General features: G+C 39.2%; 2 protein-coding genes and 1 long non-coding RNA gene across 5 annotated transcripts; 1 reads left to right on the top strand and 2 right to left on the bottom strand.

Moving 5' to 3' along the window:
• The first annotated feature begins 22,451 nt into the window (after positions 1 to 22,451).
• LOC125184572 (uncharacterized) lies at positions 22,452 to 28,958 on the top strand. 2 transcript variants are annotated; one of them, XR_007168794.2, is made up of 3 exons: positions 22,452 to 22,672; positions 25,175 to 25,219; positions 28,182 to 28,958. It is a non-coding gene; the product is annotated as an uncharacterized lncRNA (long non-coding RNA). The 2 variants fall into 2 exon arrangements; XR_010828406.1 differs by lacking the exon at positions 28,182 to 28,958 and adding an exon at positions 26,985 to 27,426 and having other exon boundaries at positions 22,455 to 22,672.
• Positions 28,959 to 50,726: 21,768 nt separating this feature from the next.
• LOC106034203 (matrix metalloproteinase-27-like) lies at positions 50,727 to 57,971 on the bottom strand. 2 transcript variants are annotated; one of them, XM_066989844.1, is made up of 11 exons: positions 57,832 to 57,971; positions 57,721 to 57,758; positions 57,119 to 57,357; positions 56,394 to 56,542; positions 56,167 to 56,295; positions 54,020 to 54,181; positions 53,778 to 53,901; positions 52,923 to 53,053; positions 52,512 to 52,671; positions 51,205 to 51,308; positions 50,727 to 50,976 (listed from the first exon to the last, which is right to left on the bottom strand). In XM_066989844.1, exons 3-11 carry the CDS (start codon positions 57,262 to 57,264, stop codon positions 50,876 to 50,878), a joined length of 1,206 nt encoding a protein of 401 aa, XP_066845945.1. In that variant the 5' UTR covers positions 57,265 to 57,357; positions 57,721 to 57,758; positions 57,832 to 57,971; the 3' UTR covers positions 50,727 to 50,875. The 2 variants fall into 2 exon arrangements, with proteins under 2 accessions (XP_066845945.1, XP_013033640.2); XM_013178186.3 differs by having other exon boundaries at positions 57,721 to 57,971.
• Positions 57,972 to 63,793: 5,822 nt separating this feature from the next.
• On the bottom strand, positions 63,794 to 70,764 carry LOC106034204 (interstitial collagenase-like). The gene is made up of 10 exons (XM_013178187.3): positions 70,606 to 70,764; positions 69,316 to 69,560; positions 68,888 to 69,036; positions 68,675 to 68,800; positions 67,989 to 68,150; positions 67,495 to 67,612; positions 66,693 to 66,826; positions 65,330 to 65,489; positions 64,331 to 64,431; positions 63,794 to 64,099 (listed from the first exon to the last, which is right to left on the bottom strand). Exons 1-10 carry the CDS (start codon positions 70,708 to 70,710, stop codon positions 63,999 to 64,001), a joined length of 1,401 nt encoding a protein of 466 aa, XP_013033641.2. The 5' UTR covers positions 70,711 to 70,764; the 3' UTR covers positions 63,794 to 63,998.
• Positions 70,765 to 71,735: the final 971 nt, after the last annotated feature.

Here is a 71,735-nt window from a genome sequence, read left to right as displayed (position 1 = left end):
TTGTAGGGCACCTCACTTTCTAAATCCTGAAATGGTACCAAAATGTTTGGATTTGTTCCAGAATACTGCAGAGTGACAAGTAATAAGAGCTGAATAATTTCTATTCTATGAACATGAGAGAGTCTGCATTTCTGGAGTGCCCTTGACCAAGAGAACTGTCGAATTCATGAGCAGTCACATCCCAATGAACAGATCATGTCCTAACAAAAGAAAAAAGATCCATTAGGCTTAACATCAAATTTGAAAGTATATTTCAGTTTTCATAATAAACTTACAGTTTATTATTTGACAGATGGTTAATTTGAGTCTTCTGTGATGTATTGCAATAAATCAGTCATGTGGACCTTATGATTTTTAGAGCAGAAGGTACAGTTGTGATCAGCTATTTTGAATTTTCTCATAGTGTAAAAAAAAAAAAAGTATTTGCTTATGATTTACAGAGTTAATTACATATGTTTTGTCTATCTGATTTAAACCATCTTATTTATATATATATTTTTTTATTCTGTTTTGAAGTACTCACATTATGGAGAATCTTTGTGCACAACTTTGTGCAAAAGTATGATATCCTACTGGTGGATCATCAACAAAAACAAAACAAAACAAAGCAAAACAAAACAAACAAACAGAAAAAAAACCACAACCAACCAACAACCACCATCACCAATCAACCTAAAGGAAAAAATCAGTTTTGAAATAAATATGTCTTTAACTATTGTCATTGAATTCTGTTATGTTTTTTTTCTGTGGTTTCCTAGGGTACCAGCCGTGTAGTTATTTCCTTGGGAAAAGTTAAATTTGGCCTGAAATCAGGAGCAAATCTGCAAAAGGGATTGAGAGGAGTGATATGTTTCAATAGTGAGCACTTCAAAAGAAATGTATATTTTTGGTCAGATGCAGTAGCAGTGTGGATGGGAAGCTGAGGGGGGTAAATGACAGAGAGAATGTGTGTGATAACTTTTAACCTCCCAAGTAGATAAATCTGTTCCTGACCAGAGCTAGGAAACAGAAGGAAGCAACAAAAATCCTTCCTAAAACGATTCTTGTAAACTGATTGATCTTCAACCCTTTGGCATATATCAAAGTACAAAACTCTTGGTGAAAAAAAAACTGTAACAATTTTGACTGATGGTTGATGTGAATATTCTTGCTAAATTGCACAGTTGTTAGCTGCTGCATGCAAGAGGTTTTGTATATTCACACTTTCTTGTTTGCCACATCATTGTCCTGGTCAGGATCCAAATCTCATGGAGATCAGCAGAAAGATTTCACCAGTAAGAGGCAGATGATTGAGAAAAGGGACACTTCCCATTGTCCAAAATTCCTCTTCATCTCTGTATCACCTCCTGTTTCTCTTTCACTTCCTTATAAATAACTTAGCTCAACATGAGGCCCATCAAATGGGAAAAATTTCCCATGTTGTAGCAAAATGCACAGTGCACTTTAGATGGCAATTCTTGGAATCAACTCAACCAATAACTACTGTAATTTGAACCCAGAGGATAAAAACTGTTGAATTTTCCTTCTCTGTTAAATTGACTTTCTTTCATATCTATGGTACATGTTAAGTCAGCAGTTCCTATATTCTCTTCTATGATATGAGCAGCATCAAGAGCTGCAATGAATTAAAAGAATACAGACTAAATTATTTTTTTCCTCCTAAAAATATGAGTTTCCAGGGGTTAATTTCTAAGGGCACTTATAAATAGATTCTTCTAGGATGTCTATCTCCTATTCAATAGAGCAAGAAATGGATCATGATTTATTCTGCTCCAGCAATTTCCCGCTTTCATTCTCACATACCCCATTATGTCCAATCATACTTGCAAAGGGATTTTTTTTTTTCCTTAATGCACATTGTCATTGGCTTGTGCTATTCAAACCAATGTAATTGTTACAAGAGAAGGGAACTTATGGGAAGAGACAGGATAATGTAAGTATTTTGGTCATCAGACTTTCAGGACATCTGAAAATTTTCTTATCTCATTCATCAGGTTCTCTGCTCAGTCAAATATAAAGACACAGTCACTTCCAAGAGGCAGATTGTCCTGTACCACAATGACAGACACATAGGTGGGATGAAGGACCATCTGCATCTTGTTCTCTCTCTGTTGGCCATTGATGAAGTCGAGACTATACACCAAACTTTTACATGCCTCGACCCGAGTGATATGACTGTGACTGACATTCAGTAAGAATTTATCCCATTAAAAGGTTTTCTTTCATATGTATAGCACATATTGCAAGCAGTTTTTGCATGTTCCAAGAATTAGGTAACTAATTTAAATATCTTCCCATTAAACTACCTGGAAGTCTGGGACAAGGAGCAGAAGAACCCCCCACAGTTCAGGTGTAAACAGTTATAGACCTGCTGGTCCACTTGGGCTGTCATAAGTCCATGGGGCCAGATGGCATCCACACGAGGGTGCGGAGAGAGCTGGCAGATGTGATTGCTGGGACGCTTTCCATCATCCATCAGCAGTCTTGGTCATCCAGAAAGGTCCTGGATGACTGGAGACTTGCTAACATGACACCCATCTATAAGAAGGGTCATAAGGAGGACCTGGGGGAATACAGGCCTGTCAGCCTGACCTTGGTGCCAGGAAAGGTGATGGAACAGGTCATCTTGAATGGAATCATGCAATGTATATGGGACCACTGGGGGATCAGGCCCTGTCAGCATGGGTTCATGAAAGGCAAGTCCTTCCTGACCAACCTCATCTCCTTCTATGACTGGGTGACCTGCCTGGTGGATGAGGAAAAGGCTGTTGATGTAGTCTACCTAGACTTCAGCAAGGCCTTTGACACAGCCTTGCACAGTATTATCCTGGAGAAGCTGGGAGCCCATGGCTTACACAGGTACACGCCCTGCTGGGTTAAAAACTGGCTGGATGGCCGTATCCAGAGAGTGGCGGTGAATGGAGTGAAATCCAGCTGGTGACCAGTCACCAGTGATGTTCCCCAGGGTTGGTGTTGGGGAACATCCTCTTCAATATCTTTATTGATTATTTGGATGAGGGAATTGAGTGTACCCTCAGTAAGTTTGCAGACAACACCAAGTTGGGGGGAAAGTGTCGATCTGCTGGAGGGTAGAAGGCCCTGCAGAGGGACCTGGACAGGATGGGTCAATGGGCAGAGGCAGAAAAGGATCTGGGGATGCTGATTGATGCTTGCCTGAACATGGGTTGGTAGTGTGCCCAGGTGGCTAAGAAGGCCAACAGCATCCTGGCTTGTATAAGAAACAGCATGGCCAGCAGGACTAGGGAAGTGATTGTCTCCCTGTACTCAGCTCTGGAGAGGCTGCACCTCGAGTACTGTGTTCAGCTTTGGGCCCCTCAGTACAAAAAGGACATTGACGTGCTCAAGCTTGTCCAGAGAAGGGCTACAAAGCTGGTGAATGGCCTGGAGCACAAGTCCTGTGAGGAGTGGCTGAGGGAACTGGGGTTGTTTAGTCTGGAGAGGAGGAGGCTCAGGAGAGACTTTATTGCTCTCTGCAACTGCCTGGAAGGAAGGTGTGGGGAGCTGGGTGTTGGCCTCTTCTCACATGTAACCAGTGATAGGACTAGAGGGAATGGCCTCAAGTTGCGCCAGGGGAGGTTTAGGTTGGAAATTAGGAAACATTTCTTCTCAGAAAGAGTAGTCAGGCATTGGAATGGGTTGCCTAGAGAAGTGAAGTGGTGGTGCCACCGTCCCTGAGGGTGTTTAAGGAGAGGTTGGATGTGACACCTAGGGACATGGTTTAGTGGGTGACATTGGTAGTAGGGTGATGGTTGGACCAGATGATCTTTAAGGTCTCTTCCAACCATTATGGTTCTGTGATTCTGTGATACCCCTTTGTATGAGGGTTCCTTTCTATCACGGTAGAATTGCACTTTTGAAGTTGTAATACTGTATAAAGACCAAACCATTCTCTCCCCTCTGTTGTGGGTGAAAGCTGAACTGTGTATCTGAAGGACCTGAGGGCAGAGCATCTGCTGGCTGTTTTGCAGACCTTTCTGCTCTGCAGGACACAGCAGGAAAGATGGCAGCAGCCAGAGGGAGAAGAGAGCCAAGATTTGGGTTTTCACACTGGAGACACTTTCAGGAGTGGGAACTGCTTGACTCAAAGGCATGCTTATTTACTGTGCATCAGACTCTCAACACAAAATTCACATGGAATGCTAGGCACATTTGGGTACCTGAGGAAACTGTAACATACAACTAAACACATTTGCACAGAGTTTTTTTCTTAGATTACTTTGGTTTAGGCTTTGGTATTTTGCCATAGGCAGCACTTGAAGTTCATTTAGGGCTTACACCCTACGTGACTGAAACAAGATTTCCTTATTCATCAGCATTTGCATTAGAACGTGACATAGCATGAAAATTCTCGTTGCTCTTCTTAGGAGGAAACGTCTCCCTTCAAAATGCCTTTTGGCCAGAGGATTTACAAGAACACATAGGAAAAGCAAACACCCTCAGAAGCAGTGGTTATCCTGATACCAGTGTCTCCATTCTTCAGCTGCACAAAGTTCAGTGTGACATCACCTGAGTTTCTTAGAGATGTTTTGACTATTTGAGTCACCTCTTCCTTGTGCAGTTCTGTATCATTGCACATGAGGAAAGTTCCAAAAATATCTGCATTGATATACAAATGTTTTATTTGAGAGACTGACTCTGGAAATTCCCTTTTTGTGTGGAGAATTGCCTGCAGACATAAGGAAGCCGCAAGTATTTTCTCCTTCAGCAGATCCTGAAGAGTTACTGTAATCTGCTTTTAAGTATTGTTTAAACAAAATGACATGTTTTCTCTAATTTTCCCTCTAATATGAATGCATTGTCTGAAGGTACTGGTGCATTTCAACCTAAAATCAAGGAGACAAAGATATTGACTACTGCTCAAAGTCTATCCACATCAGAGAGAAAAGGTTGCACTCTGATTAATATGAGGAAAAAAAAAAAAAAAGGCTTCTGGCTACATTTTTAAATCCTACTCCTGTTTTGGAGAGACCATGAACCTAAATATTTTAAAATAACAATTCTTAGTGGTCTAATTACTCCAATCAATTGAAGTTGACCAAAGAAGGATTTTGACTGACTACATGGCTTCAGGAAAGTTTTTAAGATGGCATTGTTAGAATTTATTTTTTTCTAAAAATGCTCACCATCCATATCTGTCATTATTCTATATCTAGAAGCAAAATAATCAAATTTATTTCATATACTTAGTTTGAATGAGAATAATAACAATGTTCTAACTTTATAATAACATATTATAACAGTAATAACAAAGTTCTAACTAATCAGAGAAAAATGGTTCTTGCTTTTGGATTACATTCAGTGTAATTTTATTGTTCAGCCCATTCTGTAAAATAGTCTAGCTGTGACTTCTGTCACTTTGTGAATGTTTTGAATGGTGTCACCACATTATGTCTTCATAATGACAATGTGAATATAGACATCATTAGAATTTCATCTCTCCTCTGCCAAGAACTTCTGAAAGTAAAAAAGATATATTTCAATTATCATGTGTTAAAGGGAATGTGTGCCTTCACAGTGCAGGAAGTGTTGCTCAGGCTGATTCCTGATACATTGAACATATCTATTTGCTCTCCCTGAAGAGCTGCAGTTCATGTTATAAAACTGTTGCAGATACTTCTATATGAAAGTGACAGGATCAGAAGCTGTTCAAGTCAGGAATATGACAGTAGAAACAAGAGGTAATATATCTAACATCTAAAAGAAAACCTAAGAATATCGACATTTTAGGCAAAAAAAAAAAATAAAAGCTTCAGAATAACATGCTTTGTCATTTCTACTTTGCATTGGCACTGACTGAGGAAAGATGAGTAAGGAATGTGGCATGCAGGAAATCACCAATAACAGAAGTTGGAGAACAGAGGAAGCCTCGCACTCAGACAGAAGTGAGGGCATTACTAACATCTAAATGATGTTGGTAAGGCCCAGTCTCTTATATGCTACTGTAATATCGAACATTAATCCTGGAAACAAGGAAGCAAACAAAAAAAACATAATGTTTATCAAAGGCTAATTCAACATCAAACCATGACATTTCAAAGGATGACAAGAAGTATTCACCTTACTGTTGTGGTTGTTCAGTCTGAGCTGACATGTTATCAAAGGTTATTCCAAAGTCAAACCATGACATTTAAAAGGATGTCAGAAGTACTTGTCTTACTGTTGTGGTGGTTCAGTCTGAAGCTGACACACATGTTATTTGTTCTGCTTTTTCATTTCAGCATCCCAGTCAGGTACTTCATCTTATATGGACTTCAACTACTTTTTTTAGTTAACCGAAATAACCCACTGGAGTTAGGTTAATTCCTGAGAGCTCATGTAGGCCCCTCCAACAGACAACTTCTTCTTTCAATCTGATTTGTCTCAGCAAGGACTACAGCCATTGTTTCATGAGAGGCAACAACTCTTACTGACAATACTTACTCTACCCTTTCCCACCAGCTTGACTAGGTCTATCTGTAGAGTCCTGCAGCTTTGTCAGGGGAATGAGAGCCAAATCTGGACCAGAAAGTCTGCAGCAGTCCTCAGAGCTGACATCTCACATGTGTGACCCAGAGATCTTTCCTTCTTCACTTCAGTGTTTCTCAGTCTGTGAAGTGGTTTGCACCTACCTCGGCTGAGAGAAAATCATGATGAGTTATTCCTTCGGGTTTGTTTTGCAGTTAAGCAAAAATACAGCTCTAGGTTAAATAAATAAATAAAAAAAGATGGCTTACTAAGTTTCATATCTTCTAATTGAACTTCCCACAACTGGTTTCCTCCGCTGCTTTTCTCTGGCTCTGTGGATGTAATTCAAATTTGTGAGTGATTCATAACGACTTATATTTTACAGAACTTAAAATCTATTCCTGAGCCCAAGATTATTATGGAGATGACAACAAGGTAACAGACGGATCACATACTTTTGGAAGACCATTGTGAATATTCTTTAAGGTTAATGAACAAAAGCACTTGCACATTACAGGTGATGACTAACTCCAAACCATGATTCTATCCAATCAAATTTCCCCCTTTTGTAATCTTACCATTAAAACCTGCTAATGTGTGGATACATCTTCTGCAAATGCAAGTATAATGCATAAACACAGAGAGGTGCATTTTGCTAATACATTTCAAACACTCACAGAAATAGAGTTGAGGGAACTTTTCCAGGGCAGTAATTTATCTGCTAAAATAATTCAGTTTCATGTTGAATAGAACAATTTGTGAGTTCAGCCTGAATTCATTAAATAATTTCACCCCTCCCCAAATGTTTTTTTCTTTTTGGACAACTTTTAGATAAAAAAGTTACATAAAAAATTATATAAAACTTTTACATACATAAAAAGTTTTATGCTTGTTACAAAATGATGCTTCAAAGCTACATTTACCTGAACTTATTTTTAAAAATTAGAAACACAAATGAAGCACTTCAAGTCAAGCAAAATATTTTGTTTGACTAAAAAACAAGGCATTATAAAATTAGTTTGTGCAATTTGAGCATTGAAGCAAATCAATTTATTCATTATCCAATGTCCAAAAATACACTTCTACTCGTGAGAGATTTCAATTGAAGTATACTGCTCCAAAAAACTGGTGCTTATCACCGTATGTAGCAACTCCCTTGATAATAAGTATTTGTAGGATTTAATTCTTGGGTATTTGAGCATTTTCCTTCAAACAAAGCTGTACCTTCAAATATGTTCTTTATGCTTTGAGAAAGGGAGGTACTTCATTTTTTCTGAAGGGATCTGACTGGGAAAATGGGCCTTCAGATATTCTGACTGGTAAACCTTGGGTTTGTATAACCAGTTCCTTGTATTTGAAAATAGATAACATGAATGTCAAAACTTTGAGAGGCCATGTCAACACATGGGCTGAATGCTTAACTTCTTTTGGTCTTACAGGCTCATACCTGTGCGTTAACATGATTGTACATCCAGCATTGACTTAAAGCAGGAAGAACTAACACCACAAAAAGGAACAACTTTGAGTTTTGTCTGGACAGTATGCCCTAAGCTGTAGTCTCTGCAGTTCAACATATCAGATGTACTGACCCACTTTTTCTTATGTAGCAATTTCTGTTAAAATATTTGCATTTATCAGTTGAACACTTTTCATGGCAAACGAAGTGTTTTTGCTTGACTGCCCTCCTTTCAGTACAACCAGAACAATCGTATTCCCTAGCTTCTGGATTTTCTCCGGAACTATGTAACCTAAAGAAACTAGGACACATCAGTTTAGCATTACTAATTGAAATTTAGTGGCAGAAAAAAATAACGACCTTTTCTTCTACCCTCCCTAACCAGTCAACAAGGAGAAAACAAAAAAGAAATGCTATGCAAATGAACTGTTCATTAAAATCCAGTCCAAAAAATTAAATGGAGGTGCAGCTGTGTTATATGAAACAGTGAAAGAATCACTTCCTCCAATTAGAACTTAATCATGCAAAAACCCAATTCCTTCCTGAGAACACCCAGGACTTCTTAAGTTAACCATCATTTAGTGAGGATGCCAGCCCTCTGTGGTTGAAAGAAAAGATTTCTGAATTTCCCACTGTGAATCTTACTCATGTCCTCCAATCAAATTTTCCAGCCCAGTTCCTCAGCTCTAGATTTGACAAGAGTTACACGAATACACCCAGACTAGAGATTTCAAAATGATCTTGTTATGGAAATGATCAGTGTACAGATCTGCAGTGTACGTAGATTTGACCATTAGATTGCTAATGAATGTGTTCATTCTTCACAGACTTATTGAAGACACGGTGGCTTTTTCTGAACTGTTCATTTTGACAAACTAAGTTTGGCAAGTGTGATTTGTATGATTTGCAACATTGCTCATAGTACACAAGTTGTGATTCAGGATTTGGCAGTGGAAATTTGAATGATAAAACAATCAAATTATGTTGAGTTTTGTGTTAAAAGATGCACAAACATAATTATGTGCAGTGTCTGATAAGAATATTGCTGAAGTAAATACTTAAAGATAAACAAGAGAGACAGTTTTGGGTTCTCTCCTTCACTGACTATTTCATAATATATCACATTTGATTAGTTTTTTTCTTCAGATGTGCATGCTTCATGTTATGCACAATGAACATCAATCAAATAGTCATTGGGTACGGACTCTTTTGCATTAAGCAAAAGGAAGAATCAAGCAGCTATTTAGGAATACGAATAAAGGTTAAAACCTATACCTTCTGCCAATTTTCTAATAATGAACTGGAAATTATCATTTCAACACTAAATATGTAGTTGCTCACTTATAACGTACTAGGATGGCAGCAGATCTGATCTGCAGGGTTAGTAACCTTCAAATTCTCTTTTTGTTTTTGAGCCTACTGACAAATCAGTGCAGAAGTTTCTTTCTTCCCACCCTTTCATGACATTCAGCAACTGAGAGTAATCCCTTGATCTTTTGTTGTTTGATGTTGTTTGATGTTGTTTGATGATAAGAACACCTCTGGTCTTAGCAGTCTGTCTTCACTCTCTTCTGATAGAATCTTATTTCAGTCATTCATGAACAGAGTCTGAGACATTTACAAGATGCAAAGTCAGGTAGCGTTAGGATGTTTACGTTTTCCAAATGGCCCAGTACTTCTATTGGCTATTGTAGTATTTCTTCATATTTATTCTTCAAAATACATGTTTATTTTTTGTTGGTGTTGGTGGTTTTTTCTCTCTCTTTTTTTTTTTTTTCTTCCTGTTCTATGACTTTATTCCAGCCATTTAATATTATGCCAGTTAAATTTATGTCTTCATGGTTTGAATTCTTTTTGGTTTGAACTTCATCCTTTGTGGATACACCAGAGAAGGAGTGGGCAAATGAGCTCAAACCAGTTAAATGGAAAAATTCCCCACTCCTGATTGTCTACAAAGTTTATGAGTAAGGGACTTCTCTAATATTAGCTGCTCATGTGTACTTTTTCTGTTAGCAAGAATGAAAAACAGCACTAAGAAATGATTTATCCCATCCTAATATAGGCAGTAATAAATGTTTCAATCTCCTGAAACAAACAGTAAAAAATGTTAAGTCATGGGTCTTGTCTTTCTCACAAGTGGGGAATATCTCATCCGTTTCTGATCCTTATCTCAAAACTTCTTCCATCCAAACTTCCATCCAAAACTTCTTCCAGACACTGCTCAGCTGCTACTACTAAGGTTACACTGAGAGAGGAAGGATAATAAGCTGGGCAAAAGTTTGTAGTCTAGATATTACTTCACGTGCTGGGTGGGAGGAGACCTAGATGAGCTAGACAGAGAAATGCTTAACTTTGGAGCTAGAACATGGAAGAGGCACCTAGCTGCTGGACACAGTGACCACCGAGATGCTTATGGACATATTTAGAAGCCAAACTCTAGTTGGGATATGAGTTTCACTTAGCTTTAGATATCTACACTTAAGGTTTACAATTTAAAACAACTCTTGAGACCTCTTTTGTAATTGGTGGGAAGAGAGAGACACTCCCTATCTGCTTGCCCATCTCACAGCAAGGCAGTCTGTCTGCTTTCATTCCCATGGAAACAGTGGCTTTTTTTTTTTTTTTTCGTATAGTCTTTCTGCTCCTCCAGAAACCATAAGTAGAATGCTAGAATGAAGGACAGGGAGAAGTTGTCAAAATATTATTTGCAAACAGAATCAGTACCTGTCCCCCAAAACTTTGGGGAAAATTTCACATCTGGCCTAACAAAGGACATAAAAGGCCCACATTCTTACTGCTGAGCAGGTCCTGGTCCCGTTCTTCATTCATGTGATGATGAGAGGCAGAGCTTTTCTCTGCTTTGCTTCAAAAGGCCTCACCTGACCTTCAAAAAATTGCAAATATTGCTAAGTTGTCTTTCATAGAATCATAGATTCATAGAATGGTTTGGGTTGGAAGGATCCTTAAAGATCATCTAATTCCAACCCCTCTGCCGTGGGCCGAGACACCTCCCACCAGACCAGGTTGCTCAAAGCCCCATCCGGCCTGGCCTTAAACACTTCCAGGGATGGGGCACCCACAAATTCTCTGGTCAACCTGTTCCAGTGCCTCACCACCTCATAGAAAAGAATGTCTTCCTTATATCTAATCTAAACCTACCCTCTTTTAGTTTAAAGCCATTCCCCCTTCTCCAATCACTATAATTTCTGGCAAAGTCTCCCCAGCTTTTCTGTAGGCCCCCGTTAGGCACTGGCAGGCCGCTGTAAGGTCTCCCTAGAGTCTTCTCTTCTCCAGGCTGAGCAACCCCAACTCCCTCAGCCTGTCTTTGTAGAAAAGGTGCTCCAGCCCTAATCATCTTCATGAACCTCTTCTGGACTTGTTTTAATACTTCTGTGTCCTTCTTGTGCTGGGGGCCCCAGAGCTGAATGCAGGGCTCCAGGTGGGGTCTCATGAGAGCAGAAAAGAGGGGGAGAATCTCCTCCCTCACCCTGCTGGCCATGCTTCTTTTGATGCAGCCCAGGATACAGCTGGCTTTCTGGGCTGCAAGTGCGCATTGCTGGATCACATTGAGCTTCTTGTCAACCAACACCTCCAGGTCCTTCTCCTCAGGACTGCTCTCAATCCATTCTCTACCCAGGCTGTATTTGTGCTTGGGATTGCCATGACCTAGGTGCAAGGACCTTATACTTGGCATTTTTGAACCTCATGAGGTTTGCACAGGCCCACTTCTCCATCCTGTTCAGGTCCCTCTGGATGACATCTCTTCCCTCCAGTGTGTCAACTGCACCACACAGCTTGGTGTCATCAGGAAACCTGTTGAAGGTGCACCCGACCACACTGTCCATGTTGCCAAAAAGATTTTAAACAGTGCCGGTCCCAATACTGACCCTTGTGGAACACCGCTCATTACTGATCTTCACCTGGATATAGAACTGTTGACCACAATTCTTTTAATGTGACCATCCAGCCAATTCCTTACCCACTGAGTGAGCCATCCATCAAAACCATGTCTATCCAATTTAGAAACAAGGATATCATGAGGGACACTGTCCAATGCTTTGCACAAGTCCAGGTAGATGATGTCTGTTGCTTTTCCCCTATCCACCAATGCTGTAACCTCATTGTAGAAGGCCACCAGATTTGTCTGTCATGATCTGCTCTTAGTGAAGCCATGTTGGCACTCACCAGTCACCTCCTTATTTTCTGTGTGCCTTAGCAGAGTTTCTAGGAGGATCTGCTCCATGATCTTGTCGGGCACAGGGGTGAGACTGACTGGCCTGTAGTTCCCTGTGTCTTCCTTTCTTCCTTTTTTAAAAGTGGGGTTATGTTTCCCCTCTTACAGACAGTGGGAACTTCTCTAGACTACAACAACTTCTCAAATGTGATGGGTAGTGGCTTAGTAACTACACCCACCGGTTCCCTCAGGACCCATGGATGCATCTCATCAGGTCTCATGGACTTGAACACCTTCATGTTACTTAGATGGTCTAGAACCCAATCTTCTCCTATGCTGGGTGGTACTTCATTCTCCCAGTCCCTGTCTTTGTCTTCTGGGGCCTGAACCATGTGGCTAGAGCTTTTGCCAGTGAAGATTGGGACAAAATAGTCATTAAGTACCTCTGCCTTCTCCATATCTCAGGTGACCAGGTCTCCCATTTCTTTCTGGAGAGGTCCCACATTTTCCCTCATCATCATTTTACCACTGATGTACCTATAGAACCCTTTCTTGTTGCCCTTGATGTCCCTGGTCAAATTTAACTCTAAAAGGGCTTTGGCTTTACTAACCTGATCCCTGGCTGCTCAGACAATGTCTCTGTATCCCTCCCAGGCTATCTGTCTGCTTCAACTCTCTGTAGACCTTCTTTTTCTGTTTGAGTTTGGTCAGGAGCTCCTTGTTCATCCATGCAGGCCTCCTGGCATTTTTACCTGACTTCTTTGTTCGGATGCGTCGCTCCTGAGCTTGGAGGAGGTGATCCTTGAATATTAACCAGCTTTTTGGGGCTCCTCTTCCCTCCAGGGCTTTGTCCTATGTTACTCTACCAGTCAGATCCCTGAAGAGGGCAAAGTCTGCTCTCCCAAAGTTCAGGGTAGTGAGCTTGCCGTGCTCCTTCCTTGCTACCATCTGAATCCCAAACTGCACCATTTCATGGGCACTGAAGCCAAGGCTGCCCTTGAGTTTCACCTTTCCCACCAGCCCCTCCTTGTTGGTGAGAATGAGATCTGGCATAGCACATTTCCTCATTGTCTTCTCTGCCACTTGGAGAAGGAAGTTATCATCAATGCATTCCAGGAACCCCCTGGATTGTCTATGCTCTGCTGTGCTGTCCCTCCAAAAGATGGTTGAAGTCCCCCATGAGAACCAGGGCTTTAAAACGTGAGTCTGTTTCTATCTGTCTGTAGAGGGCCTCATCTGCTTGGTCTTCCTGATCAGGTGGCCTGTAGCAGACCCCCACTATAACACCACCTATTCCTGCCCTCCCTGTAATCCTGACCCATAAGCTCTCTGTCAGCTCCTCATCCATCCCCAGGCAGAGCTCCAAGCACTTCAGCTGCTCGTTGACCTCATTGTCAATGCCCTCTCCTCGCCTCTCCCTGTCCTTCTTAAAGTCCTTCCTTTGATTCAGTCCTTTTTCTTTTAGGAAATCCCTTTCATCTTGGCAATGGCATCTTGAATGTTTGAAGCTTGTGCCTTACTTATCTGACATTTTTGATCTCATGCCCCTTCACTAGAAGATACTGCCAGATGTCTCTTTATCAACCTTCTTCCATTTCACATTAATCTCTTCCTTTTTTGACCTCACCATCCATCCTTTGTCCCTCTCTCCTTCTATGAGTTCTATAGCAATTGTCACATTAGACAGAGGCTCCTCAAACAAACATACATTCTCTTTGTTTACTGTTTTCTTTATCCTGCCTATTCTGATGACATAAATATTATTAACTTTGGCAAATTCTAATGGGCAATGGAGTAAATGAGAATGTAGAAGGCATGGTTACTTGGTGTGTCTTCAAGTGCCATGCTCTGCTGAGGTCAGAACATCTCTCTGTGGAAATGAAAAAGGAACCATATAGTCACACTATAAAATTAACATAACACTTAAATTTTTACTACTGTGGTATTATTATCATTATTATTATTATTATCCCTCATAACAGAAGAAAACACACACAAAATCTATAAAAGATGCATTTTATTTCAACCTTTTTTTTCCTCTAACATTGAATTTTGAAAATTTTTCCCTTTTCTTGGTAGTTTTGTATGCTACAGAGATTATAAAACGTGTCAAAATCCTTGTATTAAGAAAAAATACCTTGACATGTTGTGTGCAGTTAAAGTTTCTCAATACAACGTGAAAATCACTCTTAACAGGTAGTTAATTGTTTAGGATTCAAACAAAAGACAGATTGTATCTATTTATTTTAAGTCTTAGTTAAGAAGAAAAAACAACCACACATCCCTTTTCTTTTGTCTGTTTTCAGAACACATTAATTTGAAAACCTTCAGTGGCTGATGAAAGTTGGAGCAAATTATATAAAGATCAGAAAGCCAATAGGATACAAAGAAGACTAAAAATGTGGAAAATACAAGTTTCAGATGCCTCCCAAAGAGGGAGCTTTTTAGTTGCTGCTAGCATCCTACCAACAATCTACATCCAGATGTCCACAACAGCATCAGATCTGTGGTCACATGTATAAGATTTAAAACCAGTAATGAAGTGCAGAAAATCTGTTTTGGTAAAGAAGACAGCTTACATTTTGCAGAAACCTACTGAAACTTGCTTTTTCTTTTCTGGTTTGCTCGTTTGAAAGTTAGGTCTTTTTAAAAACTTTTTATCTTCTTTGTTTTTGCAGTGTGTCAATGACCTGCTGTGCTGGTATTAGTTAAACACACTGGGCACTTGGCACTGAAGAGGCTTCCTGTAGCCTTCTCCTGGCTGTAGCATTCTGTGTCCAGGGGAAAGTTGAAGACAGGAGAAGGAAATCACTTCATCCATAAAGCAAGCTCATGCAGAAACAACTTTTGGAGAACTGGCAGAGAGTGAGAGGGATAAAAAGAAGTCTGAAAGAGGCAGAGCCAAAGAGATTACAATGATCTAGCAAGACCAAGAGGATGAAACATTTCCTAGAAGACTACAGCAACCTCTGAAGTTTGTCATTCTCAAGAGAAAGTTGTTGGACAAAGAGGAAAGGACTTGTCCTAGTAGAATACAGTGAATTGGGGAATATTTTGTTTCAAACCCCGTTTATTTTGAATTTCTCTTTTGCAAAATTTTGCATTATAATCTTACATGGCATTCAAAATGGAAACCCTTTGGGGTTTTGTTTTTGAATTTAAAGAAAAAAAAGTAGAAATAGTTAGCTACCCCAGCTTATCCAGATAGCTTCTAATAGGACAGCTAGTCTCTCTCTCTTTCTGTCTATTTTAATGTTTCTGTGCCTTGCTGAGGAAGACATGGAATAAAGTAAGTAAGAGGCTTTTGACCAGAATGTTTATCACATCTGTCACTTGTTGTTTGCTGCATATAGCTATCTTATCTAATATACGTCTGTACAATTCAATAGATTTTTCAGCATAATTACAATTTTTGTAGCCGAAACACAGAAAAATGATGTACAATATTTAATAGTGAATGTAACTGGCAGTTGCCAAAATTGTGTCTGTTTTTGAAATGACAGTAGCCACAGGGTGGGAAGATCTTGCAGTCCCAATGAAAGGTGCATGCATAGAAATATCCTAGGACTATATCAGGGCTGGAGCACTCTTGCACTATGAATTTTTCAACAAGACTTGAGCTTATCTCAGCTGTATATTGACAATTAAATACACTGCAGAGTTTAAGTTTTTTGGACTCTTTACTTTTCAAATAGATTTCAGACAGAAAAAAATCATCAAGTAATATTGTTTTGGGCATTGCAATAATGTCTATGGTTACCAAATGATTAAATGTATTTTATGTATGTATATTTTATGTATACACACTTTTGGAATGCTAAAGGATTTTATATAAATAAGGAATAAGTTTATCTTGGAAAATATATAATGTTTTATTGAGAAGACTTCATAAGCAGTAATGTTTAAGTCTGTAGTAAGTTGATTCTGATAAAACTGTCTTTAACTTGTGAAAGCAATATATGCATCATGCTGACATTTCTTGAGAGATGAAAAGATTTTTTTAAAGTTTGAGTATTGTCAATATTAAATGCTCTGAGTGTTTTCATAAGAACAGGAATCATACTTTCTCCCAAGAGAAATGTGAACTATGTCTGCTTTTGTATTTTCCATTCTTCTGCTTCTGTTTTGGTCACAGTCTGTGTTTTTGTTACTCTGACTACAGCATTCAGGGATAAGAATTTGGTCTGGAAGAAAAATATTTCCTAGACACAAGTGACACTTCTTCACTGCTTATAAGACTGATCATAAAAACCTGTTTCTGCAGGAATTACTAAATTTAAACTTCTTTCTGTTTCCCAGAATTAGTATGGTGCAATATTTACTATACCCATTTCTGAAGAATACAAGAGTTTTCTCTCAAATTACTAATAAAATCAAATGTTAAGTTAGTTTCACCTGAGGATTTGGCTTGATCATTCCCAGGAAATATAAAATGAATGAAATCATGAACACAATTTACCAAACACTAAGGGTATTTGCCACAGCAAAGACTACTGTTTATATGTTTTGCCTTGTGCTTTTTATTCCAAGCAACTGCCAGATGCTGTTGTGGACAGAATTATGGAATCTTGTCCAGTAAGGCATTACCATGCTTTTCTTAAAGTCAGTGGCAGCTTTGCCGGTGATTTTCAATGGGGCCAAGATTTCAGCCCAAGATGGTTTTGATTCTTACGAAATCTTTGAAGTAAGGAGGAAAAGATTTTATTAATAAACATTTCCTGTTGACTTTTCACAGCAGTCAGTACGGGTGGAGAATATCTCTCATGTCAATGTCAAACGAGGTGTGTTATGTTTGCAGCCTGAGATGCAGTGCAGATGATCTATAATGGTGAGGGCCTTGAGAAGCAACCACACCTGTTGAATTCAATGCTTGTGTCCATTGAAGGTTATTATCTTTTCTGTGGTGGGTTTTATTCTCCTGGTCGCTTCTAGCTGTTTTATTTCATTTTCAGTGGCACTGCATGAGATTTACAGCACCATAAGCAAAGGACGGATCAAGACAGCTTTTCAAAAGATCCATGTTCTTCACAGTCCTTTATGTGTACTTGACTTCAAGCATGTATGCATTTTCAGGGAAATCAACAAGACTGCTCTGAGGAAACTCTTTTCCATGTGCATAAGTGTTTCCAGAACCAGGGTCTGAGAAAGTACACTCATTTACTTGCGAATAAAGGTATAAAGAGGTGTTTATCAGGAGGGATTTGCTGAGTTTGGCACCCTTTATAGTTTCCTCAAACTTCACATAATGTTTGCTTTCAGAATGAAATCCTAGGGTTCACAAACATTAGCTTTGTATTAGTGTTCCCTCCACCACATAGCTAATCTTTGTGTTTTGGTATTAAACCAGATGACGCTGTTGGCAGTAAGCCCTGTTGGGTAACATAAAACGTACTTTGATGTACTGGGTACAGAGCTGTAAAACATAGCTCGTGTCAATCAGTGTTTGCAATATATGCACGTCCTCATAAAAAAGTCGTGGCCTAAGTATGCTGTATTTTCAGAATGTGGGTGCTTCAGAGAGGCTTGGATTTTTTTTTGAATGAGGAAGTCAGACTGTATGGTCAGACTCATAAGCAGTAAATAAATTGCAAGATAACACCTGGGAAAGAAAATGCAGTTAAGGTAGAGGAGAAGTAGCAGTTCCCAAAGCTGAATAGTATGTCACAGGGAAGTAGGATATAGTTACAGTCAGGAAGAAATATGAAGCAATGGCTTGGGAATTTTTGTTTTAATACAGGATGCTTCTGAAAATATGTAGTCATGGCCTGTTCTAACCATGCTCAAGCACCAAAGATGAGTTCTTCCCCCTGTTTTTCTTTTCTTTTCTTTTTTTTTCTTTTTCTTTTTCTTTTTCTTTTTCTTTTTCTTTTTCTTTTTCTTTTTTTTCTTTTTCTTTTTCTTTTTTTTTCTTTTTCTTTTTCTTTCTTCTTTTTCTTTTTCTTTTTCTTTTTCTTTTCTTTTTCTTTTTCTTTTTCTTTTTCTTTTTCTTTTTCTTTTTCTTTTTCTTTTTCTTTTTCTTTTTCTTTTTCTTTTTCTTTTTCTTTTTCTTTTTCTTTTTCTTTTTCTTTTTCTTTTTCTTTTTCTTTCTTTTTCTTTTTCTTTTTCTTTTTCTTTTTCTTTCTTTTTCTTTTTCTTTTTCTTTTTCTTTTTCTTTTTCTTTTTCTTTTTCTTTTTCTTTTTCTTTTTCTTTTTCTTTTTCTTTTTCTTTTTCTTTTTCTTTCTTTTTCTTTTTCTTTTTCTTTTTCTTTTTTTTTCTTTTTCTTTTTCTTTTTCTTTTTCTTTTTCTTTTTCTTTTTCTTTTTCTCTTTTTCTTTTTCTTTTTCTTTTCCTTTTCCTTTTCCTTTTCTTTTTTTTCTTTTCTTTCTTTTCTTCTTTTCTTTTCTTTCTTTTCTTCTTTTTTCTTTTCTTTCTTTTCTTTTCTTTTCTTTTCTTTTCTTTTCTTTTCTTTTCTTTTCTTTTCTTTTCTTTTCTTTTCTTTTCTTTTCTTTTCTTTTCTTTTCTTTTCTTTTCTTTTCTTTTCTTTTCTTTTCTTTTCTTTTCTTTTCTTTTCTTCCTTTCCTTTCCTTTCCTTTCCTTTCCTTTCCTTTCCTTTCCTTTCCTTTCCTTTCTTTCCTTTCCTTTCCTTTCCTTCCTTTCCTTTCCTTTCCTTTCCTTTCCTTTCCTTTCCTTTCTTTCCTTTCCTTTCCTTTCCTTTCCTTTCCTTTCCTTTCCTTTCCTTTCCTTTCTTTCCTTTCCCTTTCCTTTCCTTTCCTTTCCTTCCTTTCCTTTCCTTTCCTTTTCCTTTCCTTTCCTTTCCTTTCCTTTCCTTTCCTTTCCTTTCCTTTCCTTTCCTTTCCTTTCCTTTCCTTTCCTTTCCTTTCCTTTCCTTTCCTTTCCTTTCCTTTCCTTTCCTTTCCTTTCCTTTCCTTTCCTTTCCTTTCCTTTCCTTTCCTTTCCTTTCCTTTCCTTTCCTTTCCTTTCCTTTCCTTTCCTTTCCTTTCCTTTCCTTTCCTTTCCTTTCCTTTCCTTTCCTTTCCTTTCCTTTCCTTTCCTTTCCTTTCCTTTCCTTTCCTTTCCTTTCCTTTCCTTTCCTTTCCTTTCCTTTCCTTTCCTTTCCTTTCCTTTCCTTTCCTTTCCTTTCCTTTCCTTTCCTTTCCTTTCCTTTCCTTTCCTTCCTTTTTTTTTTTTTTCTTCTTCTTCTTTTTTCCCACACTACGCAACAGAAGACTTCATTTTTCATTCTCGTAGTAATATGTATCTACTTTAGGTCCGGGTTGAACCACATGAGCCAACTGCTTCCTTGATAGTCCAAAGGGTAGGAGTTTCCATGAACTACAAAGGTATTTATAAAAACATACTTTCTCTCTGCTGTGCATTAACTATTCTGTTGAACCAGCAAAGTAATCCACCACTGAAGTATCCATAGTAAAATTCAATAAGTTCGCAGAGCAAAGACAAAAGTATGACTTCCTCTTAAATACCTTTGAATGACCTTTCTTTCCAAGACACCACTGTAGCAGCTTTTCTTGCACTGTGTGCAAGAAATATCTGTGGGGTAACAGAATAAAATAGCCCAGTTGTAATGGACCTTCAACCCAAACTAGTCCAACTGCCTGACAACTTCAGGGCTAACAATATCACTCAAGACTTTCAAAGCTGAAGAAATGAAGTACTATGTAGTATACAGGCTCTTTGCTTTCTGCTCTGGAGCATTTCTGTTCATCTGTGTAAGGGAATAAAACCATGCTGGAGGGCAGCTGCTAATCTCAGCAAAATCCAACCACCTCTAGTTGTCATCAATGATTTTAATTGTTACAATGAAGATGAGACACAATTACTCTCTTCAAGTACATCCCAGAGATTAAACTAAGACAACTGTATTTAAAGGATATGGAAACTGAGATGGAGAAAATAGAAGAGAAATAACAAATAGGTTCCAAATTATCAGATGAATGAAGCTCTGTAAACTCGCTAATAAGAACAATAATTAAGAACAACACAAATATTTTTTTTCAATATTTGTTTTAAAAAACAACAATCTCTTCTCTGCACATTGTTGCCAAAAAACAAAAACAACCCCCCCTCAACAAGCAAGCAAACAAACAAACCAAAACAACAAAAAATTAGGATGCACTCCCATTGGTACTTTCCCATTGAAAGTCTCAGTCTGCCCCGTTTTCCTTACATAAGGAAAGGTAAAGGTTTCCCTACATAAGAAAAGTCTGTTGCAATGGAGAGTTGGTGGTACAGCTTCATACATCTAGGAAGTGTATTACTGAAAAATACCAGACTCATTGTAAGATTTCGATGATGTAGAGAATTAATCTGTTAAAACAGCATCTGTTTTTCTTAGGAAAATTGTTTTCCTTTATCATAGAATCATAGAATCATCCCCCTACCACCAATATCACCCACCAAACCATGTCCCTAAGTACCCCATCCAACCTTTCACTTAACATCCCCAGGGACAGTGATGCCACCGCCTCCCTGGGCAACACATCCCAAAGCCCGACTGCTCTTTCTGGGAAGAAATTTCAATACTTAAAAGGCTCCTATAAAAAAGATAGAAAAGGACTCTTTACTCAGGTAGATAATGATAGGACTGGGGGAATAGTCTTAAACAAAAGAAGATAGATTTAGAATGGACATTGGGAGGAAATTCTTCTCTGTAAGGGTGGTGAGACTGGAGTGGATTGCCGAGAGAGGTTGTGGATGCCCCATCCCTGGAGGAGTTCAAGGCCAGGCTGGATGGGGCTTTGGGCAACCTGGTGTGGTGGGAGATGTCCCTGCCCATGGCAGGGGGGTTGGAACTGGGTGATCGTTACAGTCTCTTACAACCCAAACCATTCTATGACTCTATGACAACAGAATGACAACAGAAAACACCAGACATTGTGAGTATCCATACTTTACCCTATGATTCCCCTGTGTTTAACAGTGATATGCAAATCCTCTACCATTGTTTTCAACTAAATAATTGAGTAACCACTATGTCAAGCCTCTTTCATGAGATTACGCAGTAAATCCTTTCAAACTAAAGTGGAGAAGTGGAGATTATCTTCTGCTCTGTAATCCCCTTTTCCCTTGATGAAAACAGATTGTGCTGACGAAATGTCAGACTGAAGAAGCAGTGTAATGAACTCAAATGATCAGACACTGGATGGGTGTGAATATTTGCCTCTCTGTTCATTAATCTTGCATAGGACCGCTTAAACCACAAGAGTGTTTCTTCCTTCTTAGCTGCTCTTTCTGAAATATTTGGCAGGTTCCATGGTGAAAGTGTCTGATTAATCAGCTTCTGCAATGGTTTCCTATTGTGTCATCCTGTTCCCTGGAAATGCAGGTTTTTAGGAAGTGGTCAGAAAAGACTCATTGAATTTCATTACAATCAATTCTAGTTAGGAGAAAAGTATTTAAATTCTGGGTCCAGGAGTTTCTAAGGTGAGACTGAAGTTCTCTGAAATGCCAACACATGCATTTCTTGGAATAGTCTTAAATGGGCTGAGTAGTAGCATTCCTCCCGCTCTGTGTCTATGTAAAAAGAAAAGTTTGGAAATAGAGTAACCTTGTTTATGGTCCTCATAGTCCAATTTTCATTTTTTTTCTGTTTCCATCTGATGATCTACTATTGCAACCAAACTAGGAATTGCCTTTCACAACATCAATCACATTTTCCTTCTCTCTGTCGTATGCATAGGCTTTTAGGCAAGGGGAAGAAAGGAAAAAAAAAAAGAAAAAAAAAGTGTTCTTTAGAACTAACTCATTCTAAGGGCTCTGCTGCAATAGTTTGTAGCTAGATATACATGTTACATAGTGGCCATAATTTACATTATAGTGGTATTTACATTATGGAGCTGTGAGAGGCCTCCTGGAATTTTTAAAAATACAGAAGTAGCATATAATGGTAAATGAGTAGTGATATTTTTTGAGGTCTGTGGATGCTAAGATTGGGAAGTCAAGTTCAAGCAGAAGTTCATAACCATGCATTTGTAGTTCAAAGACAGATGAGTCAACTTTAAACTGAATTGCCTGGGTACCATTAAAAGTATTAAAAGCTTGAAGCTTTCTGGAGCTGAGGATTTACCCTATTCGTCTGGCATGGCTTGAAGGCTGTGCTGAGCCTGGTGCTGCTGCAAATCTAGGCTGTTTCCAGTGTGCTTCATCTAAACTTAGCCTAAATGTCAATATGTTTCAGACAGAACAGATATATTCATTCTCATGCATTTTTAACTTCCTGTCATGAAGAAGGATCTTGGTGAAGAATTTCTGGATTTGATCCTCATGAATGCCACCTAGCAGCACTCATGAAACGCCCCTACAGCTATTAGCAGGCTAAAGCGTCTGTTGGCAAACCTACACACATGTATTGTTGCATCACTGAGAAGGGTGACACAACCAACTCTAGACTGAGCTCCCAGGAGCAGTTTTGCTGTTGGAGGGTACGAGGTGTGAGCCCCAGTGAGCACTGTTTGGTGCTTACTGACACATCTGAACATTGAAGGACATTTTATGTAATGTCAGTAGTGATTGCTATGTGCCACAGGAAAAACTACATTTTGCTGGCTGCTATCAATCCTTACAGTGTTCTTATGTTCTTGGTGAGTATTTATAATTTGAAAAAGAAAATCTTTCCCCTCTTAACAGTTTAATAACTAAATTAATTTTTCTGACAAGGGGTTGTTTATTTTTATAGTCAGTTTGGGACGTCTTTATCTATTCCTTCATTGCAGTGGCTATCACCCCACTAGCTTGCCTTATACCATTAACTAACTTATACCATTAGCCAACATTCAAATCTGTTACCCCATCTCTGCTTTTAACAGTACCTGGGCTGTTCACATGTAGTGTACACAGGCAGCACAAGCTCGGCTAACCTAACTGCACTGACTGTAGAATATTGATGTATTCATCGTCAATTAACTCAAATTCATTGTCAAATTAATTCTAAACATATGTTAATGTTAATAAGCATTTATGGCTAAATGTGGACCAGTCACTTCTTCACTTGTTATACTAAGTCTTTATGCCAAAATAAACAAAATTGGGATTCAAAGCTTGCCTGTTGGAGCAATGCATATGAGATTTCCAAGTCATTTTTAAAGAGGTAATACTTCCACCGTGCAATAAAAATATATACAGCTTTTTCCTACTTGGAACCTCATCATTTTTGTATGTTGTAGCCTTTAACACTGAAGAGAATAAATATTAAAAATTTCTTAGTTTAAAACTAAGATGGAGAAAAATGTTAAACTAAATGCAAATTATATCTTGGGTTTTGAAATCATCTGATGACTAAATAGTTCAGATCTGGATCTGATACCTTTCAGAGTCTTTGTTAAAACAGATGTACAGGAAGTCTTGTTCAGCTTCATCATAGAAATCAAACAATAAAGAAGCAGACATTGTGCTTATATTGACTCCCTTATTTCCACAGAGGACAGACTGACAGGATCAGGCCTGTTTGTTGTGTAGTTAAATACTCACCATTCCCTTCCAGTGATGCAGCTGTTTTGCCATCTGATTTCTATGAACTCCTTATCAATGCCCTTTGGATAGTCCTTTACCATATTTCTTTGCCTTTCATCATATGTTTGGAAGAATTATGTTATGAATGCTATAAATAGACCAGTGTTAGCACTATTTTCTCATACATTCAAAGATATATTTGGGATGGCAAGACTCCTTCCCTGCAAACGATAATTAAGATCTAAACCATACTTCTGATACAGAAATGTGAATATGGGATATCAGAAAGCAGACAGAGACAACTCTTTTCAGTCTATTGGTGGTGTATGAGGAGCACTAAGACAATAAAGCTACCTACTCCATCCCCTTTCTGCTGCCTCTCCCTCAGAGTAGCAAGCAAACCTTAATGCTTGCTCATTCCCAGTAGCCCTTTAGTTGCCTAAAGAACCTTTACTGCTCACCTCTTCAACTGGTTTAAGTGGATTCAAGTTGTATTGAAACACAAACACTTGGATTGTGCAATTTCCTTAGTATAGTCTGTATGGCTACAGCAATGCATTCTGATACCTTAAAAAATGGACAACATTGGCCAGAAAAAAAAGTTTGAAGAATTTGGTTAAAGGAGAAAATCTGGAGAGACCAATAGGAAACTGATCGATCCTAAAAAATCTATAGAAACTGCAAGTATGAAACATAATTAGATTTGGGATAATGGAAGTTTTCTAGGACTAGCAGAAAAAAATCATCAAGATCAAATCAGTGTCTCTTCCTCTAAAGTCAGTTTTCCACTGTGAAATCAATAAAATGGAAAATCAGATTAAAATCTTAAATGCTACTTTTAGTGTTAGTCTTCAGGGAAACTCAGGTGCACTCCATAGGCTGATAACTTTACTAAATAATAACTACAGTAGCACAGACATCTGGTTTAGTTTCATCCTTATTTATTTTATTATTCGTGCCCGTGCCAGAATATACACATGCTCTGTGTTCACCAAGTCAAATTAATTTCATACCTCCTACAAAGATTTTACAGCTTTTCCATATGTGGTTTCTTTAGAATGAATCAATGTGTTTGCTCAGTGGTTTGCTCAGAACAGCTGTAATAATATTGCGTTCACTCTGCATCCTTATTTCATACGCTTAGTAAGTGTGAATTGATTTTAAGATAGGTGGGTCAGAATTTTCCAGATAACTCTTCTTGGAAAAGTTTTAGCTATTTTCCCCCTAACTTCAACCTCCCATCCTTTTTTTTTCCCTTTTTTTTTTTTTTTTGAGTAACTGCATTTTTTTGTTCTCATTTCATTTGCAAAAGCAAAGAAGATTACAAATTAGTTAGACAGGTCAGAAAAAATGCAATACATTAGATAGGACAGAGAAATAATCAAAATTTTTTAGATATGAAAATATATGAAATGATTGTTTTGTTGTTGTTGTTGTTGTTGTTTTTTATTCCACTGAGATTCTCTTTCATACTGACAATTTTAAGATATTTTTATTCTTTATTTTCTTAACTACTTTAAGTATTTTGAATTGCATTTCTACTCCAAAAGTGTCAAAAAAATTTAAAGACGATTAATTCTAATTTAAACGCAAGCTTGATAGGACTGTCTTCTGGACTCTGCATATTTTTTCAGCGTATCTTCCCAGAGAGAGAATGAGCAGCAATGAGGGCAGAAGAGGTACGTGTGGTAAGAAGGGATCTACTACATGTAGCTAACATATTAACAAACTATCAGCTGCGTTAAGGCCTAGCACTTAGGATACCTGTGAAGTCTCTCTTTTGGTGGTTTGGTGTTTACAGAAGATCTTTAGATGAATAGTTTCCAGACCTCAGGACTACTCTGAGCTATTGTTTGGAATAGTATGAGATAAGGATTTTATGGGTCTTTCTCAACATTGGTTTCTTATTTGCCTGAAACTGGAGGAGCCATGATTTTACGAACCATGTTTGTGCTTTCTGTTTAGCCAGGACGTGAGAATGTATCTCAGTGTGCTTATGAAAATGGCAGCCCTGGGGAGGGTGAAGAGATGGCAGAGCAATCTCTGCTTGCCTTTAGCTGTGCTCAATGGAGGGAGCCTCCACATTATTATTCAGAGACGCTCTAATACATCCATGTCCTTTTTCTGCTGGGGGCCCCAGAGCTGAACGCAGGGCTCCAGGTGGGGTCTCAGGAGGGCAGAGCAGAGGGGGAGAATCCCCTCCCTCACCCTGCTGGCCACGCTGCTTTTGATACCACCCAGGATACGGTTGGCTTTCTGGGCTGCAAGCACACATTGATGGATCTTGTTGAGCTTCTCATCAACCAACACCTCCATGCCCTTCTCCTCAGGGCTGCTCTCAATCCATTCTCCACCCAGCCTGTGTTTGTGCTTGGGATTGCTGCAACTCAGGTGCAGGACCTTGCACTTAGCCTTGCTGGGGACACCTTCAGTGGCCCACCGCTCCATCCTGTCCAGGTCCCTCTGGATGGCATTCCTTCCCTCTAGCATGTTCACCACACCACATAGCTTGATGTCATCAGCAAACTTGCTGAGGGTGCACTTGATCCCACTGTCCATGTTGCCAACAAAGATGTTAAACAGCACTGTTGGCAGTGCTGACACCCGAGGAACACCACTTGTCACTGGTCTCCACCTGGATATTGAAACATTGCAACTCTTTGAGTGTGACCATCCAGCCAATTCCTTACCCACTGAGTGAGCCATCCAACAAATCCATGTCTGTCTAATTTAGAGATAAGGATATCATGGGAGACAGTGCCAAATGTCCAGCAAGCACAAGTCCAGGTAGATGATGTCTGTTGCTCCTCCCCATCCACCAATGCTGTAACCTCATTGTAGAAGGCCACCAGATTTGTCTGTCATGATCTGCTCCTAGTGAAGCTATGTTGGCACTCACCAGTCACCTCCTTATTTTCCACGTGCCCTAGCAGAGTTTCTAGGAGGATCTGTTCCATGATATTGCTGGGCACAGAGGTGAGACTGACTGGCCTGTAGTTCCCTGTGTCTTCCTTTCTTCCTTTTTTAAGAATTGGGGTTATGTTTCCCCTCTTACAGATAGTGGGAACTTCACCAGACTACCACAACTTCTCAAATTAGGTAGTGGCTTAGTAACTACACCCACCAGTTCCCTCAGGACCCATGAATGCATCTCATCAGGTCCCATGGTTTTGTGTATCTTCAGGTTCCTTAGGTGGTCTCAAACATGATTTTCTCCTACAGCGGGTGGTTCTGCATTTGCCTGGTCCCTGAAACACAGTCCAAAAGGGTCAGACTGTCAAGTCATACACCCGTAATATTTGTCTCCCACAACAAAAAGCATCTGCTTTTCATCCTTTAGGTAGACTGGTGAGAGGGGGACCCTGCATTTGAAATCCTTAAGTTACCCAGTAATGATGGCCTGAAAAAAAGAAAGATGTCATAAAAAAAATGTTGGCTTTTCAGTGTTGCAGTAGCAGATATGGACCTTGAATATGATTTTGAAGGAAAAAATGCCAATGCTATGATTCAGCACAAGTGAGAAAACAAAAGCAAAAAAAACCAACAAAAACTGTTACATGGTGCAACTGGTAATGTATTTCCTTGGGATCTTTTGCCACCAGTGCAGGGTGTGCTCTGGTCTTCCTGCATAGCTTTAGGATCTGACTGATGACGCTAAAGCCCTAAGGGGTGTTAGATCTGATTGAAAATGTTTTATTTTTTCCATTTAAGCTAAGAGAAAATAGTTCAAATCCTAAAACACCTCATTTAATGTTTGGAAATTCTTCATCACTTCATGTCTTTAGGTAAAGTTTGGACTGATTTCTTAAAAACAAACAAACAAAAAACCTCAACTGTAAGGCCTCTTGTATGGAAGATAACTGCTAGAGAAGTTCATAGTCTCTATATTGCAAGATCATACAATCACAGAATGGCTTGAGTTGGAAGGGACCTTAAATATCACCTAGTTCCAACCCCCCTGCCATGGGAAGGGATGCTGCCAACTAAACCAGGTTGCCCAAAGCCCCATCCAACCTGGTCTTGAACACTTCCAGGGATGGGGCATCCACAGCTTCTCTGGGCAACCTGTGCCAGTGTCTCACCACCCTTACAGTAAAGAATTTCCACCTAACATCTAATCTAAATCTCCATTCAATTAGGTTTCATTCATTTCTCTATCAGTATCTGCCCATGTAAAAAGTTGCTCTCCATCTTTTTTTGTAAGCCCACTTTAGGTACTGAAAGGCTGCAATGACATCTCCCCAGAGCCTTCTCTTCTCCAGGCTGAACATCTCCAGCTCTCTCAGCCTTTCTTTTTTCAAGAATGAAATGATGAATAGCCCCTTCTGGATGGAAATATGATCGTAAATGGCTCCTTCCGTATTTAAACTTTTGGTATACTTACTTTCACTTAGTGTTCAGCAGTATTAACTTGCCATCATAACTTTTCTGTACAGTGCTAGAACTTCTGTACAAGACATGAAGTCCTAGCTCACATATAATTATTCTAGTAACTCTTTAGGAAACTAGGACATTGCTATAAATGAGCAAACTGCAGACAATGTGACTAAAAGGTAGCTTAGGAATAGGCTGAATTTACTTTAATTTCCTGTTTTGGCTGCTAAAGATAACCTTAACTCTCAGATCTTTCTCCATCTCCAGGTAATTGATCCACAAATTGACAGCTAGCATTAGAGATTCCCAGTGTCAATGATGGCTTTGTACTCCAGTGACCCAAAGTAATGATCTAAGTTACAGACAGCTGTGGTTGTCTTTCAAGAGGCTAGTAGGACTGAGAGTTTTTCTTTCCTCAACAATTTTTTTTTTTTCCCCTGAAATAACTGGCCTTTGAAAAAATAAGACAAACTCCTCTCAGAACCTTCATAAAAAGCATCAACATATGATGCGAGTTGAGGAAAGGAACTCCTGGTGGCCTTTGGCTGTACCTTTGTGGTCATCTGAGCCTGTCTCCTCCAAAGGAAGCCTTTTGGGAAACAGCATCTGAGAAGGATGGTCAGTGCTCCTCAGTGTTTTAGGGGGCTCTGCTTTGATCAATTGGCAGTGACTCTCTTGCCAGCTGCAACCTTGTGTTCCCTTCAGATGAAGAGATTCAAGAAACCTGTCAGAGTTGTGCCACTGGACTAGCGAAAAGGAAGATAATAAAGTAGATCATGCATAAGTATTTGTCCTACTGTCAGAAGCAGTTTTGGATGTCAAGCATGGATTCATCTCTCCTGACTTCGAATGAAACATCTCATTCCCCCAAAGTGTTTCTCCTCACTGGCACTAACATGCAGAAGATTAACTTTTATGTAATCACCTGTATAATAGTTTCACCAAGCCTGAATAAAGGTTAGGTGAAACAGATGTCACCCTCAGACTTTCTAAAATTAAACACCCTGCCTATGTTTTACCACCTGCTACTAGAATGGTCTAGCCCAAGATACTTCATGACAGATAGCCTGGGATGGCACAGATTTCTGGTTGAGAATGCCTCCTCCTTCATGTTTGAATCCAAACATATGATACAAGTAGAACAACCTAAGAGACTGATTTTGCAGGGCTTCCACCTAGCAGGCAGAAAGCCAGGTTTACCTTGTAGAGAACCCATTGAGAGGAGTCCATAGGAAATCTGCACTCTGGTTGCTGCAGCCGTGACTGTTTCTTTGGTCATAGTGAGCCAATAGCTACCAAGATGAATGCTATGTGGACTGGGAGTGGGAAGAGTAGCAGAAGACAGTTGAAGGACTACAGACAGGACTACAGCACCTCTGCAGTATGTTGGCTGAGTTCTCCTCAAATGTACTACTGCATCTTTAGCAACGTGGTGACCAACACTTGTTGCCCACATATATAGAATCATAGAATCATAGAATATCCTGAGTTGGAAGGGACCCATAAGGATCATCAAGTCCAACTCCTGGCACCACACAGGTCTACCCAAAAGTTTAGACCATGTGACTAAGTGCACAATCCAATCGCTTCTTAAATTCAGACAGGCTTGGTGCAGTGACTACTTCCCTGGGGAGCCTGTTCCAGTGTGCGACCACCCTCTCGGTGAAGAACCTCTTCCTGATGTCCAGCCTAAACTTCCCCTGCCTCAGCTTAACACTGTTCCCACGGGTCCTATCACTGGTGTTTATGGAGAGTAGGTCCCCTGCCCCTCCACTCCCCCTCGCAAGGAAGTTGTAGACTGCGATGAGGTCTCCCCTCAGTCTCCTCTTCTCCAGGCTGAACAGGCCCAGTGACCTCAGCCGCTCCTCATATGTCTTCCCCTCTAGGCCCTTCACCATCTTTTGTCGCCCTCCTCTGGACACTCTCCAACAGTTTAATGTCCTTTTTTTACTGTGGTGCCCAGAACTGCACACAGTACTCGAGGTGAGGCCGCACCAGCGCAGAGTAGAGTGGGACAACCACTTCCCTCAACCGACTAACGATGCCGTGCTTGATGCACCCCAGGATACTGTTGGCCCTCCTGGCTGCCAGAGTGCACTGCTGGCTCATATTCAACTTGCTGTCAACCACAACCCCCAGATCCCTCTCTGCGGGGCTGCTCTCCAGCGTCTCGTCGCCCAGTCTGTACGGATAGCCAGGGTTGCCCTGTCCCAGGTGCAGGACCCGGCACTTACTTTTGTTAAACTTCATGTGGTTGGTGATTGCCCAGCTCTCTAATCTGTCCAGATCTCTCTGCAAGGCCTTTCCACCCTCATACAAGTCCACAACTCCTCCAAGTTTGGTGTCGTCGGCAAATTTGCTTAAAACACCTTCTAGTCCTACATCCAAATCATTTATAAAAACATTGAAGAGAACTGGCCCTAAAATGGAGCCTTGAGGGACCCCACTAGTGACATCCGCCAGCCAGATGTGGCCCCATTTACCACAACCCTTTGAGCCCTGCCCGTCAGCCAATTGCTCACCCGTTGTATGATGTTTTTGTTAAGTTGTATGCTGTGTCAAAAGCTTTGCTGAAATCCAAAAAGATCACATCAGCTGGTTTCCCTTGATCAGCTAGATGGGTGATCTTATCATAAAAGGAAATCAAATTTGTCAGGCAGGACCTACCCCTCACCAACCCATGTTGGCTGGGACCAATGACTGCATTGTCCCCCGGGTGCGCTTCAATAACTTCAACGATCATCCTCTCCATAATTTTACCAGGCACTGGCGTGAGACAGACAGGCCCTTCTTGAAAATTGGCACAACATTTGCCAGCTTCCAGTCTACTGGGACCTCTCCAGATTCCCAAGATTGTTGAAAAATAATTGAGAGAGGTCCTGCGATGACGTCAGCCAGCTCTTTAAGCACCCTGGGATGAATCCCATCCGGACCCATGGACTTGTATGGATCCAGGTGGAACAGCAAATCCCACACATATATGCCTACACACCTACATATACATACATAAATAGGCCTATGCAATTAAATGTATGCATACATATATATATATGCATATATTCATCTGTGTGTGAAAGTATGCATGTCGAAAAAGATTCTGTTTACTCTGCCAGCTCTCCAAGGTAATCTTGTGTCTGTTTATCCTTCCACTAGACCAATGTGTTTCACATTTGTTTGAATGAACAGTAACAGTCTCCAAAGGATATCCTGCTTTATAACTTCTTTCCTTTTTATTGCGGTCTTGTGGCTTCCTATGAGCCACATGTTATGTTGTCTCTTGTGAAATGGTTGCAGCAGCTGCCACTCTGATTGAAATTCTTGTCAGAGTCATCTAATTTCTCTTCTCACACTGCCAAGAATAAAAATAAATGGAAACTAATTAAATGGGCATAAAATTAAAAGGAAAGAGATAAGGCAAGAAGAACAGAGAGAATTTTGTATTTGGCCTCACTGGAAGCCACTACACCGGCATCTGTGAGCCTGGTGTTAGAGGAAGTTTGAGAGAGATGGGTGGATGCTCAGGCTATGGATGGTAAATTTTGTGGTACTGAAAAGCATTTCCAGGACAAAAGATCTCAATCCAATGTACTGCTATATTTCTGGAGTGGCTCCTGGGTGGTTTCATAGAATCATTGAGGTTGGAAAAGACCAGCCATCCCCCTACCACCAATATCACCCACAAAACCATATCCCTAAGTATCACACCCAACCTCTCCTTAAACATTCCCAGAGACGGTGGCACCACCACTTTCCTGGGCAACCCATCCCAATGCCTGACTAGTCTTTCTGAGAAGAAATGTTTCCTAATTTCCAACCTAAACCTCCCCTGGCGCAACTTGAGGCCATTCCCTCTAGTCCTATCACTGGTTATCTGCGAGAAGAGGCCAACCTCCAGCTCCCCACCACTTCTTTTCAGGTAGTTGTAGAGAGCAATAAGGTCTCCCCTGAGCCTCTTCTCCAGACTAAACAACCCCAGTTCCCTCAGCTGCTCCTCACAGGACTTGTGTTCCAGGCCCTTCACCAGCTTCATAGCCCTTCTCTGGACACACTCCAGGGCCTCGATGTCCTTCTTGTAGCGAGGGGCTCAAAGCTGAACACAGTACTCGAGGTGCAACCTCACCAGAGATGAGTACAGGAGGAGACTAAGTTGTAGGTTGCCTGCCACACAATGGCTTCCAGCTCCTCCTGTTTGTTACCTATGCTGTGTGTATTGGTGTAGATGCACTTCCATTGCACCATTGACCTCCCCCAACCCTGGCATTGCTCCCCCAGGCTCATCTCTATCGAGCCTCATTTCATTCCTGTCCCCCTTTGTATCTAGTTTAAAGCCCTCCCGACAAGCCCTGCCTGCTCCTGGGCTAGGATTCGTTTCCCTCTTTGAGACAGGTAGGCTCCATCTGCAGCCATCAGGCCAGGTGCTGAGTAAACTGTCCCACGGTCCAAAAAAACCCAACAAAATTCCTGCTCTGGCACCAGCCTCTCAGCCATACAGCCTCTCTCTCAGCCATTTCATCCCAATCCTCTGAATAATTCTCAGGAACTACTCGGTATATGTCATGCATCAGGGACCATTCCCAATAACTGGTTTGGATGTATCCAACCTATTTCAGAGAGTGAGCGAGTTAAATGGTGGTCATGAGCAATTTCATGTCCGTTGGCCCCCATGTCAGAGAATGCTCCCAAGTGTATTTGACTTCCTGCTATAGATGTAGCCTTAGCTTGTAGGCTCCTTTTGAAATGCTGTCTTACATGCTTCAATTTAGTACCTCACCATATCAGTCCTATGATTTCTCTTTTATCTGGTAATATTGGTTTTATCTGTAACTGGAAATCTCTCCCCAGCACTGATTAATGCATTAGTCATATAGCTTCTTGTCTGTCAGGTGTTTTCACAGGCAGTATCTCCTTCATGAACCTCAGAATGAGAGACTGAATGGTAGTAAAAGCCGTGTTTTTTTTGAATTTCTTCCTTCTACAGATCTAGGCAATGACTCACAGGCCACAAAGGATATGGCAACCAATTTATGAAATCTGGGGCATTTTTCAGTTTCCTGAAGAAAAGATGAAATAAAAAGTAATACTAAATTACTTTTTATTACTTTTTATTTTTTTTAATATTAAATTACTTTTTATTTTAGGAAGTTTTCTTTATTTTCTGAAACTGTTTTTCATGGCACCATTACATGTTCTCAAAAAAGAGTATTTTGCTGACAATCTTTATTTATAGCAAGCTGCTATTAAGGCACAAGTCCAATGAAATCCTGCCTGACTCCCTGCCAGCTCATGGTAGGCTGTGGTGAATTTTGGCTGTAGTATATAGTATTTCAGTGAGCTGTCATTCCAAAATAGTAGTAGACTGCTGATTAATCGTTATCTGAAAGAACTTCACTTTTTTTTTTGTAGAAGATGTTCTTGGTCCCCTTGATCCCTGGCTTTGCACCAGCACACCAGCTGAAGTGGCAGGCCAGCAAAGGAGAAGTTGTCCCAGCTCAGCTGATGAATCAGAGTTTGTCATTTCTGTTGTAAACTTGGGGCTGGAATGGATCCAAGCAACCATTTTCAGCCCTTTTCAAAGTGATAATTTGATTAAAGCCCTTGCAGAAAGGGCATGCATCTGCCTTCACCCTCTGCAGCCTCTGTAGTGTCTGCTCTGGAGCTAACAATTCCAGGTCGAACTGTGTGCTTCCACACATCTTATAATCAAGAAGGTTCACTTGTCCCATAGCTCAGATCCCATTATCTCTCAGAATGTTTTTATAGAGAAGATATTGGAATCCTTAGAAGGCAGTGTCCCATCCCATCCCATCCCATCCCGTTGTCCGTCCCCCTCCCCCCTGGAAAGCATACATTTTTCTTGTCTTTCAGAAGCTTATTGCCAACAAAGAAACTCAGGTTTCAGCTATTCAAAAATGAAACTAAAAAAGACATTGAAAAACTGTGAAAAAACAAACAAAGCTGTACCGACTATCTAGAAACATTTCTTGAGTCAGAAATAACACACTAGATGACAAAGAGCGTGTAAACCTTTCCCATCTCTGAGGAAGAGAATTTCTTTTCCCAGGAATGCAACAATATTCCTAGAAATTCAGAGGAGATACTTGAAATCTGTGCAAGTGGTGATGTTTTTGCCTTTGCAAATGCTTTCACTTGGGTCAGTGATCTATGACTGGAGTCAGGCCTGTCTGGTAAACTGAAGGACACAAGGAAGGAAACGAGGTAGGATTAGGCTCCTAAATCCTTCAGATGAGACAATTTATATGGATGCTGGAATCAGACAGATGAAAGCTGCCCAATCTGCCTCTGGGGCAGACTGGGAAAAAGATAGTCCAGACCTTTGAGGAGCCTGAGGCTTGGCAGAGAGTTCTGCAGACAGAGTCTTGTCAGATGTTTTGGATATATTTAATGTTGGTTGTTTTGACTAGCACCCAAGTGACACTGAAAGAGAAGACATCAGTGTTCGGTCTGACTTATAGGGAAGGGGTTTATTGAGCATGGTTGGACAAAAAGTTATCAGAAATTGAACAGAACATCCCATAGTAGTAGATTTCAGGTGTACAATTGAGCTAACTCATCCAAACGGGACTAAGATGAACGACAGGCTGTGCTATCAAAACATCAGGTACGAAGCAATGGAATATCCAGAAAAACAAACATCTTTTACAGTTTTGTATAAGGTTTTAAGGTTGGACCTCTGACTTTTGAGAGTCTGGTTTTTCTTTTCCAACTCCCCAAAATAGGTTATTAAAACCTGGGCCTTCAGAGAAGGGAAAAGTACCAGGTAAGTCCCAGGTGAATGACAGACTACTTATGGGATGGGAACAAAACCTGATGGTATAACCAAGAAAGAAGGGTCGGATACATCATGCTAATATCCACATGAGTGTGGCAAGCTATCAATGTGCAAAAAGCAATCACAGACTACTGCTATAATAATAAAAGTAACAGGCCTGGAACCACTGTCCACTTATCTAAAATTATCTTTCAGAACAGCAGATTACTTCCTGAGGAATTTCCCTGAACTATACTGACTCCTGAATCATGCCCAAATGTTAGGTTGTTCAGGGCAAAGCTGTGCCAGGGACCAAGTTAATAAATTAAGAGTATAGATTATCACTTCTCTGGCACTACTTAATTTACTTTAATTTGGATAAGAATCTAGTATGTCCCAAAGACATTTCTGGACATTTCTGTTTCTCCTCAACTCTATAAGCTGATAAATGTTTTAGCACTGATCTATGTGGTGTTTTCACACTGATGGGCAGCTGTGCTCTGCCATGCCACACTCTCACTCCCCCTCCTCAAAAGAGGGGTATAAAGTACCATGAAAAAATGTTCACAGGTTGAGACAAGGACAGGGAGAGCACTAACCAGTTACTGTCACAGGCAAAACAGATGCAAAATTGGGAGATAAATCTAATTTATTAATTGTTAGCAGACTAGTGAGAACTAAAAGCAAACTAAAAAAACTTTCCCCTCATCCACCCTCTTCTACCTCCTCCCCCTGTGTGGCACAGGGGAGTGGGGAATGGGGGCTGCGGTCAGTCCCTGACGCTTCGTCTCCGCCGCTCCCTCACGGTCCCTCTCTGCCCCTGCTCCCCGTGGGGTCCCTCCCACGGGATGCCGTCCTGCCCGAACTGAGCCTGGGGGGCTGCCCACAGGCTGCAGCTCTTCAAGAATTTAGTGGGTTTACGTGGCAAGGTTTTGGTAGCAGGGGGCCGTAGGTGTGGCTTCTGTGAGAAGGATCTAGAAGCTGTCCCATGTTTGGTAAGGGCCCCACTGCTGACCAGAGCCGAGCCAATAAGCGATGTTGTTTTGCACCTCTGCAAGAGCATATTTAAGACAGGGAAAAAAAAATGCAGTGCCACACAGCAGCTGGGAGAGTGAGAGGAGTGAGGAACAGCCTTGCAGGCACCAAGGTCAGTGAAGAAGGAGGGGGAGAGGTGCTCGAGGCACCGGAGCAGAAGTCCCCTGCGGCCTGTGGCGAGGACCATGGTGAAGCAGGCTGTCCCCCTGCAGCCCATGGAGTACCACGGTGGAGCAGGGTTCCACGCTGCAGCCCGTGGAGGAGACCATGGTGGAGCAGGTGGACTTGCACCGACAGAGGCAGCGGCCTGTGGAGGACCCCTGCCGGAGCAGATTCCGGGCCAGACCTGTAGCCTGTGGAGAGGAGACCACGCAGGAGCAGGTAACCTGGAAGGAGCTGCTGCCCGTGCGGGACCCAGGTTGGAGCAGTTTGTTCCTGAGGGATGGACCCCGTGGTACGGACCCATATCTGGAGCAGTTCTTGAAGAGCTGCTGCCTGTGGGCAGCCCATGCCGGATCAGTTCAGCAAGGACTGCATCCCGTGGGAGAGACCCCACAGCACAGGGGACGAGAGTGACCGAGAAGGAGCAGCGGCAAAGAAGCGCTATAGACTGACCATAACCCCTATTCCCCCATTCCCCTGCACCGCTCGGGGGGAGGAGGTGGAAGATGGTGGATGGGGGGGAAGGTGCTTTTGGTTTCTGTCCTTTGTTTCTCATTTCTCTAGCTTTTTAGTAATAGGTAAAAAATCTTACTATCTCCCTATGCTGAGTCTGTTTTGCCCGTCACTATAATTACTGTGCTATCTCTTCGTCCTTATCTCAACCCTTGAGCCCTTTTCATTGTATTTTCTCCCTGTTCCTCTTTGAGGAGGGGGAGTGAGAGAGTGGTTGTGGTGGAGCTCGGCCGCCCACCCAAGTAAAACCACCATGGCTCCGTACCACGGGGTCCATCCCCCAGGAGCAAACTGCTCCAGCACGGGTCCCCCACGGGCGGCAGCTCCCCCCAGACCCCCTGCTCCTGCGTGGGCTCCTCTCCACGGGCTGCAGCTCCGGCCCGGGGCCTGCTCCTGCGGGGGCTCTCCATGGGCCGCAGCCTCCTCCAGGCCACATCCACCTGCTCCACCGGGGGCTCCTCCACGGGCTGCAGCGTGGAGATCTGCTCCATGTGGGACCAATGGGCCGCAGGGGGACTTCTGCTCTCTGCCTGATTTTTATTTTATAATACTCGTTTCAGTGAGTTTGCTTGGGATTAAGGTTTATCAGTCTGTTCACATTGTATTCACTTTCCATACTGATCTCAAATATATCTCCTAATGCTGGATTTCATGTTTCACAGTTCCACATTTTTAAACTGCTCTGACATCCCTCATAGTTACACTTTCTTCTTCCCCAGCTACCTCAGGAACAGACTGATTTCTGGATGCTAATTTCAAGGATTGGTTCATAGGTAGTCCTTAAATCTGCAAAATTATAAGCTATTTCCATGTACCATTTGTTCCAGTGGTCCACTTCTCTGCTTTATCAATATGAGTGCCCCCTCCCAGTCCTTCAGCTGGGGCAAAAGCATGCAACCAGGGCCCATGTGGGCCATCAGAGGGACAGGACTCTTGATTATCTAGCAAATTATAATAGAAGAAAGAGAAAAACACGCCACACAGGTTCAGAATCTATATCCTTAATGAGTACTGATGTGCATTTTTCTGGGGAGGAAAGCACATGTAACGGCAACCTAGGAAGCACAGAGTGAGAGAAAGTGCCTTTTCAGAGCTGTGATCATGAACAAAGACTGAAAATGTCTGGTGAAAAGGATTTATTTAGACACTCAAGGGAAGGGGAATGAGATTTAGAAAAGAGGTCATCCATACCCCTAGTAGTACAGACAATGATTCATGTCCACTTAGAGCATTCATCTGAAGGGATAGGACTGAGCAATGTCATGAAGTAGAATCACAGTGTGGTTCTGAGGCAATGTAAAATCTTTTTCTCATTCCAAGTAATTAACTCATGATTTTAATGTTACATGCATTCTGCTCCATGGATTCCCTCTCTAGCTAGGAAGGGATAAACTGATATCAGCTGTGGTCTTCTACTATCAAAAGATATCATAATAACTGCTTCATAACTTCACACTTGTGACACCATCTCCATGGCCTTACCCACCTCTGCATGATAGTCTGGGAATATATTTCATTACCCTATGATGACAAAAATATATTAGTGTGGCTTCCATTCTTCTGTATAGTTCCTCAAAGATAAGCATTCAGAAACTAGAATAGAAGTTTTTTTTTCCTTTTTTTTTTTCCTGATAGTGGGAACATTTTCCTATTTTTCTTTAGTATAAGGTTGTGTAATCAATTTGTTTTGTAAAAATAACAGGAGTTTAATGGTGTTTCTCAGTGATTCCAATTACTTCTCCCCCCCCACCCCCACCCCCCCCCACCCCGGAATTGGCACTTTCTACTAATTTTTAGAAGTTAAGTGGGAATGTCAGATGTTGCCGTGAAATTTGGATAGTCCTCTTTGATTCATTTCAGTCTATTGATTCAATATCGAAAGTCCTGGGGTTTAGCAAAGATCACCTGGGAACTTCCAGTGTGGTCCAGACTGCCTGTAACAGCCTGGGCCATTGTGAGACATTCAGGGTAACTCGAGCCATCACTAGGTAGAATTCTAGCTTAGAAAGGACTGCTTTTAGGCTCTTTACTGTGTAGTAGTACCCCAAAAGACAGGATTTTGTGTGGCTTCTCAGTTCACTATGTATGTTAATGAGAGGCGACTAGAGTTATTATTAATATTATTATTTTTTGTATGTGTGTATGCTGCCTGGCAACTCGAGATGTAGGACAGGAAAGAGAATTATTTTTTCCCAATTGTTAAAGAAAACAGAGCCTTAGATTTTGGACCACAGTGAAACAAAACTGTCCCAGTGTTTATGCAGAACATGCATTGTGGACAAGGATACAAATTGAAGGGAAGGGAAGCCGGTCTGACTACGTCCATTTGTAGCCAAAAGGGGAAGGAATTTATTATGTTGTGGTAAATTCTCAGTGAATATCACATGAGTGTTTCCATGCCTAGGCTTCCAGTTGTGTTGAAATGCTGTTGGGAAAGTTTGCAAGAATATTAATTTTTGTACATGCTGCTCAGACCTTCCTGAACTGTAGTAGAAAAATCCATGTGAAAAATGACAAAAAAAAAGTTGAAAACCTGCATTCTTCAGATTGAAAGACTTTACAGTGATTTAGTATCATTCAGTGTGATCTAAATTCATTTACATAATTCCAGTTTACACGAGATACTCATAAATGATGTTCTAAGAAGCACATTTTTTGTAAATGTAAAAATGGATAGAACAACCAGATTAGGCTGGCATAATCACAGAATACAGAGATTTTTCTCTCTGGTGAAAGTGGGAAGATTTTTGGCTTGTATTTTTATGTAGAACGTTGCCTTTTTCCTGTCCCACCCATCTCTAGCTCTCGTCCTGGGAAGCTGTGACCATGATGACAGTGAAGCAGGATTCAAAACCCAAGGCTGGTCCTTCTGTTAGGTAGCAGGATGTGATCCAGGGCTGTCTCCATAGCTCTGATTTTTTTGTCAGGTTCCTTAACCTATTCTGGAGAGTATTCATTAACTCCATGTTATGGCACAGAAGTTGTACCAAATCTTTTCTTTATTGTGTCCAGTTTGCCAACCTGCTTTTATGTACACATAGAACAATATTTCATCACTGTAACCTAGTTGTGAACATGCATGGGGCTGAAAAGCAAGGGCATTGAGCCAGCTGAGTTTTAAATATAGGCAAGTCTATGATGACTGAAGGATCTAGACTTATTTTTTTTCTTTTATATGATTTTAATTTGCATTGGGTAAGTTATGTGTCTCTTTTTTCTATCATTATTTAGTGTTAGTATTGTGGTAAGGCCTAAGAGTTCCAGTAAAGAATCAGGATCCATTTTGAAAGATTCTTTAAAAGCATTGTAATAACCCATGAAAAAGGTGACTTCATCATGAGCTTTCCTGTATCGTTGTGTTGCAACTGTGGAGTCTTCCTAGAAGACCAATAATTTCCTACTGCCAAAAGCTAAAGATCAACAGTTACTTTTTTCTTTTTCTTTCTTTCTTTCTTTCTTTCTTTCTTTCTTTCTTTCTTTCTTTCTTTCTTTCTTTCTTTCTTTCTTTCTTTTTTCTTTCTTTCTTTCTTTTTTCTTTCTTTTTCTTTTTTCTTTCTTTCTTTCTTTTTCTTTCTTTCTTTCTTTCTTTCTTTCTTTCTTTCTTTCTTTCTTTCTTTCTTTCTTTCTTTCTTTCTTTCTTTCTTTCTTTCTTTCTTTCTTTCTTTCTTTCTTTCTTTCTTTCTTTCTTTTTCTTTCTTTCTTTCTTTTTCTTTCTTTCTTTCTTTCTTTCTTTCTTTCTTTCTTTCTTTCTTTCTTTCTTTCTTTCTTTCTTTCTTTCTTTCTTTCTTTCTTTCTTTCTTTCTTTCTTTCTTTCTTTCTTTCTTTCTTTCTTTCTTTTTCTTTCTTTCTTTCTTTCTTTCTTTCTTTCTTTCTTTCTTTCTTTCTTTCTTTCTTTCTTTCTTTCTTTCTTTCTTTCTTTCTTTTTCTTTCTTTCTTTTTCTTTCTTTCTTTCTTTCTTTCTTTCTTTCTTTCTTTTTCTTTCTTTCTTTCTTTCTTTCTTTCTTTCTTTCTTTCTTTCTTTCTTTCTTTCTTTCTTTCTTTCTTTCTTTCCTTCTTTCTTTCTTTCTTTCCCAGCCATTCCCCTTATATGTTTACGTGCAATACTTTCCTTCAATTAATCTATTAACGAGATTCACACGTTTGTGGAGACTAGGTGTCCATTTTGTAATGTGACATCTAGTGGCAGTGTTGTGTAATAGTAATGAGATTATAAAATATAAAGCAAGAGAAGTTTAGAAATGTCATACCAGGGAAAATTTTAGTGATTAGCATATCACAAGATCATTTTATTTAGTGATATCCAATCTGTGTTTTAAAATGTGCAGTCTTCTTAATGTAATGTACTTACTGGTATAGTAGCAATTCTGTATTTCTCACTAAAACAAAGAATCTTGCATCTGAATTTGTGCTCTGCCTTTTTATAATACAGTCCTTCTGTAATTCCAAGTACATTATGGTGAACTCATAGACACTCACTATGAAGTTGTTGTGCTGAATTAATAATGAAGATAAGAGATATGATTAATAAACAGATAATATTGATAAAAATTAAAAAATGTAACTGTCCATTTAAATCATCCAAGCAATGGCATACATGTCTCTAGGCTTCCTTGTAAAGGGCATGTCAGCTGCTGTCATCTCCCCTGCCTGATGCCTTCCCTTTTTTTTGTTTAATACTTGTCAAGATAGTCCTAAAATCCAAGAAAATAATAATAATAAAAAATTGCTCATTGACATATAAACATATTCACAGAAATAAATAGAATGATTTTCACATTTCACTGTATGAAATGCTGATTTAAAAATACGTTGGGTGAACATAGCATTAAAAGCAAAGAAAATCGAGCAGTTACCAGCACATAGAGAGTACAGGTTATTTTTGCAGGAATTAGATCTTTTATTATAAGCATTGGTACTGTCTTTATAAGACCCCTATCACAGACCAAAGACCAAAATGTGTTTATTTCTAATTCTGGTATGAACAAAATCTTATTGAAAAGGAACAAGGCTCTCTGAACTCTCATAACAGTATATTCCATGCAGGTCACTGTGGGATTCATCTGATGAAATGTAGATATCTAAAGAGAATGCTTTTACATCTGAGCTAAAGAAATAAGCACTCACAGGATGCAATCTGTCTCATCCTGAAGTTCCTAAAAATGGTTATTTATCTTTATTGGTAATGCAGGAAATCAAGGATAGCTTGTTGAGATGTAGTCATGTGCATGGGCAATATCTAAGAGTAGTGACATGAATCCCATCTAGTCTGAGGCCTAGATAAACAAAGAGGCCACTCTATGACCCAAGGATGTATAGAAGAAATGCAGAAAAAGAGCTCAGTCTCTGTGCTTTCCATATTTCTAGAAGAACATGTTGGCAGTTGTTATTTTGGCCAAATGATAGACCTCCAATATTGTTTTAACTTAACAGTTTAATAATTAGAGGGCAAGCTAAGCAAAGATCTCAGCACTTCCTAGGAATCAAAATGGGATTTCTCTACTGTATCATTAGTCTTCTTCTTTAAAGTTTGAAAACAAGCAATTTGTTAATGCCCCTGTTAAGTACCATGATACTCAATAGCATCAATAGATACTTCTCAGTGTTTATGGCAGTTAAACTTGCTTCTGGAGTAGCAGCTCTCTAAACAGGACTGAAATGGAAGTGGTCTAAAATTTGAGCACCATGTCTCCACCTCCACATGACTGTGTGATGGCTTGCATAGTTCATGAGCCCTTTATTGGCCATTTGTATACAGCTAACTTTATCCTTTTTCTGCTAATTAATAAAAAAGAGAAATGAAAATTAATGTACCCATATTTAGTAATGATAATCTATATGTTATCAAGTTACTATTCCATGTGATAGTTCAGTATGCTTTATTCTCTTAAGTACTTATTGTATTTCTAATAATAAATCTTTATTACACTGAAATTGAGATGGGTCTCCCCTTCTGTAAATGCCTCTGTTTAGTTTCCCATGTCCTTTCTCTGCCACAGACCTTCAGGTCCTCATCTGCAGTAGTCCTCAGTGCCCTCCTTTGTCATGTTCCTGCTTTCCCAGTAACGTGGGTTTGGTTTGCAAAGGAAAACAGAAAATTGATCTAAACCACTTGGGAAGGAAATAGTAATAAGTGACACACAAATCTTGAGAAAGAGAAGGGATTGGTAATGAATTAGGCAGGGTATGAACTCTGTGAACTGCTAAAGGCCAAGGGTGTCAGCCATCCACCAACTATAACAAATGTTTAAGTAAAAGCACTGTGAGAAGTAGGGTTGTAGGGCTGTAGAGCAAAGTAGACTGGATGTGACTCCCAAAAGAAGTAGGTGACATCTTGGACCCAGTAATAACTTCTAAAGAAATGTCTGATAATCTGGGATCGGGGGATGGCCAGCAGAACATAGAAGGAACACATGGATGCCCAGTCACGTTTCTTACAGAGATTTTGGCTGCTCACTTCTCTTTTCTACAGCACCATTGCCTTTTGTGTAAGAGATCAATCCTTTGATTTTCCAGCAGAGTTGTTGGATTCAGCTTGCACTGCCACACTTGGATAATGACACAGAGCTCAGTATTGTTCCTAGGACTTTTGGATAGAGAATAACCTTTCAAAGCACGGCCCTGAAATGAAGCTTTGGGATTCCAGATAGCTGCAGGCTACCTGTGTGGGGTAGCTACACCCCCAAATTAGGCACACAGACTTTGGTTCCCTTTATTTCTCCTCCCTGCACAATTTTTTTTTTTTTTTGGAAACTTCTTAGCACCTGTGTGTTACACTAGATGTTTACTCCTGTCAGAGACTTCACAGTTGAGTTGCTGAAAAACTGAATGATTTTGCAATTTCTAAGCAAATAAAATTGAATGAAAGCTTATGTATGATATTGATTTAGACGATTGTGGTTACTGCCAGCAAACATAAACACACACTTTTGTCAGGAAGAGCTGCCCAGACTGTGTACTCATCTGTTTGCCTTGAACACCACAAAAATATTTCAGCACAATTCCAGTCATGCACAATTACACTTATATAACTGCTGCTGATAGAAACATTACCAGAGGGCTAAATCCGTCTGTTTTATAACTCCCACTGTTAGCTACACACAGACAAAGCATACATACAGAGACTTGGGACTGCCTTCTGGTGCTAAAGATCTTTCCTGTGACCATATTTTTGGAAAGTGCCCAAAGGACCATTCTTTGGTTCAAACCCTGATATCTCTGTCAATGCACGGGCAGCTGTGGCAGAGCATCCTCCACCAGGAATCTGATTTCTGTGGCCCCAAACTGCTCTGCAAGCTGAAACCATGCATGGCAAGTGAGGATGATAAGGAGGTTGGCTTCAAAACCACACTGCTTCTCTGAACCAAAATGCTAATGTAGATTCAGCCTTTCTAGGCATATTCATCCCAGTTTATTAAAATCTATAGTTCCCTTGTGCCCCATCCCAAGCAGATGCTGTAAGAGATACCATCCTTATTCTTGTCCATTGCCACTATGTTCTCAGTCAAAGTTCAGTATCCTTTCTTATGGATATCCTTATCTTCCTTCCACACTTATTTTAAAGCTTTAAGGTTGATGTCATGGTGGTCAAACTCACCCCAAAGTGCAGAAACTAACATTTTCCTTATGACTAGGCATCTTTGAAGTCTCAGAACCAGCCAGTAGGACACTCAGACATAAGAATATTGGTGGAAATTAATTATCCGAACTTAGTCTTCACAGTCTAAACAAGTTCTTACAGAAATATGTGTATGCAAAATTTTTGCAGACTCACAGAATGGCTGAGGCTTGGAAGAGACCTGTGGAGGTCATCTGGTCCAACCCCCTGGTCAAGCAGGGACACCTAGGGCAGTTCACCCAGCACCATTGCCAGAGGACTTTTCAATGTCTACAAGGAGGGAGACTTCACAGCCTCTCTGGGCAACCTGTGCCAGTGCTCTGTTACCTTCACAATAAATGTTTCCTGATGTTCAGAAATACCCCACAACATAATCAAAAATAGGGAAAATAGTGACCTCTGTATTTTCCTTTGTGCAATTAGCAGTTTATTTAGCCATCTTTCCTTTATTGGTTCTCAAAATTATGACCTCCAATAATCTGCACCTGCGAATAACCTGTTCAAAATCAGAGGCTTTTTTTAACCCTTAAAAAAGGGTTAGTGCATTGAGAGCATAAGCTATGTGGATGAGACTTGAGGGGACCACTCAGGGAAGAAGGATGGTGGGGTCCAGGCTTGTTTCATGCACTGCTAAATAGTCCACACTACTGAAGTATAGGATTTGATGTATTTTCCACATATTCCCACAAGTTAATTCAGTCCTGTGAGTCCACTAGGTACTTACTGTCCAGCTGCTACCATCCTCCTAGACTTTCTTATAGAAACTTAGCACTGCAATTTACCTCTTTTTATCTATATGGAGAATTCTGCACAGGGCACCAGAAATTGGTAACTTAATTCTGAATATAACGTATAACATATTTTGATGCTTGTCTAAGCTGATAAATAAATAAATAAACAAACAAACCTGTTTAGTTGTAACAGTTCGTGAACTTTGGTTTGAAGGCACATTTGTTCAGCCAACTGCTTGAGGAATAGACGCACTTTGTGTGAGCTTTGCTATGGCAGTACATCTCTATGGTCATAAGGAACACAGATGTTGCCACTAGGACTCTGACAAAGCAAAAGATATCAGAAGTAGTGTTACTTAAATATGTGTTTGAATTTTGGCATGCCCTTTTCTCTAATTAAAGCCTGTCCTCTTGTAATGCTTTACACAGGCTGCATTGTGATCCTGGAAAAGAAGAGAGTTTATCACTATTGGAAATGAAAGACTTCTTTTATTGTAATCATTCTCTTTGCCACATTCTATGCTAGTTAAAATACACATCTGTGTGACCTTTCTGTACGTCTGTACACAAACTCTGTACACAAACACTTTATATTTGTTAACTCACAGCATTTTGCTCCAGAACATGCCTATAGCAGTTTGATCTTTTTCTGAGATCAGTGTAACCTTTCCTTGCTTCTTTGAACAAAGTGTCTTTCGTTTGTACTAAGGGCTTGGTTTGTTCACAGTAATTCAGTTTGCAGTAGTATGAAGTGTTAAATACTCTGTTCAGCTGCTTGAAAAAATACAATAACCTAAGCTATAATGCCCTAAATAACCTATTCATTTTATAAATCACTTCCTCTGTACTTTTGAGAGAAAATCAAAAGCAGTACTTATAAAATTAATGAAGATAGTTTGAAACATAGCTAGAAATAAAGTGCATATGTATTTGTACTACGTATACATGCATAGTTTGAAAAATATTCTCCGGTGCTGTTTGTAAACTATGTATTTTTCACCTTTATTACCAAGCTCTGTTTAATAATGGCATTTAACATGTCTGTTTTTTTTTTTTTTTCCCACACAAAATACCTTCACTTTCAAATATTGATTTTTCAACTTAATCAGTGTTACTTTCTAAATCTAAAGTAAAACATTTTTTACCAGTTCCCGTAGTACCTGATGACAATTTAGGGCACTCAGTCCTTCAGGGCATAGTTTCTAGTACTCTATTATTTTATACACGTTTTTGAATCACCAGAAATTTGGTAAACACACCGTTCAGTTTACTTGATTTGAAGTTATGGTACTAATTAGATTCAACAAAGCATTTTCGTTATCAAATCTGTCATTCTCCTTGCAGAGTTTTCTCGCTTTACATGAAATATTACGTAGTACTATTACAAGTAACGTCAGCCCCTGAGGAGCTGCGCTGACTGGATCAAACGCCGGGCAACCACAGCGGGGCCTGCAGTGGGCAGGCGGTGGGGCTGGAGGACATCCCCACGGCCTCTCGCGTTTCTCTGCCCCTGAATCCACCCCAGGGACCTGCTGCTAACCCTCAGGAGATGCCGAAGCAGCAGTGGCCACTGGATGGCAGCCGTGCACCTCCTGGCCCAGCCCTGAGCGGCCTGGGCGCTGGTGGCGGTCAGTGCCCACAGCTCCCTGAGGGCTTCTGCCGTGGGACGCCTGCCTTGCCCTGCGCTGTGAGCTTCTTAGCGCCAGCGTATTGCAACAATCAGCATTTTCTCTGTCAGCCTGTGCTAACTTTTCATCTGATGGTTTTAAAGCTTCTATTGGTCAGTTGTGAGGAAGGTGTATTGCCCACAGTCCTACCAGCAGCATATTTTGTAAAATACTCAAAAGGTGTTCCCATGTAGCTGGTGAGATGCCCTCCTCCTTTAGTCCCATTTGGGCCTGTGGAGCCCCACAGAGGCTGCCCAGACCCACACACACCTGTGGGCTGGGAGCTTTTGTGGGACACACACACACATACACTCGTCCACTCCAATGTCTAGTCACACACAGAAAGGTAGCAGGGCACAAAAACACACGAAGCACATGAAGCATGAGGAGAAACCCCCCACAGCCACTTCCTGCTCCCCTACCCCCCCATCAACTGCTTTCATTAAAGAATGCAGGCAGACCATGAAAAACTCTTTCTCACAGCCAGAACCACAGAATTCACATCTCAAACCTTCAGGTCCTGTCTGCCGGTGTAGTGGACAGGCTTGGCGGTGTCCCTGAGATGTGTGTCATTAAGAGTGGTCATTCTGCAAGGGTCTTTGCCTCTGTTTGTAGCCCCCAGAGACCTGTAGCACCAGGCACATCCTGCAGCTCATCTGCCTTTCTTGCTGGCATCCTCCCTTGGTACCTGCAAGGGCAGTACTGAGTGTCAGTGCCCTGCTTTGGGTATGGGTCTGGCATGCTGAAGTGCCAGAGTTCAAAAAGGTTAATTTCATTAAGCTCTTCAAGAAGTGTGTTGGTTCTCAATGCTTAAATACTGTCCCTGCAGTTTCCTCTTCTGTTATCAGAATTTGAGCAATTAACAGCAAAAGGCATGAAATTACCACTGAGTGCAAGGAAGACCTATGCACATACAGGTAATGACAAGTTCTTTCTTCACAGACAAGCTCTGATTCATATCTTTTCTCTGCTTTTAAGGCACCAGATCCTTACATCCCATAGGATGAGTTTTCTTGAGGCTTTTGGAAGACAGAGGTATCTGCCTGTCACCCAAAAGCACAGCGGATAGGCTGCTCATCTGAAAGGGAAGAGGAAGAAATGGTTTTAAGCCCTATTGGTAGCTAAAGCACTTCCACAGACGTTCTGGGAATCCAGGTTCTTGCAAGCAGAGAAACGAGCAGGGACTTTTCAGGATAACCCACCACAGACACTTTGTGTGTCTCAGCAACACATTGCATTAGGATGCATAATTTGCTCATTTCCTAATCCAGTCTCATCATCACCATCTTATAATCTTTTTAAAATACAGCTGTTAAAAAAGCATTAAATATAAATTGGACAAGAAACTATCTATCATGGTTTCTTTGTGATACAAAGCAACTGGAAAGACAAGTGTGGGTTAGCTTTCTCCTTGGTTTCATATGTCTTTTTTGCCTTGCCTTGTCTACCCTTCCAAACTCCTCTGGTCAACGGCAGGGGGAATATAGCATTACAAAACCAAATAGAAATGTGCAGTGGAAAGCAAGAAGGATGTTCAGTGAAAACACTAAGAAAATTATTTCAGGCTGACCAAGTGGGATCCTGTTTTCTGTTTGTGTGTCCCTCTGCTCCCACAGTAACAGCTGAATGTACCGGCCAACTTCAGCCAAGCTGAACCAAGACACTGAAGTTCCTAGGGGTTTTGTGGAAAATAGCAGCTGGCTAGAGGAGAAAACCCCTGTTACTGGAGTTGGGAAGGAAGATAATTGATTCCTTGCCTGGGCTGTGGGGCCAGCTGTCTGGTCAGCCCATGACCGCACAGCATTACCCAGCTGGTAACTTAAACGCAGTATGGGAAAGTGGTAAGAAATTTACATGCATTATGAGGAGTTATAGATGGTGTAAGAGAGTGCTGGGGAGGTGCTGTTTGAAGCTCTCAAGGGCTGTGGGAGGGTGGGAGGCTGCAATGAGGTACAAGACATAATCCCACATTAAATCCCACATTAGCTAGGCTCCTGGCAGAGACTGAGGGGAAAGGATGACCAGTGAGCACTCATCACTTACTGGATTTCTGCTGTGATGATCCTATTCCAATTGGTTTTTCACCGAAGAAACAATGCATGAAGAGGGAAAACAGTGTGGCCATGCTGTTATCACTAAGCAAAAGTCAAGCCCTTTTGTGTTGGGTGTGACTTTTCAGACCTTCTTTGCAAATACAGGAAAAACAATACTCATTGTTTTATTTATTTTTGCAGGTGACCTATGAACATGCACCCTGTGTTGGTTTAACATAATGCCAAAGCTGCCAGTCAGAAAGCATTAAGAGCATTTTTCTGTTAAAAATTAACTTTTCTCGAGACAAGTTATTCAAGTTGCGAAACAATGAAACACCTGAGAAAAGAAGGGAGTACAGATACTCATGTTTGTTTATGTATGTGAAGTAGAGGAACTTGCCCAAGTACTGTAAAGCACTGAGTAACCTCCTTGATGACTCAATGATTAAACGTTCCTTGCAGTTTAGATTACGATTGTGTTACACACCAAGCAGAGAGTGTATGAAAGAATAAACTTGCCTCTGAGTAAAAACATTTAGGTGTAACTGGCTTGGCAGCTTCTGTGAACATGATGTTCAGCTGTGCTTTCTAGACAGTTGTCATCTGTATTATGTGGAGAAGAGTTTAAGCAGACTAGGACAGAGGAACAGGTAGGGAACCATCTCCATCCTGCCTGCTTCCAGTGTGTTCTGCTCCTGTCTGTTGTGGCCACTCCACAGGTAGTGGTGGTCCAAGCAGGTGCCTTCAACTTTAACATTGGTTTGTGGTCATATTAAAAGCTGATGATTTATCTCACCAGAAAGTGAACATCAGAGAAGATAAAAATAGCATGTCCTTCTGTTTTGGATCCCATAAAAACTAAAATATACCAGCAAAGACACTAGTCTTTTCAACACACTTAATAAACGTTGGCTGTCTGAAAACTTAGCTACTCTAATTGAGTTGACTGGCTTGCCTCTGCAAAGAGACGCTTTCTCCAGGGGGTGGAGGTACTGATTTGCCCTTGGACAGTCTTAGAATGAGATGAGTAACATTGTGGAGAACTTCCCTCTTCTTTCTGTACAGGGATCTTCCCTAATTCGTGTAGAGTAAGTATACAGAGAGATAGAAAGCTAAAGTTGTGAGATGAATCTCACTCAAGCATCTACCATTTTACTCCACTTTATGTTTAAATTTTGTTAGGGTTATAGAGTATGCTGCTGTTCACCTTAACTACCTTTGTAGATCAGTAAGACAGCATATCTGAGCCTCTCTTTTGATTTCCTGGTGGAAAACAAGCCAGAGGGTCTCTCATAATAATAGCAGCAACATAATGACAGCACCCTTTACACCAAATTGAGTAGGTAAGGTTCAGGTTGCAATCATTGCGTTGTTGCACCTGGCACTGTAAAAACACATAGCAAAAAGAAACTTTTTACTTGAACACAGAATAGGTGTGTAAAACAGTCAGACATATGAGAACTAGGGAGCAGGAGGACAAGCCAATACTAATGAGACCATATTCTCAGATATATCCAGCTGTGCACATGATATAGCCAAGCATTTGGCAATTTGTTCTGGGCCTCTTTCCAAAATTAAATGTAAAGGAAATACTTGAAGAGGATATGACTGTGAGTTTATAGTTTTGGTTTGGTTTTGTGGGGAGTCTGCCCTGTGTACAGTGACAGCATGTAATAATGCATTTTGTACTTGGAGCACATGTACTGTACTAGCAGAGCAAAGGTTGAGCACTATGACATGGTAAATGAGTATATTTCTTGATTAGGACAGGTCTGATTTGTGAAGGATGTCATTAGTAGATCCACAAAGATTTGTGAATTGGTCCCAAACAGCCGCTGATGAAATGGTAATTGATATGCTGGGAAAACATATCAGGGTGAGTAAATATATTTGGACACCGGGACGGGGAGGTCATTTTTGTGGCACAATATTGATTTGATGGGAAAGGAACAAGGTTTCAATAGCCAAAGAACAGGACAAGAGAAGACAGGAGATGAGACAGAAGAATAAACAAGTAATAAAAAGCCTGGTTCTTGAAGATGTTTGGGGACAAAAGGAAAATATAAATATCCTAAGTTGGAAGAATATCTGAAAACTAGAGCTGGCACATTAATATGTAGTCTTTCACACCGTCTTAGAAATATAAAATGGCTTCAAGAGATGAATAAGAGAATATTTGACTTCAAACTTAGAACTATTTATTTCCACATGATTTGTCCCCCCTCCTCCCCAAGTATAAAACAATAAATTATGTTGTACATTTTGCACTTAATGAGGGGAACAGTAAGAGCTTACATACCAGTTTATTAAAATAGTAAACATATATGAAAAGTAGTCCCATTGCTTCTGCCATATAGCAGTGTATACATGAACAGCCTTTGAGAAATCTAGAATGACTTTATTCTCATTTGTTATGTATAAGAAAGTTTAATGATATTAACAGTTAAACCAGCTGTTACTCTTCATTTCACGGATAACTTTTTTAGCAGTAGGGTCAAACTCCCACTGCCTTGATCCATGGAAGAAGTAGAAGAATCCTAGAAACAAAAAAGTAAGACATTAAATTATGCGAACAAGAAGTAGCTTCATTCTAACATAGTGTCATACATGTCCAACATAACACCATCTTTGTGCACACAGAAGAGCATCTGTTCAGTTCTATCTTTTGCAGAATACACCAATAACGACATCAATAATAACTCCAGAATGTGTGCTCTTTAAAAGTAAACTGATTTTACTTAAAAGCCCAAGCTCGTTTCATTTACCTTTATGTTGGAAAACAGCATCAACCTTCTGGCTAATTCCTGGAAAGTCATTGACTGTCCGTCTAGGATAACCCTTCTCCATGGACTGGCTGTGTTCATCATACCTAAATCATATAAAAGGAGACGTAGCTTTACAGAATTTAGACACCAGTTCTGCAAAGAATGAAGCAGTTGCTGAATGGTATTCACCATCTCTATAGTGACTGCACAATTTTTTTACATGAATTTTATACTCCTCTTAGACTCTGATATAATGTTGTACATAGAAGGGAGGAAACTGACTTACTTCAGGTCAAATCAAGTTGGGACAATTTTTATAAGATGGGACTGAATTTGAGGGATGAAAGGAGGAACTAAGGTTCTTGAAGATCTGAGGAAACAAATTTTTGAAGAATTTGAGGAAAAAAACAAGTAAACAAGCAAACCTTTGTTTTACTTCTTGTTGGATACAAGAAATACCTTTCACAAGGATTTGAGACTAAGAGAATGGGTGTTACTAGGTAAGAAATCCATGCTGTGGTTTTCTTACATGCCTTTGTCTTGTGACCAAGGCAGAAAAATAGCAGTGCAAGATATTGTGAACATTCTTTACAAAACTATAAAAAACAAAGGGCAGGAAACCACATGCGGCCAAAAATCCAGCTGACACTGCATGTCTCACTAGTAGCCCCACAAATAGTCATAACAAAGTGTATTTGACCCATACATGCTCCTGGTTGCCTGCAGAAGCCTTTGCATCAGTTACCCTTGCACACAGGAGGACTCGATCAGCTTCTCAAAGCTGACTTTTTAGTTCTGTTTGCCTAGTGTTCAAGAATAGGGAATCATTCGTACAGATAGTGAATAGGATTTAAAAGAAGCACATTGTAAATCTAATGTTAATCAGCCAAAGGAAGGGAAATGAACTGTGATTGGTACCTTTCTGAAAGAGGTAAAGTAATCTAGGACTTTTCAGAAATCACAGAAATCTTGTACAAGCTGTCCCAGCCAGCCTTCTGCTGAAATAGGCTCTCTCTCATTTCTTTATTTTCTAGAGATAATTGTTTGTTTGTTTGTAAAAATAGTCTACATGCAGGAACTTTTTCAGCTTCTGGGTATAATGCATCAAAATGAGTTCTTATCTTAAATGGCTGTTTTAGCACACCATTAAACTCTCAAAAGTCAAAGCTATATTATTCTCTCTGCAAGAGTTAAAAAGACATTTCTATGTGTTACCTAATGTTCTATAAATGTCTAATGTGCAATTTTAATTGCATACAGATTATATTGGAGTCAATCATAACAAAATATTTGTCTCTTTTTCATACCTCCAGTACTTGTCGCCTATGAAAAAGTCTGTCTTCCCTGTATTTTTATTACAAACTGCTGCATCAATTTTCTTAACACCTTTAGGAAAGCCCAGTGTGTTGATGTTCTTTGGATAACCAAGCAACACCTGATATCCGCTGATAACCCAGAACTTATTGCCTATGAAAAAAAAAAAAAAAAAAGGTAAAGTTTTACCATTGATTTTGGGAAACTAAATGAAAGAAAAACATACTTTCTCAGTGTAGGTTGTAGGAAAACTAGATGAAAGACCCTTAGTGTTATTTATTTATTTATCTATTTATTTATTTTAATTTGAAAATTGAATTTCATGCACATATAGCTACCCTTCTTCCCTCATTTTCCTTCAAAACTAAAGGTAAGAAAAATTTAAAGAAAATCTCATACTTCACCTTTGAAAAATAGGATCTGATCTTTCATGTTCTCATATGCTGCTTGAATACCAGATGGCAGAGTTGGCCAGAAGGCAGAAATTAATTCAAGTTCAACTTCTGAGTTATCAGGATAGACTCGCCACAAGTGTCTGATTAAAATATGAAACAATTTTTGTAGTAAATAATAAACCACAGACGTTTCTATATATGCACAAGAATGTGAACAGCATCGTGATTTACAAGTTCTTTCTTGTCAGTGGAACTACCTGGGTTGATGTGTCAGAAAGGAAAACTCCCCTCTGTGGGAAATAGGGCTTTTTTTTTTTTTTTTCCTGACTTCTTTGTGGAATTACCCTCATTGGTAATTATCATGGTATTGATTGATTAATAATATCACCTACAAGCAAGTACCGAATTCAGATTGCTGTTGTACTGTGTAATATGAGAGGTATAGGGTCCCAGGGGAGCCTGACTGGCTATTCTTTGTATACCCAAATACAAGACTTAGGGCTTGCATAGGTAACTGGAAGAGATAATGGTTCAACTGTATTGTAGAGCATACTAATTTATTTGGAATTGGTTGCAGCAATTATTCATTTCACTGCTTGTTGTAACCATCTATACTTTTGGGAATAAAACTGTACTGGGGCCAAGTTTTTTTCTGAAAATAAGAATCAGCCTATTTTGTCAGGGGATCCTGTAAAAATATTAATATAACTCCTATCTGCTGACAGTTTTGTTTCTGTGAACAATTGATTCTGAAATCTATCCATCTGTCTCATTATAAATCCCATAATCATGGTCATGCTAACCACCAGAGTATTCAGTCTAAAACACAAACTTCACAGAGTCAATCGTCATATCAATATTTACCTGCCCTTTAGAAACATGATTTCTCGTCGGAGTGTAGTTATAGCATCAAAAGATATCTGGGAGCCACAGGTTTTAGGTGATGTAGGAATGGGTGGGCTTTTATCTGGGATTTTTGTTGGAGAACCTAAGGGAGACATTTTAGAATCCACCACATTTGTAGAAACATTAAGTTTTTCATGTATGAATGGATTTTTTTTATTTTATTTATTTTTATTATTTTTTAAGCAGTAGATTTTACTCACCGTAAATGGACTGAATGCCACTTATGTCATCTGGAGAGAGAGGAAATTCGCTGGGGCTGACGTAGGCGTAATTGGGGAACATCAAGGCTCTCTGGTCGTTAGAATGAGAGAGACCCAGTGCGTGGCCAAACTCATGAGCAGCAACAAGGAACAAATTGAATCCTTAGGAAATGGATATAGAGATCAGTCTACTTTTGGTCTGCAAATGGGTAATACATTCTGAGCACACCAGGGCTAATGCTGTGATGGTTTCCATACAATATACCGTAATTCACTAGGGTATGCATATACATGTACCTACATTTTATATAGGTAGGTTGTGTTCTTCCACCATTAGAAGGACGTGACTCTTGGCCCTCTTTCCTGCTGTTCTTTTTGTTACCTACTGAAAGTACATGTGTGGCATGAGTAGCTGTCTGGGGGTGAGTGTGGGTGCAGCCCTGAGGAATGTCCTGACAGGGTTTCCCAGCTGAACTAGAGCCGATTAGATAGTGAGTCATGTCAAACTAACAGCTCTCCAGGGAAAGGAGAAGAGGGTGCACTCTGTGCACAGTTGAGGTACCAAGTTGTCATTGTTTGTCAGCTCCCCACACCTCCCACAAACCTGGGTAAGAAAGGTGAGGTCATGAATAGGTAAAGAAAAATATAATTTTACCTGGATGGTTTACCTTTTTATCAATAAGAATTTTAAGCATATGGCTTCTCTATAGCCTTGTCAAATAAAAAATCTTTAAAAAATATTATGCTTATGCATGCTTATTTCCAGTGAAATGTTAACACAGTAAACAGATAAAAATAGGATTTCTTTCAAAGTGCAGTTAATTACGTGCATCCCTCCAAGTAAAATGCCTTTCTGAATTAGGAAAGAACAATCATCTGCTCTGCTGTCCGAGAGCCAGCAATATCAACAGTGAAGATCACAAGCCTGTGGCAGAGCAGAGAACTTGTCATCAGTTGCCCAACACAGGCTGACTGAAGACAACATTTCCATTTCTCAAAAAAACAAACAAAGCCTGAAGTTTCCACACACGTTTCCTGTCCTCCCTTCTCACGAGCCTCCCAAGCTCTCCAACAAGTTCTGCAATATATCACTGCTGGAGCCACGCTGTTGAGGAACAACAGCAAAGCTGGGGCTGACCCATTCATTCCCAGTGTGGGGAGAAGCATTACATTTTTTCAATATGGGAGTCCAGCCATCAACCCTCTTTTTTTTTTTTTTTTTCCCACAATAAGCCCTCATCTCTCCTCCTTGTGCAGTCCTTTTACAACACCTTCCTGTTTGTCAGCTCCTTGTTTTTCCTGCAGTCCAGTTCGCCTCTGCTGTTTTCCATCCCCAAAAGTGGATGAGAAAAGGCATACAGTGGATACAACAGGGTAATATGGCCATGTAGTGATAGATCTGTCAGAGGCAGTACATGCCGTATGGCCAGCCAGGGGGCTGAGGGGAGCAGGCGGGTCCCAGGTGGATGGCTGAACACTCGGTGTCCCTCTGTTTACTGGGCTGGTGGCACACATTTGTAGTCACCTCTCCACCCTGCATCTCAGCCTGTGGGCAGCCAAAATGGCATGTTCAAACTCCCAGCTGCTGGCAGGCAACTGAAATTACTTGCAAAACACTTCCTCACATTGGCTCATTCTATCTTGAATGCAAAGTAAAGCTATAGTGGGACCTATCTGGTATTATCGGTGAGGACTCTTTATTATCACTGGTGGCTCAAATGAGTTTCAGATGGAGGGAACCTCCTCCAAGGGCTGCTGCAAGGCACGATGTGCTGCCTCTGCAGGGTGTGCTAGTGCAGGCTTGGTGCCAGCATGTGCACCAGGAGGGGAAAAAGAGCCAGCTTTTATCACGGGTTGTGGAGCTTTGGTGGGGATGGGCCCCACTGACACCCAGATAAGAGCAGCACATCTGTAGCACTCATATCTGAAAAGGGTTGTCCCTGTTGGTACGTTTGTTTTTGGTAAATATGGTCTAGAGTAGATCAGGCTGGTTTTCACATCACATTTTAAGTATTCCTGTTTGAGGATGGTCTGCAATATCTTTGAACTGTTAGTGCTATGCTTTGTCTCAGTGTATCCTTCAGCTAAATAAAATCAGAAAAGAATTTCCTATTGGCATAACACTTCAGAAACCTTTTATTACATACCATCTGAGCCTGTGGTCCAATCTTCATCCTCATCGAAGTGTGCATCACCACCAAAACCATCGCCAGGTGGAAAGGCATGAGCGAGGACACCAAGGGGGCCATCAAAATAACGAGGGCAATGTCCATGAGCTAAATAATATGATGTTGAAATAACATTGAGTTTATGTCATGACAACTGGAAAAATCTTTAAATTAGTCTTACCACTGATTTGCAGTCAGTCCATTACCTTTGGTCCCAAAAGCAATCATTATATCTGCTATTCCCTCATGAATGCGAGTGAAAATCAGCGGGGTGACAGTGCTCCACACTTTAAATGCCTTCTGGATTGCTTTATCTACATCGTCTTTGCTCATATCTGGTGTATAGTTCACGATTCTACGGTTACAAAAGAATTTCTCTAATATTGTTAAGATGATGAACAGAGATGTATAAGAAGCAATTTACCCTGTAATCCAATAGCTCCCCAAACTCATCTTGGACTGAGTAAGTTTAAGGAACATAATAACTGCCCGACATGTCTTTTGCATAAAAATAATTGTTTACACAGTATCAGTTTTTCTCCAAGTGGCCTTTATCCAGGGGGTGGTCTCTTGGGCATGAGGAAAATTGTCTCCTCGTGATTCTGTGACTAAGCTGTTGGTCTTAGCAAATTTTGAAGATAGGAGGGTTTGCACAGGGTGCAACTGATATTTCTGTTTGGCTCACAGAATATTAGTTAGGAGTGATACAAGACAGGCAAAATACTATAGTTGACTCATAAAATGTAAAACACCCAGCTTGAATCTCAGAGATTCCTCTCAGGAATATACTTAGCTAACAGCTGGAGAAACAAAAGCATTTTTGTGTTCCCAGATGGAAACAGTTGCTATAGAAGTTACATTTAAATATAACAAACGTGGATATCCACAAAACCACAATATAAGCACAGAAACACAATTATGGAAATACTACCTGTAAGTCAGCTTGTTTTTTTTCCACCCAGGCAGAGTGACACCATAAAGACCCACATCAGGAACTCCACACCTGGGTTTTTTCATCATTTCTAATGTCTCAGTGTCTGGTTTTCCAGTCACTTTCAAACCAAAAAATCGTTGCATTTTCTGGAGTTTTTCAGCTGTCGATTCAGCATTTGTTTTCCATCCAAGCTGATTTGGATCTGGTTCAACAGTATAGAATTTATTTAAATAGTCCTAATGAAAAAGAAAAAATAAAGCAAACACATTTCACATTTTGGTCTGTCTCTGAAATACATAACTTAGGACTGATATTGTTTGTGTATTGTGCTAGTAGAATCATCTGCCTGTGATTTCAGAGCACAAGAGTTGTTTTCCTGAGGATCACAGCTAAACAGAAACAGGCACATTTTTCTCTGATTCTTATTTACTTGACATTTCCAGTTTTTACCAATTATCCTACTTTAATAAAGTTTGGGCAACAGAATTCTGTGAAATAGCATTGCCTCAGAAAGACAGCAAACTGCTGCATAGCTAGAACATGCAGATTACATCTAAAAGGAAAGGGCTGTAGATCTCAGATATGGACAATAGAGTTACCTCTACAAGCTTTGCATCTTCTCCTTTGTTGTCTTTCTCTGGGTGGATGGGAAGAGCGTTAGAAACAGCAGCACACATTAAAAGAAGAAGCAAAATTGTCTTCATTCTTACACTCCTTTCCATCCTTGTACGAGAGCAGTCTGCTTTCTGCTCTGTGTGCATCGCCTCTCACATTCCGGTTAGTATGGTTATAGAGTGCTTTGTAGAGCCAGCTGTAGACTGACTCAGAGTCTACCGTGCTCTGATTACCTCCAGACATCCTATAACACTGTGCTGGCTGACACAATAACACTTAATTAAACCCATCCGATTTCACAGCCATCTGAAATCAGTTAGTATTTGAATACTCCTGAGCTGCTTGGCTACCATTTCAAACCTGGCACTCAATTTTAGATATTTTAGAATGAATTTTAGAGAATCTGAGCAATTTCATGTCAGATGCAATGGAGCACAGTGGATGTCCCAGTCCACCTGTGTGAAATGGGACCTCCAAATGTAGAGGGAGTCTTATCCACTCTCGGTCTGAGAATGGGGGTCATGCACCAGATAGGCATCCCATCCAAGGAACTAAAACTTTGGGACAAATTACTGCCATTTCTAGGCAAAAATAAATAAATAAATAAATAAATATTTTAATTCATCCATTAAGTGAGAATGTTTGTTTTAGAAAATGGAAGAAAGGCTCAATTCACTCACCTTCTCTTCCCTGAAACTCTTTGGAAAGGCTGTGTGTTTTCTTTAAATTATAGTGGTAAAATCCAGGATATCCATAAGCGAAAAAGACTTTACCCTATAAGACAGCCTAAAGGATGTGAATAATCTTACATCTTTCTTTCTTTCTTTCTTTCTTTCTTTCTTTCTTTCTTTCTTTCTTTCTTTCTTTCTTTCTTTCTTTCTTTCTTTCTTTCTTTCTTTCTTTCTTTCTTTCTTTCTCTCTTTCTTTCTCTCTTTCTCTCTTTCTCTCTTTCTCTCTTTCTCTCTTTCTCTCTTTCTCTCTCTCTCTCTCTCTCTTTCTCTTTCTCTCTTTCTCTTCCTTTCTTTCTTTCTTTCTTTCTTTCTTTCTTTCTTTCTTTCTTTCTTTCTTTCTTTCTTTCTTTCTTTCTTTCTTTCTTTTTTCTTTCTTTTTCTTTTTCTTTTTCTTTTTCTTTCTTTCTTTCTTTCTTTCTTTCTTTCTTTCTTTCTTTCTTTCTTTCTTTCTTTCTTTCTTTCTTTCTTTCTTTCTCTTTCTTTCTTTCTCTTTCTTTCTTTCTTTCTTTCTTTCTTTCTTTCTTTCTTTCTTTCTTATCAATTATCTATTATTTTTTCTTTCTATCTATCAATTATCTATCTATCTATCTATCTATCTATCTATCTATCTATCTGCCTTTTCATCAAGAAAGGCTTCTTCAGTTTAACCACAATAACCACAGGGGATATGATTATTTCCTGTCTTAAGTAATTCAGAATAAAGGAAATTTAAAGTCACACAAACTGTGACAAATTATAGGGTTTCATCCTGTGCTGGCCAAGCACCTTCCTCTTTCACTGTTAGGAATGGGAGCTGAAGGTATTTGGGACCTCCAAGGAGATCTGACAGTGTGTGCTCAACATTTATGAAAGAGTTGTAGGAAATATCCTTGTGTTGGACTGGGGCTTTTTTCTCGGGAAATCCTTGTTTTCATATTGCTGGCTTTTTGCTGTCACTTGCAGCCAACTTTTCTCCAGCTGGAGACATTAATGACGAATTTTCTAGCCCAAATTTCACAATCTACCCTTGTTTGTTAAACTTTCTTGTTAATAGTATTTCTCAGCTACAATAACAAAAAACCCCACCTCCCTTAATTTGTCATTATTATCATTTTATTGTGATAAGGTAAGAGACCCAAGACACGTGGATCCCTTTTAATTCTGTTACTGAGGTACAAACTGTGACAACAAATTTTCTGACATGGGGAGTGTCACAGAACTGAAACTAGAAATTCCTTGTGCACTTGTCCAGAAATACAGTGGGTTTTTGTTTTGTTTTGTTTTATTTTGTTTTTTTGAGCTCTGCTTTCCATTTTAAAACTGAAATATTTGGTTGCCTCAATGGTTTTAAAGCTAGAAGGCATTACCATCCGACTGTATATATGGCACAGATCTCAAAACAAAAAAAACAAACTGTTCAGTAGCTTTTGCACGAAGCATAATTACCAATGGCATTAGAGTATCCTTTTGGAAAAGGTGTTTTGGCTGTTTTCAATTTAATTTTGTAAAAAATCAAGGCAGTATTGTAAGGAAATTTGATATGAACTGGGAGAATTTATTATCTTTTTTCCTGCTGTGGTTGGCTATCAGTTCCCACAGCTACCTGCTGTACAGCAGAGGAAGGATAGAGGGAGTGAAAACAGCTAGGATAAGATTCGTTGCACCTAGCTTTATACATTTATTAGTTAAGTATTTGTCTATAGAAAATGGAGAAATATGTCTCTCTAGAGAGTGACTGAGTCAGCTGTCTTAGGATAGGATGACCTGCCCTTTTCAGGTACTCTTTTGCCATCTTTACTGAATGTAGAACACCTTAAACAACTAATTTAAACTATGCTTCTAGCTTCAGCTAATAGCTCAAGCTACATTAGTATTTGCTCAGAAGAGACCTATGTGCCAGGTGATGGAGTCCTACATTACTCAAAGCCTGTGTAAGGTTTTTGCTACTTGACCACCTGCACAACACAGCAGCCAGTTCCCACTACTCATGGGAGAGAAGTCTAAATGCAGTTTCTCACAAAAGATGTTACACAATTATGTCTATAGCATGCCTTGAGGACTGAGAGAAGAAGTAGCTGTGAAACAGCTGTTGGTTATGGTTTCCTTCTTCTTATCTTTAGCTTTGGTTAGAGTTAGAGGATGTTATGCCTTGTGACTTCCTTTGTTTTCCTAGAATAGGTTTCATCCAGACTGCAGCTATGTAACCCAAGTTTTAACTTAGAAAGGTCACTGGCTGTCCTCACCACATCACTAGCACCAAGTGACACTACACAAAGAGCTATAGCAATCCTCAATGCCACTGCATCATGGTCATCTTAATATGATACAATCAGGGATTTAGATCTCTTAAGAGTTCACACTGTGGGTGTCTATATGTGAGTTAACTGTCTAGGCTTGCATGATATCAACAGAAATCTAATAAATATGGTCAGATGATATCTACAGAGCATTTCTTCTGACCACATGTAAGATGTAAACAGAGGATGATACAGCTTTCAGGAGCTCACCAAATGTCTTGACCAACACCATTGACCATCATGGGAGCCTAAGCCTGAGATCATATGAAAACATTTAGTTTTCAATTTAGTTGCCTAAACAGTGGTGTGTTGTTCTCTTGAGACAGTCTAGTGAACCTGAGACATAGACACAGGCCTGGTGGCTGTGACCCAGGACCTAGAGGGGACACATGGCTCCTAGACTGGCATTGAGAGGCCAGGTGGAAACATTCAGACACCTTATTGGCACTAGATACCTGTTCAGGTAGCTGAGATGAGCCACTACTTTGCAGGCTCAATTAGTAACATCATAGAATGGTTTGGGTTGGAAGGGACCATAATGATCATATAATTCCAACCCCCCCTGCCATGGGCAGGGATCCCACCCAGTACACCAGGTTGCCCAAAGCCCCATCCAACCTGGCCTTGAACACTTCCAAGAGTGAGGTATCCACAACTTCTCTTGGCAACTTATTCCAGTGTCTCACCACACCCATTGTGAAGCATTTCTTCCTTATATTAACATACCTTCGTTTAGTTTAAAGTCATTACCCCTTGTCCTATCAGTCTGACCATGGATTCAACAAAGTTGACTCTACTCAGCTTGACAGAAAAACATGGGACAATGTCAAATGTTTTAAATAATTTATTTGATCTGTAACAAACCCTTGACAAAGACTGCACTCTGTGAGGGCAGGATTCATCCATCCAAATGTTGGTGTCGAGAGACAGCATAGGCTCTGTGGGGCTTTAGGGAGTGCTGATCTTCCAGAAGTCCTATTTCATACCTGCATGGTCATCTTGGATACCAATGCATTGAACACATGTTTAGGCAATTTAATGCCTCCCTGGGTGAATCTGCCTCAATTAATAGCAATGGGGTCTACACACAAAAACCATAACAAACACTAGGGAGTGTTGCAGCACTCTACCTTAGTAAAGTTCTTAGCAAATAGGACCATGAACTTATCAAAAGGGCAGGTGATTGCATGGACTTACCAGGTAATGACAACCAGAGTCAGACTTACTGGAAGCGGTGCTTGTGCAGGGAGCTGGCACCAGCTGTCCTTTGTGGCTGAAATGGAGCAATTGTTACACTCATGCAAGAAAAGAAAAAATGCACTCATGCAAGCTTGAGGGAAATTTTCTCTCAGAAAAATCGCTTCATTTTGAGCTCTTGGTCTTCCTGCTCAAAGAAAATTTACAAAACAAGTTCCCGAAAATGTGCCCGGGAACTGAAAAATCAGAACTTTACAGGATGCCAAAAGGCGTGGACTAAAAATATGTTGTTATAACTTTCTCCTCTCTTTAAACTCTCCATCTTTATGGGCTGTGAATTATCCTTTCTCTGTCTTTCTCTCTTTCCTTTGAAACATAACCACCTCCTTACCCCATTTAACATTTTTTCTGCTCCAATGAGTACCCCCAGTTTTTAGTTCTAGAGAGGAATTAGTGGTCCTGCTCTAACTCTGAGGAGCTATTCTGGAATTACTTCACAACCTTCACATTTGAAGGAAATATATGCCCCAAATTTTTATTTTTTAATTTAGACCTTGTCCAGAAAGAAGTATTATCTTTCCCTCTAAATCTTCTGTTGCTAGGTCTGTAGGTGATCTCTATTAAAACAAAACAAAACAAACCCAAAAAACCATAATCAGTTTAGACATAAACATTTAAAACAGCTTTTAGATGGATTGTCCAGGCTTGCACAAGAAAAATGTAAAATAGCATTGTTACTGAAGTTTCGAATTAAAGAATTTTGTGAGAACAAGGTTCACATAAATTAACTTATTAATTTAAGTCTTTGATTTACTGAAATTTATTTATTTATTTATTTGTTAGGTTTTATAAGGAATATAATATATATTCACCTCCATTTTCAATTATAGTTTCTTATCTTTGAATTTAGATCAATTTTTACTCTTGAATTTGATGAAGGTAAAAATTATCATCTGTTATTTATTTACAAAGGATGCAATTTAATAGGCTTCCAATACAGACAGCCAATGAAAAAAAGTTATAAGGTTATATGTTCTTTTCTCAAAATCCTGTGAATTCTATTACATTAACCTGAAACCTTCCTCTGAAGTATGTATGTTGCATAATGCAGATGAAGAATGAGACAATACATCTTGTTACGGGACATATGGCTTCTAATGGTAGCTGAGCTACAAAAAAAAAAAAAAAAAAAAAGGTGGGGGGGGGGGAAGAGAGAGAAAGTGGATAACCCTTCAGAAACCATTCTAACTGAAGACATTTGAAAATAAAAACTGTGGATATAAAGCTGTCTTTTTCATGAACTTCTTGTATCAGAAATATTTTTGGCTAAGAATTCTCATTTTTAACGCAATCTTCTTTATCCTTTATTCCACTGAAACCAGGAGGGATTTACTAACTACTGGAGCATTAAGTACTTAACAGAGCCTCCCTGAATGAGGAGGTTTATCCACCCCTTACATAATGTGGCTACCTGTGATAGCAGGGCAAAGGTTTCAGCAACCTTCTTTATAATACATTTTTCCAGTCTTAAATTCAGTTCTTAAATACAAATATGGAAGTGGCATTTGTGGACTGGCACTAATGATTTTGTAGACTGACACTAGATAATGATGACTGACACTAGATAATGACTGATAATTTCATGGATTGACACTAGACCAACTGTCCTAATTACCCATAGGATTTTTGCCAGAACTTGTGTGGGGTTATAAGTCTCAGAGCCAGCTGGCTGATCCTTTCTTTAGCTAGGGATAAAAATCCAAGATTTCATGCCAAAACACATTTTTTAGTATTTGGAAGCTAGACTTCACTCTTGAGTATTAACACAAATAAAAAAGCAAGGACACAATGATATGACAAATATAATTTATTAGGAATATTAATATAGCGGGTGAAAGTGTAATAAGTTATATAAATGCATTTGCATTACAATTAATAATTATTAAAACTGTACTCTTACAAAATCTGGGCAGAAAATCATTCTGACCTGATAGTCATAAAATGCTGAAAAAATCAGCACATAAAAATATACAGTGTGCATATGGAAAAACATTGCAATTAGCAATTAAACCAGCTGATGCTCTTCCTTTGACTGACAATCCGTTTGGACCGAGGATCAAACTGGAACTGAGTTGTTCCATGGAAGAAGTAGACATAGCCTAAAAGCAAAATTAAATCCAGTTATATTTAATAGGTGATTTTTTGGTATTATGGGAGAAACAACAAAAAAAACCCACATTCATATATACTTTCTATTTTTCACTTTCATTTCTATTTTCATTTCTATTGCTTTGCTTCAGGGCTAATAACAGGTTTTTGAAAATAAATGCTTCTGTCTAAAGAAGGTCAAATATTCAAGTAAACCCAGTTTAAACATATGTTTTACTTACCATCAGTCTGGAAAGCAGCATCAACTCTGCCTATTTTTCCAAAGTCATGGACTATTTTCCTGGGATAACCTTGATCCATGGATTTTTTGTTTTCATCATATCTTAAAACAAGAAACATCATTACAATTTGTAGTGAAGCAGATAATATTTTGAAAGTTCAAAGCAAATTCACACACCTATGCAACTCTACTCTTAGTGTTAAGTCTTATAAGGATAAGCTAAAGTAGATTTTTAATTCTTATTATATATTAAAGTTCTGATGAATGTCTTGAAATTTAAAAAACCTGCCTTCAGACAAGTTTGTAACAAAGCTCTCATGGATCCTGAGAATGAAGCCCACGGATATATTAATGAATTCCTGGACGATCTAGAGCCTTGGCCATCACTTGCATCTAAAATGTGTTTCTATTTCTAGCTACTGGATATCCAGTTCAATCTAAAAGCGTAGCAAAAAGTGTGGGAATAAAAAAACTTGTAGCACAGTCCTGAAGCATACTTATATTACTGTCAGCCAGGTACTTTCAGAAATATATCATGAGCTACATTTAAATTACAAATAATACCAACTGTACAATAGGAGATTATGTACAGTTTGACTGTTCAAAGGGAAATTCAATTACAATACTTTTTATTAGTAGTTCATTTTGTTTGAAATGTGAGTGAAAAGTGTACTGTATCATAACATTACACAGAAAAGCATCAGTGTTGTGGAGAAAAAGTGAATAATTTACTAAAAAATAGCTGCTTTAGTAAACAGATGTTTCATCCAGTAGCAAGTAAATACATTGCCACTACAGCAATCTAATGAATGGCAAAAAATCCAATAGAAATCTTGGCATTTCATAGTAACTTCTTTAAATGTTTAAACTCCCAGAGAAACCTGTTTAAATTTCTGGAGCATACCTGATTTACATCATTACATTTTAATTTTATAGTAATATATCTATCCTCAGGGACAAATGAAAAGACACTTTCTGGTAGATGAATATTACACCTTACCTCCAGTATCTGTCAGCGACAAAGAAATATGTTTTTCCTGTGGTCTCGTCACTGTAAGCTGCATTAACTCTTTTAACAGTCTTCGGGAACCCCAAGCGATAGATTGGTTTAGGATAACCATGTGGAATGTCATATCCTCTGATAACCCAATATTTGTCCTCTGAAAAATATAAATATGTTTCATTTGGTTTTGCCATTTCAGTTTATTGTTTTAGAAAATGGTTTTAATCTTTACATTGGAACTACATTATGAAGAGAGTGGAAATGTCCTTTGTTTTTATGAGTAAAAACCACTAGAATGACAAGGTGTATGGTTAGTACTTTCCCCAGATCTAGGTCAAATGAACATAATATATTTGTCTAGTTAACAACCTGTGGAGGGCTGAAGGCTGATGACTTAATCCACTGACATTGAGTGGAATGCTGGAAGTTCATTACATTTTTATAACATATTATTTGAATATAGATCCACGTAATATTTGAATGCTAGATCATGTGCATCAAACTATTAAGAAATGCATATGTCTAATCAAAATGGTTTGGTAATTTTAGGTGCAATGAACATCTTCATATATGGTAATATATACTTTAATTTGGTACATTATGAAGTTAATAATAATGAAGTTATTTGAGATATTTAAAATGTATTTGAGAACTTTAAAGAAAAGGATTTTTTTTTTCTCAGTGAACACACATTTTTCCTCTCACAGCGTAATTTTTCACCAACACTTGTTTTTTTCAAAAATATGACAAAACACTAATAAGCGTGTCAGTTTTCCAAAGATTGCCCAAAGTCTTTTTTTTTTTTTTCCCTTTAGCTTTCGAAATACAATTTCAAAAATATTTTTTGAAATATCTTTCCAGAGGAAAAAAAAAAAAAAAAAGTCTAGTAACTAACTCTCTTACTCCCTTTTTAAACTAGACTTCAAATCTTTTTGGTGAAAATCATACTAAACAATCTTGTAACAGTATACTCCATGCTAATAGTGAGAACAGTAACATTAATGTACAAATTCCTGTATTTGCCAGTTGAATGATGTGTTAAGACAGCAAAAATCCTTCTGCATAAATTAAATGTTGTTACCTGAAGAAAACTAGATTTGAAGCAGGGAAATAATTTTTATGTCTTGTTTTTCAGCACATTAACTAAAAGAGAGCTGGAAGATTTTTTAGGACTATGACTTCTGGAGAGCTCTTCTAACATTATAGCTCTATCATGTTCCGGTTTAATTATTTGCAGCTTTATAAGAGACTCTTTCACCGGCCTTCCTTAAAGAATCACTATGACTTTTATAATTGCATAATTTGTAAAGGTCAAGGGACGATATGGTCAGAAAAAGTAAAGAAGTTCAGATTCCATTACCTTTAAAAAGTAAAACTTCATCCTTTTCAATATTCTCATAGGCAGCTTGAATTCCTGATGGCAATTTTGGCCAGAACAGTGAGATAAAATTGAGCTCTGTCTCTGCCCTCTCAGGATGTTTGCGCAGCATATATCTGGTTAAAACAAAATTTACATATTAGAACAGTTCCACTCATCATAAATGTAAAACAATGATCATTACTCCCAGACTATAACAGGAGGGAGATGAGTACCTCCACTTAGTGATGTATTCTGTCTAATGTCTGAATTACTCATTAGGGCATGAGTATCCCTCTTCACTGAATGTAAAGGAAGTCTAGTGTGACTGCACCCTTAAGTTTAGCACCTTGTTTAGTACCAAAAATCAGGCAAGATAAATATATGCTCTCCTATTTCTCTGTAGGATAGGAAGGTTGAGTTGGTTTCAGTAACCACCTAATATGTCTTCCTAAATACTGGTACTTTCAGTCCTGCCTCTGCTTTTGTAGCAAAAAGATTGTAGCATGAGACATATGAATACATTGCCATATCTAGTCTAGAGACATATCTGTCACAGCAATGGCCATAACAGCAAAACAGTTGGGAAACAACCTGGAAGTCCTGACCTCCTTCACAGCTCTTGTCAATTAAGGCTTTTGAGATTAATGAATTGAGAACCCTTTCTTGGGTACCATGGTGGTTTTCTAGTGTTTCTCTTTGTACTAAATTTAAAATGATAGTTTTCCCTCATGGACTACATTTTTCTTTTCTTTTAAACTATTGAATATATATAAGATATAATATATGTGCTTATTGGTATTACCTGCCCTTGAAGAACATTAATTCTCCACGCAAGGTAGTAATAGCATCAAATGTCAAATTGGGGTCACAGGCTTGTGGAGTTTTGGGCCCTGTAGGCTGCACTGCAGCATTAATCTGTCCTATAGGAAGATAAATGAAGAAAAATTTATCTTTTAATATGGAAAGATATAAAGACAGTGTTCAGAAGGTGTCCAAGGATGTCAAGAACATTCTTTAAAGAGAATGAGAGGGCATATGGATATAAACTAAATGTCTATCATTAAAAGCAGAATTTTGACATTGCTAAAAACAGTTGTGTTCATCTTTTCCAAAATGTTTGTTTTGCAGAAAGGGACTTCAGCTGAAGATAGCCTCCAGAAATTTTCCTTCTTTTGTTATCCATTGTTTAAAACAGTTAGATTTCTCATTTTAGTGGAATAAATATATTTTAAATATATTCTTATCTCTATTAATCTGCCTCCAAGTAGAAATACTAAAAAAAATAGTTTTTCTTACCATATATAGCTTGAATGCCATCAATGTCATCCTGAGGAAGAATGAATTCATTGGGGTCCGTGTAGGCATAAGTTGGATACATCAGTGCTCCAGGATCATTTGAATGGGACAGACCCAGTGAATGGCCAAGCTCATGGGCAACAACAATGAACAAGTTGTATCCTGTGGGATAAGAATCATATGAAAAATGTAACATCTGTTTCAGTATTCAACATAGTTGACTAAATGGGAAAAAGTTTTATGCATCTTCCCAAAATATGCTACAGGTACAAGACAGGCTGTAAGTAATACTACCAACATTACAACTCATAAATTTTGTAACTGAAGGTCTATATGAGTACTTGAAGAATGCTGGGCATTGATTATGGTCTCCTTGTCTTAAACAAAAATACTGTTTCTCCTATTATTGCGTAAACCACTCAGGATCAAGGATTATTCCAATGATGTTGGATATTCCGTGATCCAACAGAACAATCCTTCATAACAAACACAGGGATGAAAATTTTGAAGATGTTTGAATACTCTAGATAGTATGAAACTTTGAAGTGTGGAGTAAAGCAATTTAAAAGGACAAGCTCTGACCCTCCTACTCACATTTTATCTGCAATCAGGCTTAGGAGCTAAGTATCATGAAAATATTTTACAAGGTAAAACTAGATAAATGGATCCAGTTACAGAGTCCTTACCTCTTGCATCTTTTGACCAGGCTTCCTCCTCATCAAGATGCACATCTCCACCAATACCTTCACCTGGTTGAAAAGCATGAGCCAGCTGCCCATTGGGGCCATCAAAAGGAGAGTTGTCCTGGTGATCTAAAATGAAGAAGAAAAAATCATTTAGAATCAAATTATTTCTATATTTTCAGGTGGCTATTTACTATGTAAAGGTATCAGTTTTACCTCTATAAGCGAAAGAGATCACTATATCTGCATCTTTGTCCTCAGTCTTTTGGAATGTCAATGGTGTCACGCTGCTCCAGACATTCAGAGCTTTTTCGATTGCTTCATCTACATCGGTTTGTCTCATCTTTCTGGTGTAATTCACAATCCTTCAAAGCAAAACCAACTCATTATATAATGTTAAGAATACAGAGTTTTAGTTGAAAAATAATAATTAGTACAAAAGTAAGAAATCTTAGGTATTTCTTTCATGAATAAAAATCAATAATGTCTTCACTTTAGATACTGCCTTTTAGAGTAGAGTGCCTGTTTCTTTCAAGAAGTCAGTTAATCAATGCAGATATATTTATGCCATAATGTATTTTACTTCAGGCTTCCAAAGTTGAGATGCGAGATTTATATCTTTTTGAACCAGATTAGGAAGTTACCTGTATGTCAGATTATTTCTCTTCCATTTTGGATTCCCTGGTGTGAACATATATTGCTGAACATCAGGAACACCACATCTGGGTTTATTCATCATCTCCAAAGTTTCAAGATCAGGTTTTCCAGTCACCTGTAGTCCAAAGAATTCTTGCATTTCCTTGAGCTTTTCAACAAGGTGATTTTTACTCCTCTGTCTTACATGAGGATGGTGATCTATTTGAAGATTGTAGAAATTCTGTAGATACGTCTGAACCAGAATACAAAAAAGAAGTGGCATTATATTGTGGCATATCAGTATTCTGTTGAGTCACACTTAAATTTTCTAAGTCTTTTTAAATGATTTTATCAACAAGCTCTGTATTTACCGAAAGCTAGAACAGATTATTTTCTTCAGGAATCAGTATGAAAAGATAGGTATGATTTACACTTTTCATACTTATCTAAATGTCTTGTTTTATGGATGGAATATATGGAGAAAATGTCTTTAAAATCTAATATTTGCTATTAATAATTAATTCCACATTTATTTATTATAACCCATTACTTTAGTAGCAAAACTTATGAGGAAATTTATAACTTCATTTGTCCCATTCAAGGAAATAGAGATTGGCAATGAAACCCCAGACAGCTAGGACTCCTGACAAAGCTGGTGAATACAGCTGGAGAGTCAGGACTTGCCAAGTCATACCGTTTATTTTAAGCAGTGTAATATGATTTTAGAAAACCAGATATTCATACTAAATTTCAATACTGTCGTCTCCAATAAATAGAGACATATATATTACGTAGAGACATATAGTGTATACATGTTATGTCTATACAAATGTTTCGTTTCTCATAGATTTCATTCTTTAAAAAAATATTCCAAAAAGATCCATTCAACAAAATATTGAAATCCGACTCTGATTCAAGTGAGTTTCCTCCCTTGTGTTACTGAGACCAGTCATGTCACAAGTTTCAAAGCACACTCTGAAATGTAAACTGTTGCCAATTTTGACTATTTCTGCACAACCTTGGAGCCTTGTGGCTAGAACTCATGCTTCTCTATTAATGCTATTACCTTAGTAAAAACATCAAAAGAGAAGTTATGCAATTTTTAGATGAATTTTATGTAAGTAATTTCCACAAAATTTTCATAGATTTTCCAGATTAGTAGGAAAAGCTTTCTATTGAAACCCCTGCAAAATGATACATCTTTAATTTCAAGTCATATTCTATGAAAAGAATTGCAGTTATAGTAGTCTCTCAGACTACTTTCTGTTTCATTTAGAAATGCACCAGACAATATTTACCTCCACAAGATTTAAGGTTTGTCCTTCATCTTCTGCTTCTGGACCCACAGGGAAAGCAGAGGAGACAGCCACAGACAGCAACAGGAGAAGCGAAAGGAACTTCATTCTTGTCAAATGCTCTCTGGCTCAGCTACTCTTTGAAGTCTTGAGCTATTGAGCATGCTTTTCAGCTCTGTTTATATAGCTAAATTGTAAATCAGTGACAGTCTGACTCATGCTGCATAATATCCTCTGATTAGTAAAAATGATGAATAACCGTTTCATCATCAGGGAGTGATGAAATGTGTTTAACTAATGTTACTGTCTTTATTTTGCCTTAGCCTTCTGTTTTGGGCAATTTCATAGTCTATTTAGTAAATAAGGAAGTACTCTTCAGATAAAAGGTGAAAATTACATTTCATTTCCAAATTATATTACATTACATAACTTTTTTTTTTTTTTTAAATCATACCTTTAGAGTGTTTATGGCACAAGGTCTTGACAAACTGGAGAAAAAATCAGAAGATATAACAGTAACATAATATAATATATTGCATTATAATCAATAACAATACATATGTTCTGATATAATAAATAATAAAATGTAAAACCTTGCCAAATATTTAGCAATAACATATAAAAGTGCAACAAACTGATCTTATTTAGGAATAATTAGTATCATAAGTCCATGAGGGCTGCCATCAGCTAATTAGCAGTTCTGTCTAAAACAATCTTGTGCTGTTAGCAAATTTGAGAACTAAAATGTTTCAAAAATTTTCAACTGATATTTAAAAATTCAGTCAGGTTACTGGAACATATAAGCTGGGATTATATATATATATGATTAATAAAATAATGCTTATACTCTTGCCAGAAGACATGCAATAGGGTGTTTAGATCCAGGCACAGTAATGTACTCTGATCAGAAAGACTCTGTGAAACCCAACAGGAACGTATGTGTATCTGGAAAATAAAGATTGAAAACCATTCTGTGACTTTGTGTTCCCTGTCTCATCAAGAGGAGGTATGTATGATAAATATTGTTAAATATATGGAGTTGTTCCCAAAAGACAAGCTGTGAATGTTCTCCAAGACTCTACCGTGGTCTTAAACGAGAGTGCTTCAACAAGAGGTTTGTCATGAGCATCTGT

The sequence above is a fragment of the Anser cygnoides genome, chromosome 1, assembly GCF_040182565.1.
Source record: "Anser cygnoides isolate HZ-2024a breed goose chromosome 1, Taihu_goose_T2T_genome, whole genome shotgun sequence".
NCBI lineage: Eukaryota > Metazoa > Chordata > Aves > Anseriformes > Anatidae > Anser > Anser cygnoides.
The sequence above is the reverse complement of the archived record's forward strand: the minus strand, read 5'-3'. Positions and strand labels throughout refer to the sequence as shown.

Excerpts from the sequence above, each read along its gene's own strand:
- LOC106034203 (XM_013178186.3), bottom strand. The coding sequence starts at position 57,882 with ATGCACACAGAGCAGAAAGCAGACTGCTCTCGTACAAGGATGGAAAGG. Across the intron at positions 54,182-56,166 it reads TTGGACCACAGGCTCAGATG|GATTCAATTTGTTCCTTGTT; the intron begins GTATGTAATAAA and ends CCATTTCCTAAG. Across the intron at positions 53,902-54,019 it reads TGGCATTCAGTCCATTTACG|GTTCTCCAACAAAAATCCCA; the intron begins GTGAGTAAAATC and ends TGTCTCCCTTAG.
- LOC106034204 (XM_013178187.3), bottom strand. The coding sequence starts at position 70,710 with ATGAAGTTCCTTTCGCTTCTCCTGTTGCTGTCTGTGGCTGTCTCCTCT. Across the intron at positions 69,037-69,315 it reads AGAAATAATCTGACATACAG|GATTGTGAATTACACCAGAA; the intron begins GTAACTTCCTAA and ends TTTGCTTTGAAG. Across the intron at positions 65,490-66,692 it reads TGAAGTTTTACTTTTTAAAG|AGGACAAATATTGGGTTATC; the intron begins GTAATGGAATCT and ends TATATTTTTCAG.